Here is a 72089-nt window from a genome sequence, read left to right on the forward strand (position 1 = left end):
GGGTTAGCCAACTCCAGGGTGCCTCCAGTTTAGGAGCTTCCTATGTGGGCTGCGTGAATTGGTAGTCAAGGCTGGTTCTGTAGTGCCAGTAGGCCCAGCTCCCCCTGTAGGACTGTTGGGGTTCGGTCACTGCGGCTGCCTCGCGGCCTAACTGTTCTCTCCTCTCCTGTGGGCCTTCGGGTCCACCACCTGGTTCCAGCACCGTCAGCTGGTTCCAGGCCGAGCCTTTGGCTTAGGTGCCTCCTCCTGGGTATCCAAGTTCCGCCAACGTCAGGCGGTCCTTGGTAGTGCTTTTAAGCGCGGGCACCTACAGCTTAGTAACCGGGTTCCAGCACCGCCAGCTGGTCCTCGGTCGTGCCATTGGCTCTTGCACACTGGGGCAACGCATCTGGGTTCCAGCACCGCCAGCTGGTTCTCGGCAGTGTTCTTGACACAGGTACTCCCTCATGCCAAGCCTGGTTTCAGCACCGTCAGCTGTTTCCGGGTTGTGTCAAGCTCACTGAGACGCCTATGCTTGCCCCGTCGTGGTGCGGTCGGGTTAGCCAACTCCAGGGTGCCTCCAGTTTAGGAGCTTCCTATGTGGGTTGCATGAACTGGTAGTCAAGGCTGGTTCTGTAGTGTCAGTAGGCCCAGCTCCCCCTGTAGGACTGTTGGGGTTCGGTAACTGCGGCTGCCTCGCGGCCTAGCTGTTCTCTCCTCTCCTGTGAGCCTTCGGGTCCACCACCTGGTTCCAGCACCGTCAGCTGGTTTCGGGCCGAGCCTTTGGCTTAGGTGCCTCCTCCTGGGTATCCGAGTTCTGCCAACGTCAGGCGGTCCTTGGTAGTGCTTTTAAGCGCGGGCACCTACAGCTCAGTAACCGGGTTCCAGCACCGCCAGCTGGTCCTCGGTCGTGCCATTGGCTCTTGCACACTGGGGCAACGCATCTGGGTTCCAGCACCGCCAGCTGGTTCTCGGCAGTGTTCTTGACACAGGTACTCCCTCGTGCCAAGCCTGGTTTCAGCACCGTCAGCTGTTTCCGGGTTGTGTCAAGCTCACTGAGACGCCTATGCTTGCCCCGTCGTGGTGCGGTCGGGTTAGCCAACTCCAGGGTGCCTCCAGTTTAGGAGCTTCCTATGTGGGCTGCGTGAACTGGTAGTCAAGGCTGGTTCTGTAGTGCCAGTAGGCCCAGCTCCCCTTGTAGGACTGTTGGGGTTCGGTAACTGCGGCTGCCTCGTGGCCTAGCTGTTCTCTCCTCTCCTGTGGGCCTTGGGGTCCACCACCTGGTTCCAGCACCGTCAGCTGGTTCCGGGCCGAGCCTTTGGCTTAGGTGCCTCCTCCTGGGTATCCGAGTTCCGCCAACGTCAGGCGGTCCTTGGTAGTGCTTTTAAGCGCGGGCACCTACAGCTTAGTAACCGGGTTCCAGCACCGTCAGCTGGTCCTCGGTCGTGCCATTGGCTCTTGCACACTGGGGCAACGCATCTGGGTTCCAGCACCGCCAGCTGGTTCTCGGCAGTGTTTTTGTCACAGGTACTCCCTCGTGCCAAACCTGATTTCAGCACCGTCAGCTGTTTCCAGGTTGTGTCAAACTCGCTGAGACGCCTATGCTTGCCCCGTCGTGTTGCGGTCGGGTTAGCCAACTCCAGGGTGCCTCCAGTTTAGGAGCTTCCTATGTGGGCTGCATGAATTGGTAGTCAAGGCTGGTTCTGTAGTGCCAGTAGGCCCAGCTCCCCCTGTAGGACTGTTGGCGTTCGGTAACTGCGGCTGCCTCGCGGCCTAGCTGTTCTCTCCTCTCCTGTGGGCCTTCGGGTCCACCACCTGGTTCCAGCACCGTCAGCTGGTTCCGGGCCGAGCCTTTGGCTTAGGTGCCTCCCCCTGGGTATCCGAGTTCCGCCAACGTCAGGCGGTCCTTGGTAGTGCTTTTAAGCGCGGGCACCTACAGCTTAGTAACCGGGTTCCAGCACCGCCAGCTGGTCCTCGGTCGTGCCATTGGCTCTTGCACACTGGGGCAACGCATCTGGTTCCAGCACCGCCAGCTGGTTCTCGGCAGTGTTCTTGACACAGGTACTCCCTCGTGCCAAGCCTGGTTTCAGCACCGTCAGCTGTTTCCGGGTTGTGTCAAGCTCACTGAGACGCCTATGCTTGCCCCGTCGTGGTGCGGTCGGGTTAGCCAACTCCAGGGTGCCTCCAGTTTAGGAGCTTCCTATGTGGGCTGCGTGAACTGGTAGTCAAGGCTGGTTCTGTAGTGCCAGTAGGCCCAGCTCCCCCTGTAGGACTGTTGGGGTTCGGTAACTGCGGCTGCCTCGCGGCCTAGCTGTTCTCTCCTCTCCTGTGGGCCTTCGGGTCCACCACCTGGTTCCAGCACCGTCAGCTGGTTCCAGGCCGAGCCTTTGGCTTAGGTGCCTCCTCCTGGGTATCCGAGTTCCGCCAACGTCAGGCGGTCCTTGGTAGTGCTTTTAAGCGCGGGCACCTACAGCTTAGTAACCGGGTTCCAGCACCGCCAGCTGGTCCTCGGTCGTGCCATTGGCTCTTGCACACTGGGGCAACGCATCTGGGTTCCAGCACCGCCAGCTGGTTCTCGGCAGTGTTCTTGACACAGGTACTCCCTCGTGCCAAGCCTGGTTTCAGCACCATCAGCTGTTTCCGGGTTGTGTCAAGCTCACTGAGACGCCTATGCTTGCCCCGTCGTGGTGCGGTCGGGTTAGCCAACTCCAGGGTGCCTCCAGTTTAGGAGCTTCCTATGTGGGCTGCGTGAACTGGTAGTCAAGGCTGGTTCTGTAGTGCCAGTAGGCCCAGCTCCCCCTGTAGGACTGTTGGGGTTCGGTAACTGCGGCTGCCTCGCGGCCTAGCTGTTCTCTCCTCTCCTGTGGGCCTTCGGGTCCACCACCTGGTTCCAGCACCGTCAGCTGGTTCCAGGCCGAGCCTTTGGCTTAGGTGCCTCCTCCTGGGTATCCGAGTTCCGCCAACGTCAGGCGGTCCTTGGTAGTGCTTTTAAGCGCGGGCACCTACAGCTTAGTAACCGGGTTCCAGCACCGCCAGCTGGTCCTCGGTCGTGCCATTGGCTCTTGCACACTGGGGCAACGCATCTGGGTTCCAGCACCGCCAGCTGGTTCTCGGCAGTGTTCTTGACACAGGTACTCCCTCGTGCCAAGCCTGGTTTCAGCACCGTCAGCTGTTTCCGGGTTGTGTCAAGCTCACTGAGACGCCTATGCTTGCCCCGTCGTGGTGCGGTCGGGTTAGCCAACTCCAGGGTGCCTCCAGTTTAGGAGCTTCCTATGTGGGCTGCGTGAACTGGTAGTCAAGGCTGGTTCTGTAGTGCCAGTAGGCCCAGCTCCCCCTGTAGGACTGTTGGGGTTCGGTAACTGCGGCTGCCTCGCGGCCTAGCTGTTCTCTCCTCTCCTGTGGGCCTTCGGGTCCACCACCTGGTTCCAGCACCGTCAGCTGGTTCCAGGCCGAGCCTTTGGCTTAGGTGCCTCCTCCTGGGTATCCGAGTTCCGCCAACGTCAGGCGGTCCTTGGTAGTGCTTTTAAGCGCGGGCACCTACAGCTTAGTAACCGGGTTCCAGCACCGCCAGCTGGTCCTCGGTCGTGCCATTGGCTCTTGCACACTGGGGCAACGCATCTGGGTTCCAGCACCGCCAGCTGGTTCTCGGCAGTGTTCTTGACACAGGTACTCCCTCGTGCCAAGCCTGGTTTCAGCACCGTCAGCTGTTTCCGGGTTGTGTCAAGCTCACTGAGATGCCTATGCTTGCCCCGTCGTGGTGCGGTCGGGTTAGCCAACTCCAGGGTGCCTCCAGTTTAGGAGCTTCCTATGTGGGCTGCGTGAACTGGTAGTCAAGGCTGGTTCTGTAGTGCCAGTAGGCCCAGCTCCCCCTGTAGGACTGTTGGGGTTCGGTAACTGCGGCTGCCTTGTGGCCTAGCTGTTCTCTCCTCTCCTGTGGGCCTTGGGGTCCACCACCTGGTTCCAGCACCGTCAGCTGGTTCCAGGCCGAGCCTTTGGCTTAGGTGCCTCCTCCTGGGTATCCGAGTTCCGCCAACATCAGGCGGTCCTTGGTAGTGCTTTTAAGTGCGGGCACCTACAGCTTAGTAACCGGGTTCCAGCACCGCCAGCTGGTCCTCGGTCGTGCCATTGGCTCTTGCACACTGGGGCAACGCATCTGGGTTCCAGCACCGCCAGCTGGTTCTCGGCAGTGTTCTTGACACAGGTACTCCCTCGTGCCAAGCCTGGTTTCAGCACCGTCAGCTGTTTCCGGGTTGTGTCAAGCTCACTGAGACGCCTATGCTTGCCCCGTCGTGGTGCGGTCGGGTTAGCCAACTCCAGGGTGCCTCCAGTTTAGGAGCTTCCTATGTGGGCTGCGTGAACTGGTAGTCAAGGCTGGTTCTGTAGTGCCAGTAGGCCCAGCTCCCCCTGTAGGACTGTTGGGGTTCGGTAACTGCGGCTGCCTCGCGGCCTAGCTGTTCTCTCCTCTCCTGTGGGCCTTCGGGTCCACCACCTGGTTCCAGCACCGTCAGCTGGTTCCAGGCCGAGCCTTTGGCTTAGGTGCCTCCTCCTGGGTATCCGAGATCCGCCAACGTCAGGCGGTCCTTGGTAGTGCTTTTAAGCGCGGGCACCTACAGCTTAGTAACCGGGTTCCAGCACCGCCAGCTGGTCCTCGGTCATGCCATTGGCTCTTGCACACTGGGGCAACGCATCTGGGTTCCAGCACCGCCAGCTGGTTCTCGGCAGTGTTCTTGACACAGGTACTCCCTCGTGCCAAGCCTGGTTTCAGCACCGTCAGCTGTTTCCGGGTTGTGTCAAGCTCACTGAGACGCCTATGCTTGCCCCGTCGTGGTGCGGTCGGGTTAGCCAACTCCAGGGTGCCTCCAGTTTAGGAGCTTCCTATGTGGGCTGCGTGAACTGGTAGTCAAGGCTGGTTCTGTAGTGCCAGTAGGCCCAGCTCCCCCTGTAGGACTGTTGGGGTTCGGTAACTGCGGCTGCCTCGCGGCCTAGCTGTTCTCTCTTCTCCTGTGGGCCTTCGGGTCCACCACCTGGTTCCAGCACCGTCAGCTGGTTCCAGGCCGAGCCTTTGGCTTAGGTGCCTCCTCCTGGGTATCCGAGTTCCGCCAACGTCAGGCGGTCCTTGGTAGTGCTTTTAAGCGCGGGCACCTACAGCTTAGTAACCGGGTTCCAGCACCGCCAGCTGGTCCTCGGTCGTGCCATTGGCTCTTGCACACTGGGGCAACGCATCTGGGTTCCAGCACCGCCAGCTGGTTCTCGGCAGTGTTCTTGACACAGGTACTCCCTCGTGCCAAGCCTGGTTTCAGCACCGTCAGCTGTTTCCGGGTTGTGTCAAGCTCACTGAGACGCCTATGCTTGCCCCGTCGTGGTGCGGTCGGGTTAGCCAACTCCAGGGTGCCTCCAGTTTAGGAGCTTCCTATGTGGGCTGCGTGAACTGGTAGTCAAGGCTGGTTCTGTAGTGCCAATAGGCCCAGCTCCCCCTGTAGGACTGTTGGGGTTCGGTAACTGCGGCTGCCTCGCAGCCTAGCTGTTCTCTCCTCTCCTGTGGGCCTTCGGGTCCACCACCTGGTTCCAGCACCGTCAGCTGGTCCCAGGCCGAGCCTTTGGCTTAGGTGCCTCCTCCTGGGTATCCGAGTTCCGCCAACGTCAGGCGGTCCTTGGTAGTGCTTTTAAGCGCGGGCACCTACAGCTTAGTAACCGGGTTCCAGCACCACCAGCTGGTCCTCGGTCGTGCCATTGGCTCTTGCACACTGGGGCAACGCATCTGGGTTCCAGCACCGCCAGCTGGTTCTCGGCAGTGTTCTTGACACAGGTACTCCCTCGTGCCAAGCCTGGTTTCAGCACCGTCAGCTGTTTCCGGGTTGTGTCAAGCTCACTGTGTTCCAGCACCGTCAGCTGGTTCTCGGCAGTGTCTTTTGCTCTTGTACCTTCTGCTCCCCATCCTGGTTCCAGTACCGTCAGCTGGTTCCGGGCAGAGCCTTTGGCTTAGGTGCCTCCTTCTGGGTATCCAAGTTCCACCAACGTCAGGTGGTCCTTGGTAGTGCTTTCGGGCACAGGTACCTCCTGCTTAGTAACCGGGTTCCAGTAACGTCAGCTGGTCCTCGGTAGTTCCATTGGCTCTTGGACCTTCGGCTACCCATCCGGGTTCCAGTACCGTCAGCTGGTTCTCGGCAGTGTCTTTTGCTCTTGTACCTTCTGCTCCCCATCCTGGTTCCAGTACCGTCAGCTGGTTCCGGGCAGAGCCTTTGGCTTAGGTGCCTCCTTCTGGGTATCCGAGTTCCGCCAACGTCAGGCGGTCCTTGGTAGTGCTTTTTAGCATGGGTACCTCCTGCTTAGTAACCGGGTTCCAGTAACGTCAGCTGGTCCTCGGTAGTTCCATAGGCTCTTGAACCTTCGGGTAGCCATCCGAGTTCCAGTTCCATCAGCTGGTTCTTGGCATTTTCTCAGCCTTCTTGTACCTTCTGCTACATTTCCAAGTTGAAGACCCTAAAGTCGACGACCCGGAAGACCACCCCGATGACGACGACGACCCGGAAGACCACCCCGATGACGACGACGACGACGGCGGAGACGACGATGGCGGAGACGACGACGGCTGAGACGACGACGGCGGAGATGACGACACTGGAGACGACGACCCTGGAGACGACGACATGGAAGACCGAGAAGCAGAAGAACAAGAGGCTGCAGAACAAAGAGCAGAAGAACATTAAGCATAAGACTTAATATCAGAGCAAAAGATATTGTCTAAATTATATGCAGAAGAAGACTAAGCAGTGTATGGGGGTGAGTCCGTTCCTCCTCGTGGTGCCCCTGGATAAAGCCTGATGCTGCAGGCCAAACTGAACGCGGACAAATGTAACTTTTGTGACTGGCAGAACGGAAGGTGTAATCTTCCAACTTTTATAGATAACAACTACGGGAATGCCTGTCACAAATGAGAATATGATGAAGAAGTAGAATAGGAAGAATAATAACAGTGGAATAAAAAGAATATGTAGAATAGGAAGAATAATAATAGTTGAATAAAATGAATATGAAGAATGTAATCAAAAAAAAAAAAAAAAGGTAAAGGATGAAGAAGAAGATGAATAAGGTGAAGAAGAAGTTGATGTCAAAGATGCTGATGATGATGAAGATGAAAGTGTGGGAAAAGAAAAAAAAAAAAAGAAAAAAAAGAAGGGGAAGGGCGTGGAATAGTGAAACATCAATATCTGACAAAATAAAAAAAAAAATTTACATAGTCAATATCTTTGTCACTCCGAACGTCTTAAAAAAAAACATGCTATTCTATTTGATTGGGATAAACCTCTATGACTTTAATGTCTCCGCCACCTCCCCAAATACATCCGGCATTATTCTTAGTTGTTTTGAACCTACAAGGCAAGAAAGGGTTTATTTTAATTCCGATATTTTGGTCCCATTGACTTGCATTGGGATCGGGTATCGGTATCGGCGATATCCGATATTTTTTGAATATCGGCCGATCCTATCCGATACCGATACTTTCCGATATCGGAAGGTATCGCTCAACACTATCCACGACACAGACAGTGCCACTGCTTTCTACAATGCCACTCTCGCATCAGCTATTGACACAGTTGCCCCTCTCGTCCATGGCAGAGTGCAACGTGTCAATAGACAACCTTGGCACAATAACACCACTAAAAAACTCCGGCAAGTGTCCAGGGTGGCGGAGCGGCGTTGGAAAAAAACACACCTGCAAGATGACTTCACTGAATTCAAACAGGCAACACTCGCTTTTAAATGTGCTCTCACCTCTGCTAAACAGGTCTACTTCACAACTCTCATATCTTCTCTATCCTACAACCTCAAACAGTTATTCAAAACCTTTAACTCCCTTCTCCGTCCCCCACTGTCCCCTCCAACCTCCCTCATCTCTGCTGAGGACTTTGCCACACACTTTAAAAATAAGATCAACCAGACAAGGCAAGTCTTCATTGTCCAACCACCACAACCCCTTTGTATTCCAGACCAATGCCCAAACCCCATAACCTCCCTATCCAACATCACTGAAGGGGTGCTTAATTGTCTCCTCTCCAAATTGCACCTCACCACCTGTGCGCTCTTCCCCATCCAATCCCACCTCCTTACCAACCTCACCACCACACTTATTCCATCCCTAACCCACCTCTTCAACCTATCACTATCTTCTGGCACCTTCTCTTCTGCTTTCAAACATGCCACAATCATGCCTATCCTTAAAAAGCCAACCCTCGATCCAACTGCTATGTCCAGCTATCGCCCTATATCGCTGCTCCCATTCGCTTCCAAACTCCTGGAGCAGCACGTCCACTCTGAACTTTCCTCCCACCTCTCATCTAACTTGCTCTTTGAAAATCTACAATCTGGTTTCCTCCCCCATCACTCAACTGAGACAGCCCTGACCAAAATCACTAACGACCTACTTACCACCAAAGCTAATGGACAATACTCTGTACTCTTCCTTCTAGACCTGTCCTCTGCTTTCGACATGGTTGACCACTGCCTCTTAGTACAGATCCTCTCCTCCTTTTGCATCAAAGACCTTGCCCTATCCTGGATCTCCTCATACCTTTCCAACCGCACATTCAGCGTCTCCCACTCCCACACTACCTCCTCATCCCACCCTCTCTCTGTTGGAGTCCCCCAAGGCTCTGTTCTAGGACCCCTACTCTTCTCAATCTATACACTTGGCTTGGGCAACTCATAAAGTCCCATGGATTCCAGTACCACCTCTATGCTGATGACACTCAGATCTACCTCTCTGGCCCAGACGTCACTGCTCTGCTGTCCAGAATCCCAGAGAGCCTATCAGCCATATCCTCCTTCTTCTCCTCTCGCTTCCTCAAACTCAATGTGGACAAATCTGAACTCATCATCTTTCCTCCATCCCATAGATCTTCCTTACCTGACCTATCTATCGCAATCAATGACATCATGCTTTCCCCCGTACCGGAAGTCCGCTGCCTCAGAATAACCTTCGACTCTGCCCTGTCCTTCAAACCGCACATCAAAGCTCTTTCCACCTCCTGTCGCCTCCAGCTCAAAAATATCTCCAGAATCCGTCCTTTCCTCAACCGTCAATCTACTAAAATGCTTGTGCACGCCCTCATCATCTCCCGCCTTGACTACTGCAACATCCTTTTCTGCAGCCTCCCTGCTAACACCCTTGCACCTCTCCAGTCCATCCTTAACTCTGCTGCCCGACTAATTCATCTCTCTCCTCGCTACTCCTCTGCTTCCCCCTCTGCAAATCTCTTCACTGGCTCCCATTCCCTCAGCGTATCCAGTTCAAATGACTAATTCTGACCTACAAAGCCATCCACAACCTGTCTCCTCCATATATCTCTGAACTAATCTCCCGATATCTTCCCTCACGTGATCTCCGGTCCTCTCAAGACCTCCTTCTCTCCTCCACACTTATTCGCTCCTCATCCAACCGCCTCCAAGACTTCTCCCGAATATCCCCCATCCTCTGGAATTCTTTGCCCCAACACATCCGACTATCAAACACATTCGGATCCTTCAGACGGAACCTGAAAACCCATCTCTTCAGGAAAGCCTACAGCCTGCACTGACCCCGCTGCCTCCTCATCACTACCAAAGCTACCGCCTCACCAACACTGGAGCTCCTGCAACCCCCAACCTATTGTCTCCTTCCCCATAATCCTGTAGAATGTAAGCCCGCAAGGGCAGGGTCCTCGCCTCTCTGCATCAGTCTGTCATTGTTAGTTTGTTTACTGTAAGTGATATCTGTAACTTGTATGTAACCCCTTCTCATGTACAGCACCATGGAATCAATGGTGCTATATAAATAAATAAATAATAATAATAATAATAATAATAATACATAGCACTCTAAAGTGGCTGCTATATTATCTGCTTTTATACAGGCTAAGATATTCTCTCCTGATTGGCTATGCCAGTGCTCCCCAACTCCGGTTCGCAAGAGCCAACAACAGGTCAGGTATTCAGGATTTCCATAGTATTGCACAGGTGATGGAATTCTTGCCTTTCCAGGTAATGCAATTATTGCTTGGGCAATACTAAGGAAAACATGACCTGTTGGTGGCTATTGAGGACCGGAGTTGGGGAACACTGGGCTATGCTATACTATATGAAGTGATAGCTACAAGCGAAAGCCTGAGGCTACGTCATATTTCTCTGATGCAATCTTCTGCCTTGTGAGAAGAGGTAGCATGCATTTTTTTCTCTTGTGATTTAGGAAATTGAATTCCAAATGGTTCCAAATTGTCGAGACCTGCAAATTAAAAAAAAAAATTAAATTTGGTTTTCATTGAATCAATTCGCTAATCTCTAATTATAATTAGTTACTAATGTTATACCATATAATTAATAATGTAATAATTATTACTATAAAAGGTTATTCTCCTAAAGAAAGTGTTAGGACTTAAAAAAATTACAATATCTGGCTAGCTAATAGAATATTGGACTGGGTTAATTGAATATTAGTACATTTGGAGCTTTCTAATCATTTTATGCATTTCAGCAATTTTTATTATGATGTTGAAGATCTTTAGTGCTTATTTTGAGTGACTTCCATGAAAAAGAAAAATCCACAAGTGTTTTTCTCCCTGAAATCTCACTTAGAGTTTAAAGACTAATTCAGTACTTTAATTGTTGAATATGTGATATTATAACCTAAAGTAATGTGAAAGCAAAATATTTTTTTTCTAGCTGCCTCCAAGAGTTTTGACCAAGTAGCCAAATTAATAATATTTTCATTGCCAATAATATTTTCAGTTTACAAATCAATCCAAAGCATACCCACAGTCTATATATCCATTCAAAGGGAAAAATTCATAAGCCATTATGAATGATCTAAGGGATTTTCTTAGATCTCATCAACAAAACCCAGAAAATATCTATTTATGTTATTTTTATTTTCTACTAATAGAATTATCAATTGAATTCAGAGATAAAGATTTGTAAAACATTATTTCACAATTTTAGACTGACAACAAACAATACAGTATATTAAAGAATTTTGATTATTAATATTACAATTATTTTTACTGCTCTTTGTGAATTTTAGGGCTTTGGTTCTGAAATATTGGACAACTATATTTCTTTTTACTTTAAAAGTTAGGTAAATTACGTTTTGAGGCTTCTGTGGTCATCAGCAGCTTTCAATGATACTACAAGACTGTGCATATCGAGGATACTGCAAGACTGTGCATATTGAGTATTATGTATGCTTTTGCATTATATAGATAAAAGGTCTAACGAGTTATACGTTATCTTTGTAACTGACTCAATCATCTTTATTCCATCTCACTCAACCCCTATCACAATAAATGACATCACATTTTCCTCTGTATCAAAAGTATGCAGTCCCGTTGTACCCCTTTACTCTGTTCTGTCCTTCCAATCACACATCCAAGCTCTTACCATCTCCCGTCATCTCCAATTTAAAAATATTTCCATAATCTGGGCTCTCCTCAACACCAAATCATCTAAAATGTTAGAACATGAGTACATCATCTCCTAATTTGCCCACTGCATTATCTTCTTCTGTGGCTCCCAACTCACACTCTTACGCCCCTATAATCTATACAGCTATACATAACTCTGCTGTTGTATTAATCCACCTCTACACTGAATACTCCTCTACCTCCTTCATCTGACAATTCCTTCACTAACTTCCAGTTCCTCTATGATAGCATTTAAACCCCGTCCCAACATGTGCCGTACATATACTGCTAGAAAAAACATGAAAGCAGAGTAAAGCAGTTCCACAAAGCATAATAGTACTTTATTAAAGTTAATATTTTATTAATGCATAAATAGCCAGCAAGTAAATTTAATAATGTGCTGTCATAGCACATACAGAAAGGAAATATGGAGGAGACATACAGGTACACTGGTTTGTATAGTAGAAACTAATACATCCAGAGTAAGTTACATAGGAGCGGTAATCAAATGTAAACTAACATACAGAGATACATGAGAATAATTCTCCATATGCTCCTAATAAAACAGTATTTCCCACATGCTTACCCATATGTGAACGGATGGTTCCCCAATACACCCAGCATATACTGCTATGCAGGAGGTGCCTTCTCGCAAAGAGAAGTATACGTACGTATGTTGGCATGATCGCATGGCATCATGCTGAATGACACAGTGATCGGGTACGGGTATCAGCTGTATGTGACAGTGACATAGAGGGGCATCGCGCAGGGAGGGGGCTCCCTGCGCACTTCAATTAGGACAGCACAATGCGATCACTTTGTCCTGATGGTCTCCATGGAAATCCTTGGCTCCAAGATGTCCTGCAGGGGAGGTGGCTTGTGAGCGCCTGCTGAGAGCAGGTGCTGACATGCCTCCTTCCCTGCCTGTCAGATCCTGCCTGACAGAATAAAGCACTCTTACCAATTTTACCACATTTAAAAAATATGTCACGCAATAAAGTACAAGTGCAAGGTGACACAGACAGAGACTAATGGCAAAAAATGTAATAGTTAGAAACTTATACATTCAAAAATGATGGTGATAAAAATGAATTAACAAATAATGAAGCAACACTAGAAACATCACAAATAAAGTGCATGTGCAAAGGAATAGGGAGAGGGGAAGGGGATAAGGGAGTAAGGACCGGTCACAAAAATAATATATTCTCATCGGTGACATGGTGCGGGTGTCGGTGTCTTCAGGTTTCCCTGATGCGCATGAGTCAACATTTCCCCGAACCTCTCCTATCGGCGTCCCACACTAACCCCTTATAAACTCCCGTTACACATCTGGTGTCACCCCCTAATGAAGGAAAGGTTCCGAAATGCGCCTCATAGTGTGCCCCACACGGTAACCACAATACACCCAGGTAATCGATTGTTCCTACAGTATGCCTATGAATTTGGCTTAATATTCTTTGTTTATGGCTATTTGATGCTGCATCCTTTTTTATAATAGCTATTACTTCCTTCCCTATCTATTGTATATTGTACAAGTATATAGGATTTGCAGCACTTTTTTGCCCAATTAACGCATTGCACATACTGAGAATATATTACTTTTATGACCTTACTCTCTTATCCCCTTTTCCCTTCCCCCTCATTCCTTTGCACATGCACTTTATTTGTGATGTTTCAAGTGTTGCTTCATTATTTACTTATTCTTTATTTTATCACTATGATTTTTGAATGTATAGGTTTCTAACTATTACATTTTTTGCAGTTGCACTTGCACTTTATTGTGTGACATATATTATTTATTATTGATTTTAGTAATTGCTGAGTTTTGCACACCTACAACATATTCACTCATTGTTATCAAAATTAGTGTTCCTTGCCACATTATATGATTGGTCTTTGTTTCCCCTCCCCCTCCCTCTTTTCTTTCCTTTGCTCATCACTTATGCACAATGTGTATATTAATTTGTTACAGATAACACCTGGTGCATTGGTTCTTAATTGATCAATTTTTAATATTTTTTTTTATTTATTTGTAATATTGATTATTACCATTTGGTGTAATTATGTGTTATTTTGTTGTCCTTGCGGGCACCTTGTTTTGTTTGTAGTGCTACATTTTACAAATATAGCACAAAAAGAGGATTCAGAGATCTTTGTGCAATTACATACCAAGCAACCACCCCCCTATTGGGATGGGCAGGCAGTGAGTGGTTGGATCATTGGTATTTTTGCACCTGTGTTTCCGCCATCTTACCTACATGGGTCTACTGCATCCTGATGCATTTGTTTGGAGGCCTGGGCAGGTAAGCATTTCTGCATTTTGGTAGTGTTTTTTTGAATTTTTGGAGGATCTCTAAATCTTCTTGTTGTGCTATATTTGTTTAGCGTAGGATAAGCAAGTGTGAGGACCCTTGAGGCAGGTTGCAAGCTTGCTTATTTTGGCCAAAATATTAACTAATACCTCACATATTCGGTCTTGGAAACTGTGGTGTCTGTTCACATGGGATGCGTCTGGATAGCGCTGGGCAGCCAGCCTGATCTAATAGTATGGCCGTAACTAATAGGCTGTTAACCTGGATGCAGTGCATTTTCATTGTGTGAAAAGCGCCACATACAAGTCTTCTTTGAGCAATTACATACCAAGCAACCACCCCCACATTGGGGTTGGTAGGCTGTGAGTGTTTGTCGGTATTTTTGCACCGCGTCACCCCCATCTTAACTACATGGGTCTACTGCATCCTAATAATGCATTTGTTTAGAGGCTTTGGCAGGTAAGCATCTCTGCCTTTTACTAGTGCTACATTTTACCCTCACTAATAAAGGTATTTTAGCCTTAATTTTTATTGTCCTATTATTTCTTGATAATTGTTCGATGTCCTCCTATGGTCCTAGACTGTGCCCCAAAAGTAGTTTTCAACCACATATGGAGTATCGGTGAAATCAGTAGAAATTGCTCAACAAACTTTGCCCTTGTAAAAATGTAATGACCATAGGTCCATATAAGATCCAGTGAGTCTCAAAACGAGACAGAGACAGAAATGACAACACTCCCTTTAATGGAATAGAAGTTAAGGAGAAATTCAATATTGTATGAAAACAGCCTGAGGTTCCCCTATTATTTACAATCATTCAGCTAGGGCTGAAATCAATGTGCCAATCCAAAAGTTCCCGCTTTAAGTGTTTTACACTGAGGGTTTTTTAGAAGATATTTAGCTAACAAAAGGTCAAACTAGGTACTAAGAAAACAGGTGTAAATCAGATGAGATGGTATTTTGGAAACCGCCTGGGATGGCACACTAAGTATAAATTGATCAAAACCCACAATACAATACTTATAGATATAACAGGAGTTCTTAAACACTTAATCTGGAGATACCCGGGTATCTATTATTATGGTACCGTTAACCTGAGGGAAGTCTCTACTCAGGCATATAACTTGCATTGGCTGCAGCAACTCCAAAGATATTCGGCGGCAAAACCGCTACAGAAAAACAAAGCTCTATGTCTTGTCAGCCGATGCTGAGCCCACACATCGGTGACTTACAGTTCAGTAGCCTCAGGATATGGTACGGTCTAGCACTTCAATGGGGCTTGACCGGGTACCTCTCAATACAGAAGGTACAGGATACCGTCTCTCCTCCAGCAGTCACTCACTAATTCCCTGAATGCAACCCGCCTGGGTCTGCACAGGATTAATGCCTTCTGTTGCTTTGCTGCTCAGCACAGCAGGGATCCACAGAGCTCCAAAGTCACACAGCTCTCAAAGTTAACTCCCTCACAAACACACTGGTAGCAAACAGTTCTTACAGAGTTCAGACTCCATAATTCTTATCTCATGCCTCATGGTGAGTCTCACATGGCAGTCTCTCTGCTACTCACAGCATCACCTCTCAGCATCCTATACAGCAGAAACTGGACCCCACCCCCCTGCACACATACTTTCCTATACATATATGCTAGCCACCTTAGGGAGAGACCCAAGTTGGGCTAAATGTAGCGGGACGAAAGAGACCGAAAAGCCCTCTACTTAAAGGAAATACATAGTGGATGCTTTCCTGAAACGGAAAGTACTTGCAAGCAGCATAATACAAAGAATAGCAGGTTTACCCAGAATCCTTTGCAGTAGGCGGAGCTATGCAAATCATCTCTTTCCACCCCAGTCTAATCCACAGCGCTTGGAACCGCCAAGCGTGCAATGCTGCAGATTAGTTTCTAAATTTACACAGCCAGGTTGTGGCCCCCCCGATCGCCCCCCCCAGCCCTCCGATCTGTGGTCCGCTCCCCTTCGTCCTGTGCTCCGCTCCCCCGTCCTCCTGTCCGCTCCCCCCGTGCTCCAATCCCACCCCCGTGCTCCAATCCAACCCCCCACACTCCGATCCACCCCCCGCACTCCGATCCACCCCCCCGCACTGCGATCCACCCTCCCACACTGTGATCCACCCCCCCGCACTGCGATCCACCCCCCCGTGCTCCAATCCACCCCCCGTGTTCCGATCCACCTCCCCATGCTCCGATCCACCCCCTGTGCTCCCCTCCCCACCCCATCATACTTACCGAGCCTCCCGGGGTCCGTCCGTCTTCTTTCCTTGGCGCCGCCATCTTCCAAAATGGCGGGCGCATGCGCAGTGCGACCGCCGAATCTGCGTGCCGGCAGATTCGTTTCAAGTGCATTTTGATCACTGTGATAAAACCTCACAGTGATCAAAATACAAAAAATACTAAATGACCCCCCCCCCCCTTTGTCACCCCCATAGGTAGGGACAATAATAAAATAAATAAATTTTTTTTTTCTTCCACTAAGGTTGGGGTTAGGGTTAGGGTTAGGGTTAGGGTTTCGGTATGTGCACACGTATTCTGGTCCTCTGCAGATTTTTCCGCAGCGGATTTGATAAATCCGCAGTGCTAAACCGCTGTGGATTTATCGCGGATTTACCGCGGTTTTTCTGCGCATTTCACTGCCGTTTTACAACTGCGGTTTACTATTGGAGCAGTTGTAAAACCGCTGCGGAATCCACAGAAAGAAGTGACATGCTGCGGAATGTAAACCCCTGCGTTTCCGTGCAGTTTTTCTGCAGCATGTGTACAGCGATTTTTGTTTCCCATAGGTTTACATTGAACTGTAAACTCATGGGAAACTGCTGCGGTTCCGCAGCGTTTTCCGCAGCGTGTGCACATACCTTTAGAATTAGGCTATGTGTACACGGCGCGGATTTGGCTGCGGATCCGCAGCGGATTGGCCGCTGCGGATTCGCAGCAGTGTTCCATCAGGTTTACAGTACCAAGTAAACCTATGGAAAACCAAATCCGCTGTGCCCATGGTGCGGAAAATACAGCGCGGAAACGCTGCGTTGTATTTTCCGCAGCATGTCAATTCTTTGTGCGGATTCCGCAGCGTTTTACACCTCTTCCTCAATAGGAATCCGCAGGTGAAATCCGCACAAAAACACTGGAAATCCGCGGTAAATGCACAGGTAAAATGCAGTGCCTTTTACCCACGGATTTTTCAAAAATGGTGCGGAAAAATCTCACACGAATCCGCAACGTGGGCACATAGCCTTACGGTTAGGGTTGGAATTAGGGTTGTTGTTAGGGTTGTGATTAGGGTTATGGCTACAGTTGGGATAAGGGTTAGGGGTGTGTTGGGGTTAGTGTTGGAGGTAGAATTGAGGGGTTTCCACTGTTACGGCACATCAGGGGTCTCCAAACGCAACATGGCGCCACCATTGATTCCAGCCAATCTTGTATTCAAAAAGTCAAATGGTGCTCCCTCACTTCCGAGCCTCGACGTGCGCCCAAACAGTGTTTTATGCATGTAAAGAAGCTGCGGAGACACCATCACGTGTTTCTCGACGCAAGCAGTGAATAGCCAGGCCTTTCCCCGGGAAGGAACAACCACGGGAAGGGCAGCATCCTATGAAGGAAAGCCACCTATGCCAAGCATGGTATCCATCCACAGACAGCTATTTCGGGGTTTTTGCCCCTCATCAGTGTGGAGTAGGAATCTGGCTATTAGGAGCAGTGCCTAGTAAAAAGGCTATAAAGGCACAGATGATTGGCCTCGGGGAGACCAAAACATCCAACACCGCGGAGACACCATCACGTGTTTCTCAACGCAGTGATTCCAGAACACTGCCCCCATCCCTTATGGGAAATATGCAGATGCATGTAAAGAAGCTGCGGAGACACCATCACGTGTTTCTCGACGCAAGCAGTGAATAGCCAGGCCTTTCCCCGGGAAGGAACAACCACGGGAAGGGCAGCATCCTATGAAGGAAAGCCACCTATGCCAAGCATGGTATCCATCCACAGACAGCTGTTTCGGGGTTTTTGCCCCTCATCAGTGTGGAGTAGGAATCTGGCTATTAGGAGCAGTGCCTAGTAAAAAGGCTATAAAGGCACAGATGATTGGCCTTGGGGAGACCAAAACATCCAACACCGCGGAGACACCATCACGTATTTCTCAACGCAGTGATTCCAGAACACTGCCCCCATCCCTTATGGGAAATATGCAGATGCATGTAAAGAAGCTGCGGAGACACCATCACGTGTTTCTCGACGCAAGCAGTGAATAGCCAGGCCTTTCCCCGGGAAGGAACAACCACGGGAAGGGCAGCATCCTATGAAGGAAAGCCACCTATGCCAAGCATGGTATCCATCCACAGACAGCTGTTTCGGGGTTTTTGCCCCTCATCAGTGTGGAGTAGGAATCTGGCTATTAGGAGCAGTGCCTAGTAAAAAGGCTATAAAGGCACAGATGATTGGCCTCGGGGAGACCAAAACATCCAACACCGCGGAGACACCATCACGTGTTTCTCAACGCAGTGATTCCAGAACACTGCCCCCATCCCTTATGGGAAATATGCAGATGCATGTAATGAAGCTGCGGAGACACCATCACGTGTTTCTCGACGCAAGCAGTGAATAGCCAGGCCTTTCCCCGGGAAGGAACAACCACGGGAAGGGCAGCATCCTATGAAGGAAAGCCACCTATGCCAAGCATGGTATCCATCCACAGACAGCTGTTTCGGGGTTTTTGCCCCTCATCAGTGTGGAGTAGGAATCTGGCTATTAGGAGCAGTGCCTAGTAAAAAGGCTATAAAGGCACAGATGATTGGCCTCGGGGAGACCAAAACATCCAACACCGCGGAGACACCATCACGTGTTTCTCAACGCAGTGATTCCAGAACACTGCCCCCATCCCTTATGGGAAATATGCAGATGCATGTAAAGAAGCTGCGGAGACACCATCACGTGTTTCTCGACGCAAGCAGTGAATAGCCAGGCCTTTCCCCGGGAAGGAACAGCCACGGGAAGGGCAGCATCCTATGAAGGAAAGCCACCTATGCCAAGCATGGTATCCATCCACAGACAGCTGTTTCGGGGTTTTTGCCCCTCATCAGTGTGGAGTAGGAATCTGGCTATTAGGAGCAGTGCCTAGTAAAAAGGCTATAAAGGCACAGATGATTGGCCTCGGGGAGACCAAAACATCCAACATCGCGGAGACACCATCACGTGTTTCTCAACGCAGTGATTCCAGAACACTGCCCCCATCCCTTATGGGAAATATGCAGATGCATGTAAAGAAGCTGCGGAGACACCATCACGTGTTTCTCGACGCAAGCAGTGAATAGCCAGGCCTTTCCCCGGGAAGGAACAACCACGGGAAGGGCAGCATCCTATGAAGGAAAGCCACCTATGCCAAGCATGGTATCCATCCACAGACAGCTGTTTCGGGGTTTTTGCCCCTCATCAGTGTGGAGTAGGAATCTGTGTTGGGGTTAGTGTTGGAGGTAGAATTGAGGGGTTTCCACTGTTACGGCACATCAGGGGTCTCCAAACGCAACATGGCGCCACCATTGATTCCAGCCAATCTTGTATTCAAAAAGTCAAATGGTGCTCCCTCACTTCCGAGCCTCGACGTGCGCCCAAACAGTGTTTTACCCCCACATATGGGGTACCAGCGTACTCAGGATAAAACTGCGCAACAATTATTGGGGTCCAATTTCTCCTGTTACCCTTGTGAAAATAAAAAATTGCTTGCTAAAACATCATTTTTGAGGAAAGAAAAATGATTTTTTATTTTCACGGCTCTGCGTTGTAAACATATGTGAAGCACTTGGGGGTTCAAAGTGCTCACCACATATCTAGATAAGTTCCTTGGGGAGTCTAGTTTCCAAAATGGGGTCACTTGTGGGGGGTTTCTACTGTTTAGCCACATCAGGGTCTCTGCAAACGCAACAAGAAGCCCACAGAGCATTCAATCAAAGTCTGCATTTCAAAACGTCACTACTTCAATTCCGAGCCCCGGCATGTGCCAAAACAGTGGTTTATCCCCACATATGGGGTATCACCGTACTCAGAAGAAACTGGACAACAACTATTGGGGTCAAATTTCTCCTGTTACCCTTGGGAAAATTAAAAAATTCTGGGCAAAAAAATTATTTTTGAGGAAAGAAAACATATTTATTATTTTCACTGCTCTGCGTTATAAACTTCTGTGAAGCACTTGGGGGTTCAAAGTGCTCACCACACATCTAGATAAGTTCCCTTCGGGGTCTAGTTTCTAAAATGGGGTCACTTGTGGGGAGTTTCTACTGTTTAGGCACATCAGGGGCTCTGCAAACGCAACGTGACGCCCGCAGAGCATTCCATCAAAGTCTGCATTTCAAAACATCACTACTTCCCTTCCAAACCCCGACGTGTGCCCAAACAGTGGTTTACCCCCACATATGGGGCATCAGCGTACTCAGGAGAAACCGGACAACAACTTTTGGGGTCAAATTTCTCCTGTTACCCTTGGGAAAATAAAAAATTGCGGGCTAAAAAATCATTTTTGAGAAAAGAATTTTTTTTTTTTTCATGGTCCTGTGTTATAAACTTCTGTGAAGCACTTGGGGGTTCAAAGTGCTCACCACACATCTAGATTAGTTCCTTTGGGGGTCTAGTTTCCAAAATAGGGTCATTTGTGGGGGATCTGCAATGTTTAGGCACACAGGGGCTCTCCAAACCTGACATGGTGTCCGCTAATGATTGGATCTAATTTTCCATTTAAAAAGTCAAATGGCGTGCCTTCCCTTCCGAGCCCTGCCGTGCGCCCAAACAGTGGTTTACCCCCACATATGGGGTATCAGCGTACTCAGGACAAACTGGACAACAAAATTTCGGGTCCAATTTCTCCTAATACCCTTGGCAAAATAGGAAATTCCAGGCTAAAAAATAATTTTTAAGGAATAAAAAATTATTTTTTATTTTCATGGTTCTGCGTTATAAACTTCTGTGAAGCACCTGGGGGTTTAAAGTGCTCAATATGCATCTAGATAAGTTCCTTGGGGGGTCTAGTTTCCAAAATGGGGTCACTTGTGGGGGAGCTCCAATGTTTAGGCCCACAGGGGCTCTCCAAACGTGACATGGTGTCCGCTAACGATGGAGATAATTTTTCATTCAAAAAGTCAAATGGCGCTCCTTCCCTTCCGAACCTTACCATGTGCCCAAATAGTGGTTTACCCCCACATGTGAGGTATTGTTGTACTCGGGAGAAATTGCCCAACAAATTTTAGGATCCATTTTATCCTGTTGCCCATGTGAAAATGAAAAAATTGAGGCTAAAAGAATTTTTTTGTGAAAAAAAGTACTTTTTCATTTTTATGGATCAATTTGTGAAGCACCTGAGGGTTTAAAGTGCTCACTATGCATCTAGATAAGTTCCTTGGGGTGTCTAGTTTCCAAAATGGGGTCACTTGTGGGGGAGCTCCAACTTTTAGGCACACGGGGGCTCTCCAAACGCGACATGGTGTTCGCTAAAGAGTGGAGCCAATTTTTCATTCAAAAAGTCAAATGGCGCTCCTTCCCTTCCAAGCCCTGCCGTGCGCCCAAACAGTGGTTTACCCCCACATATGAGGTAAAGCGTACTCAGGACAAATTGGACAAAAAATTTCGTGGTTCAGTTTCTCCTTTTACCATTGGGAAAATAAAAAAATTGTTGCTAAAATATCATTTTTGTGACTAAAAAGTTAAATGTTCATTTCTTCCTTCCATGTTGCTTCTGCTGCTGTGAAGCACCTGAAGGGTTAATAAACTTCTTGAATGTGGTTTTGTGCACCTTGAGGGGTGCAGTTTTTAGTATGGTGTCACTTTTGGGTGTTTTCAGCCATATAGACCCCTCAAACTGACTTCAAATGTGAGGTGGTCCCTAAAAAAATGGTTTTGTAAATTTCGTTGTAAAAATGAGAAATCACTGGTCAAATTTTAACCCTTATAACTTCCTAGCAAAAAAAATTTTGTTTCCAAAATTGTGCTGATGTAAAGTAGACATTTGGGTAATGTTATTTATTAACTATTTTGTGTCACATAACTCTCTGGTTTAACAGAATAAAAATTCAAAATGTGAAAATTGTGAAATTTTTAAAATTTTTACCAAATTTCCGTTTTTATCACAAATAAACGCAGAATTTATTGACCTAAATTTACCACTAACATGAAGCCCAATATGTCACGAAAAAACAATCTCAGAACCGCTAGGATCCGTTGAAGCGTTCCTGAGTTATTACCTCATAAAGGGACACTGGTCAGAATTGCAAAAAACGGCCAGGTCATTAAGGTCAAAATAGGCTGGGTCATGAAGGGGTTAACCTAACTTGCTGCAGGCAGCACCCCATCCGGGGTCATCATGTGGCCCAAGTACTTAATCTGGCTCTGGAACAGTTGACTTTTTTTGGCTTAATTTTCAGGCCGTAGCGACTGAGCTGCTGGAGAAATTGACTTAACTTCTCAAAATTGACTTCAAATGAGGTCCCGAACACAACAATGTCATCTAGGTATATCAGGACTGATTCAAAATTCAGATCACCTAAGCAATGTTCCATCAGGCATTGGAAGGCTCCTGGAGTGTTAGTGAGTCCGAAGCGCATTCGGTTGAATTTATAGAGCCCCATTGGTCAGACAAATGCCATCTCGGCCTGATCTTTATCAGCCATTGGTACCTGCCAGTAGCCACTTGCCAAATCCAACATAGAGAAATACTTGGCCAGACGCAAGGCTGACAGGGATTCTTGAATACGAGGTAAAGGATTTGCATCCTGCACCTTGTGGGCATTCAATTTTTGACAGTCTTCACAAAATCAAAGGGTCCCATCTTTCTTTCAGACGAAGACTATGGGAGCCACCCAGGGGCTCTGGCTCTCTGGGATCACTTGATTGTCAAGCATACTGGTCACCATGTCCTTCACCTCTTGATAGTTCACCGAGAGATTTGTTGATATCGTTCTCTAATGGGAGAGGTATCCCCAGTAGGAATCTCATGCTCAATCAAGCGAGCACATCTGAAGTCCTCTCTATGTCATAAAAAGGTCTCTTGGTAATCCCACAAAACTCTCTCCAACTGCTCCAGCTGCTCGGAGGTCAGATTCTCCCGATCCACTCATCTGATCCATGATCACACGACCATTCCATTCTTCAGTAGGGGGCTCAGTCTGGCCTACATCGACTGCAAACGTTCAGCATCACTATTGATCTGGGTGCAGTTCAAATATTGCCTTGTCAGGCACCTTCTCCGCTGGCACAAACAGTAAAGCCAGAATGGTCCCAGAGGGAATTGTAACAGCCTCATCTACTGTAAAATGATGCACCCGTCTATTGTTCACAATTGCCAGAGACCGGGCCACGTGTGCCTTGGCAAATGAGAACTTCTTTGTTTCTGGCTCGAGTAGTACTTCAAGCCCATTCAATCTCTGCACAGCCCCCATAGGCAGCATTAAGAGTTCCTCTTGTATAGGTGCCAGCAAGATCATGGTCCGCGATGGCACTCGAACCAGGCCCACCCGGCCCCCTGGGATCGCACTCTTCAGCAGGTTGCAGCTCAGCACTAGACAGTGTAACAATCTCTGTGTGGATCAGTGGCTTGTAGCACGGGTTCAGTATCGGGGTCCCTCACTGGCATACATCTGGTGATTCAAGTCTCACAGCTTATTCATTCCGAGTGTCATCTCCATCCCTCTTCTAGGGGGGTAGTCTACCAGCACTATCCCTTTCTGACCCAGCTCCTGGCCAAACATCTTCAGCTGCATCCACATTATCTCCTTAACCATCAGTTGACCAATTGTTAGTGGTGGTAAGTCGTATCACTCGGCCATCTTCAGGAACCACTAGTTGACTGAAGTATCTCTCATACACTTCTAAGGGCATTATGGTACATTCAGATACCGTGTCGAACAAGCTTCTCATTTTCCACCCAAACTCTGCTTCCAACACTGGACTGCTGCTGCTTGCCCTCTTATGGCAGCAGAGAGGCATGGTAGTTTAAAGCCGGTGAAGGAGCCTCTGGGGCAGCAGGCCTCTGGCAATAATGAGAGATGTGTCCCGCCATTCATGCTTCCAGCAGGTGACTGTTCCTCATGGACAAGGACTTGACTCATTCAGGGAGGGCGACCTGGCCGCCTGTGGAACCACCAATCCAGGAAACATGTCAGATGGCCCCTCTGTGGAGTAGAGACGGGCTCAGCTCAAAGTTTAGACATCTCCAGCATCACCTCCTTCAGCTCGGCACAGAGAGCTTGTACCATGTTTACAAGTCCTTCTCCCCGACACTGACGACCGATTTCTCTCTAGCTGTGTACTGTTCACTGACCCTTCGGCCACCAGGACAGTCTCCTGCTCCCTTTCCACCATGGCTTGATAAATGTGCCAGAAGGATAATTCCAGTGCAGACCGGGCAATCTCCATCAATTTGTCTCGGAGAAGTCTATTGGCTAACCCAGTGATTAATTGATCCCGGAGCAAGCTGTCTATTTCTCGAAATGCCCCCATAGCCCCTGGGTCTAGTCGCTTCACCTTATTCAAAGTCTCTTGTATGATATTAGAGTACTGCGTCAGGCACTTACATTCCTTTTGGGGGTGATTAAAGAACAGGGACTGAAGCTAGGCCACACGATCTAGGCCCATTGAACGCCCCTTTAACAATTCCAAAATCTTTGATTCCGGACGTACCATCAACATTCGCCTAGCATCACCCTCTAGTGCATTTAATGCCAGCTTGGCGTGTAACACAGGGGCCAGATTACACATACGCAGAATACTCCGCACTCTCTATGCCGAATCCTGCAATGCCATGTTACGCCCATCGTATTTCGGCATGTGCTGGAGTAAAGCTCCTAGCGGCAAATACTCTCCCGAAGGTGCAGCGGCTGCCAAGGGATCTGCGACCAGTGAGAGGGAGCTGCTGGTGCAGTGGGGTCATTTTTTCCTCACCTCCATCCATGACAAACACTGGATCCTGCAGACTACACCAAAAATGTAATGACCAGAGGTACAAATGAGATCCAGTGAGTCACAAGAGAGAGAGATACAGAAATAACAAAGCTCCCTTTAATGGAATAGTAGCTGAAGAGAAATTCAATATTGTATGAAAACAGCCTGAGGTTCCCCTATTATTTACAATCATTCACCTAGAGCTGAAATCAATGTGCCAATCCCAAAGTTCCTGCTTTAGGTGTATTACACTGAGGTAAATTAGAAGAAATTTACCTAACAAAAGGTCAAACAAGGTACTAAGAAAACAGGTGTAAATCGGATGAGGTGGTATTATGGGACCCTCTAGGATGGCACACTGAGCATAAATTGTTCAAAACCCAAAATACAATACCTATAGATATAATAGGAGCTCTTAAACACTTAATCTGGGGATACCCGGGTATCTATTATTACAATACCATTAACCTGAGGCAAGTCTGTGCTCAGGCATATAACCTGCACTGGCTGCAGCTAGTCCCAAGGTCTTTGATGCCAAAACAGCTACAGAAAAAAAAAGCTCCGTGTCTGGTCAGCCGATGCCAAGCTCACACACCAGGGACTTACAGTTCAGTAGCAGCAGGATCCGGTACAGGCTAGCACTTCAATGGGGGCTTGTCCGGGTACCTCTGAATATGGATGTAGAGGATACCGTCTCTCCTCCAGCAGTCTCTCCTCCAGCAGATCATTGTCTTCTGTTGCTTTGCAGCTCAGCACAGCAGGGATTCACAAAGCTCCAAAGTCACACAGCTCTCAAAGTTAACTCCCTCACGAACACACTGGTAGCAATCAGTTCTTACAGAGTCCAGACTCCTCAATTCTTATCAGCTGCCTTACGGTGAGTCTCACATGGCATTCTCTCTGCTTCTCACAACATCACCTCTCAGCATCCTATAGAGCAGACACTAGACCCCAACTCCCTTGCACACACACTTTCCCGGGCTTTTTATTTCAGCTCAGACATGCAGCAGCAGCAGAGTCTTTATGCTCTCCTGATGTTATCACAATTCATCCTCTTACAAAAATACAAAAATTGTAGCTAAAAAAATTTTTTGTGGGAAAACGCTCAACACAAATCTATATAAGTTCCCTAAGGGGTCTAGTTTCCAAAAATGGCATCACTTGTGGGGGGTTTCCACTGTTTAGGCACATCAGGGGCTCTCCAAATGCGACATGGCAACTGCTAATTATTGGCGCTCCTTTGCTTCCTAGCCCTTCCGTGCACCCAAACAGTTGTTTTCCTGAACGTATTGAGTATCTACACACTTAGGAGAAATGGCACAACAAATTGTATTCAGCAATTTCTCTTGTTACCCTTATGAAAATGCAAAATTTGGAGCTAAAAAAGATTAATCTGGGAAAAATATGATTTTTTTATGTCCACGGCCTAATGTTATAAACTTCTGTGAAGTACCTGTGGGTTTAAGGTGCTCAATACACATAGATAACTTCCCTAAAGGGTCTAGTTTCCAAAATGGTGTCACTTGTATGGGGTTTCCACTGTTTAGGCACATCAGGGGCTCTCCAAATGTGAAATGGCAACACTAATTATTTCAGCATATTTTACATTCAAAAAGTCATATGGCGTTCCTTTCCTTCCAAGCCCTGCAGTGCACACAAACAGTTGTTTTCCTCCACATGTTGGGTATCTGCGCACTTAGGAGAACTGACACAACAAACTGTAAGGAGCAATTTCTCTTGTTACCTTTGTGAAAATCTTAAATTTTGGAGCTAAAAAAGATTTATCAGGGAAAAATGTGATTTTTTTAATTTTCACGGCGTAACGTTATTAACTTCTGTGAAGCACCTGTGGGGTCAAGGTGCTCAATACACATCTAGATAAGTTCCCTAAGGGGTCTAGCTTCCAAAATGGTGTCACTTGTGGGGGTTTCTTTTGATTAGGCACATCAGGGGCTCTTCAAACATGACATGGCTTCCGCTAATTATGCCAGCAAATTTTACATTCAAAAAGTGAAATGGTGCTCCTTCCCTTCTGAGCCCTGCCGTGTGCCCAACAGTAGATTTCCCCCACATATGGGGTATCGGCATGCTCAGGAGAAATTGCACAAAATGCATGGTCCATTTTCTCCTGTTACCCTAGTAAAAGTAAAAAAAAATAGGTCTAAATGAAAATTTTTGTGAAAAGTAAATGTTTATTTTTTTCTTCCACATTCCAAATATTCCTGTGAAGCACCTGAAGGGTTAATAAACTTTGTTAATGTGTTTTTGTACGGTGTTCATTTTAGGACATGGTCACAAATCAAAGTCAAACATCAGAAATACTCTGTCTGATACCTCATTCTGATACCTCATTCTGATACTTGAGTCTGATACCTGAGTCGGATACCTGAGTCTGATACCTGAGTCTGATACTTGACTCTGATACCTGACTCTGATACCTGACTCTGATACCTGACTCTGATACCTGACTCTGATACCTGACTCTGATACTTGACTCTGATACTTGACTCTGATACCTGACTCTGATACCTGACTCTGATACCTGACTCTGATACCTGACTCTGATACCTGACTCTGATACCTGACTCTGATACTTGACTCTGATACATGAAATTAGTAAAATTAGTAAAATTAGCTAAAATTAAGTACCTGGGATCACTTGAGCTTGTGGTGCAATGGTAAGGCCGACGGCTGTAGTGTCTAGACGCAGGATCCGTTTTTTTTCCGCCGGATCGGTTTTATTTCTCTGCCGGATCCGTTTTTTTACGCCGGATCCGATTTTTTTTTACGTCGGACCTGTTTTTCTACGCCGGATCCGTGTGTTTTTACGCTGGATCCGTTTTTTTCGCCGGATCCGTTTTTTTTTTGCCTGATCTGGGTTTTTTTTCCGCCGGATCCGTTTTTCTTCCGCCGGATCCGTTTTCTTCGCCGGATCCGTTTTTTTACGCCAAATCCGTTTTTCGCCGGATCTGTTTTTTTTACGCCATATCCATTTTTTTTACGCCGGATCCGTTTTTTTTTTTACACCGGATCCGTTTTTTTTACACCGGATTTTTTTTTTTGCCAGATCCGTTTTTTTTCACCTGATCCATTTTTTTTACGCCGAATCTGTTTTTTTTCGCCTGATCCATTTTTTCTTCCGGATCCGTTTTTTTTTTTATGCCTGATCAGTTTCTTTTTCCGCCGGACCCGTTTTTCTTCCGCCAGATCCGTTTTCTTCGCCAGATCCGTTTTTTTTACGCCAAATCCGGTTTTTTTTGCACCGGATCCGTTTTTTTCTGCCAGATGTTTTTTTACGCCATATCCATTTTTTTTACGCCGGATCCGGTTTTTTTTTTTTTACACCGGATCCGTTTTTTTTACACCGGATTTTTTTTTTTTGCCAGATCCGTTTTTTTTCACCTGATCCATTTTTTTTTACGCCGAATCTGTTTTTTTTTGCCTGATCCATTTTTTCTTCCGGATGTTTTTTTTACGCCATATCCATTTTTTTACACCGGATCCGTTTTTTCTACACTGGATCGGTTTTTTTTTACAGCGGATTTTTTTTTCCGCCGGATCCGTTTTTTTTCGCCTGATCCATTTTTTTTACGCCGAATCCGTTTTTTTCGCCTGATCCATTTTTTTCTTCCAGATCCGTTTTTTTTTTACGCCTGATCAGTTTTTTTTTTTTTTTGCCAGATCCGTTTTTTTTCACCTGATCCATTTTTTTTACGCCGAATCTGTTTTTTTTCGCCTGATCCATTTTTTCTTCCGGATCCGTTTTTTTACGCCTGATCAGTTTATTTTTCCGCCGGACCCGTTTTTCTTCCGCCGGATCCGTTTTCTTCGCCAGATCCGTTTTTTTTACGCCGAATCCGTTTTTTTTCGCCGGATCCGTTTTTTTCTGCCGGATGTTTTTTTACGCCATATCCATTTTTTTTTACGTCGGATCCGTTTTTTTTTTTTTTTACGCCAAATCCGGTTTTTTTGCACCGGATCCATTTTTTTCTGCCGGATCTGTTTTTTTTACGCCATATCCATTTTTTTACACCGGATCCGTTTTTTCTACACTGGATCCGTTTTTTTTACAGCGGATTTTTTTTTCCGCCGGATCCGTTTTTTTTCGCCTGATCCATTTTTTTTACGCCGAATCCGTTTTTTTCGCCTGATCCATTTTTTTCTTCCAGATCCGTTTTTTTTACGCCTGATCAGTTTATTTTTTGCGCCGGATCCGTTTTTTTACGCCGGATCCGTTTTTCTTCAAAAACGGATCCGGCGGAAAAAACGGATCCGGTGTAAAAAAAAAACAGATCCGGCGGAAAAATAAACGGATCAGGCGTAAAAAAAAAAACGGATCCGGAAGAAAAAAAATGGATCCGGTGAAAAAAACGGATTCGGCGAAAAAAAACGGATCCGGCGAATAAAAACGGGGTCGGCAAAAAAAACCAGATCTGGCAAAAAAAACGGATCCCGTGTAAAAAAAACGGATCCGGGGTTAAAAAAAACAGATCCGGCGTAATAAAATGGATATGGCGTTAAAAAAAACATCCAGCAGAAAAAAACCGATCCGGCGAAAAAAACGGATCTGGCGTAAAAAAACGGATCCGGCAAAAAAAAAATGGATCTGGCAGAAAAAAAACGGATCTGGCGAAAAAAAACGGATCAGGCAGAAAAAAAACGGAGCCGGCAGACAAAAACGGATTCGGCGGACAAAAACGGATCCGGAATAAAAAACGGATCCTGAGGAAAAAAAACGGATCCTGCAGAAAAAAACGGATCTGGCGGAAAAAAAAAACGGATCCGGCCGACAAAAACGGATCCAGCAAAAAAATAAAACCGATCCGGCGGAAAAAAAAAGGATCGGTGGAAAAAACGGATCCTGCGTCTAGAGGCTACAGCTGTCGGCATTACCATTGCACCACAAGCTCAAGTGATCCCAGGTGCTAATTTTACTAATTTTACTAATTTCATGTATCAGAATCAAGTATCAGACTCAGGTATCGGAGTCAAGTATCAGAGTCAAGTATCAGAGTCAAGTATCAGAGTCAGGTATCAAAGTCAAGTATCAGAGTCAGGTATCAAAGTCAAGTATCAGAGTCAGGTATCAAAGTCAAGTATCAGAGTCAAGTATCAGAGTCAGGTATCAGAGTCAAGTATCAAAGTCAGGTATCAAAGTCAAGTATCAGAGTCAGGTATCAGAGTCAAGTATCAGAGTCAGGTATCAAAGTCAAGTATCAGAGTCAGGTATCAAAGTCAAGTATCAGAGTCAGGTATCAAAGTCAAGTATCAGAGTCAAGTATCAGAGTCAGGTATCAGAGTCAAGTATCAGAGTCAAGTATCAAAGTCAAGTATCAGATTCAAGTATCAGAGTCAAGTATCAGAATGAGGTATCAGACAGAGTATTTCTGATGTTTGACTTTGATTTGTGACTTTGATATGTGAAAGTCAGGTATCAGAATCAAGTATCAGAATGAGGTATCAGACAGAGTATTTCTGATGTTATTTCTGATGTTTGACTTTGATTTGTGACCATGTCCTAAAATGAACACCGTACGTTAATGTGTTTTTGAGTACTCTGAGGGGTGCAGTTTATAGAATGCAGTCATTATTTCAGTATTTTCTCTCATATAGACCCTTCAAAGTCACTTCAAATGTTAGATTGTCCTTAAATAAAATGGGTTTGCAAATTTTGTTGTAAAACTAAGAAATCACTGGTCAACTTTTAACTCTTATAACTTCCTAACAAAAAAATTATGTTTCCAAAATTGGGCTGATGTAAAGTAGACATGTGGTAAATGTTATTTACTTATTATTTTGTGCAATAGGACTCTCTGATTTAAGGGCATAAAAATAAAAAATGTGAAAATTGCAAAATTTTCTAAACTTTCGCCAAATTTCCATTTTTTCACAAATAAACGCAAGTCTTATCAAATAAATTTTACCACTATCATAAAGTACAATATGCCACAAAACTTCATTCTGAGAATCACCAGGATCCGCTGAAGCGTTCCAGAGTTATGACCTCATAAAGTGACAGGTTTAAATTAACTCTTCGTGAGGTGCATCTTTGGCACTCCCAAGTTCAGGCGCAATGCGCCTGACATGCATAGGTTATAAAACCACCTATAATATCTAATTATCTCAACTTCAGGACTTTAAATATAATCAGTGACCTTCATAAGGATGTATTAAAAGAGAGTACGCAAAAACAGATGCAAAAAAAAAAACATTTAATAATCATATAAAGACACAGATGATTGGCCTCGGGGAGACCAAAACATCCAACACCACGGAGACACCATCACGTGTTTCTCAACGCAGTGATTCCAGAACAGTGCCCCCATGCCTTATGGGAAATATGCAGATGCATGTAAAGAAGCTGCGGAGACACCATCACGTGTTTCTCGACGCAAGCAGTGAATAGCCAGGCCTTTCCCCGGGAAGGAACAACCACGGGAAGGGCAGCATCCTATGAAGGAAAGCCACCAATGCCAAGCATGGTATCCGTCCACAGACAGCTGTTTCGGGGTTTTTGCCCCTCATCAGTGTGGAGTAGGAATCTGGCTATTAGGAGCAGTGCCTAGTAAAAAGGCTATAAAGACACAGATGATTGGCTTCGGGGAGACCAAAACATCCAACACCGCGGAGACACCATCACGTGTTTCTCAACGCAGTGATTCCAGAACACTGCCCCCATCCCTTATGGGAAATATGCAGATGCATGTAAAGAAGCTGCGGAGACACCATCACGTGTTTCTCGACGCAAGCAGTGAATAGCCAGGCCTTTCCCCGGGAAGGAACAACCACTGGCTATTCACTGCTTGCGTCGAGAAACACGTGATGGTGTCTCCGCAGCTTCTTTACATGCATCTGCATATTTCCCATAAGGGATGGGGGCAGTGTTCTGGAATCACTGCATTGAGAAACACGTGATGGCGTCTCCGCGGTGTTGGATGTTTTGGTCTCCCCGAGGCCAATCATCTGTGTCTTTATAGCCTTTTTACTAGGCACTGCTCCTAATAGCCAGATTCCTACTCCACACTGATGAGGGGCAAAAACCCCGAAACAGCTGTCTGTGGATGGATACCATGCTTGGCATAGGTGGCTTTCCTTCATAGGATGCTGCCCTTCCCGTGGTTGTTCCTTCCCGGGGAAAGGCCTGGCTAATCACTGCTTGCGTCGAGAAACACGTGATGGTGTCTCCGCAGCTTCTTTACATGCATCTGCATATTTCCCATAAGGGATGGGGGCAGTGTTCTGGAATCACTGCATTGAAAAACACGTGATGGTGTCTCCGTGGTGTTGGATGTTTTGGTCTCCCCGAGGCCAATCATCTGTGTCTTTATAGCCTTTTTACTAGGCACTGCTCCTAATAGCCAGATTCCTACTCCACACTGATGAGGGGCAAAAACCCCGAAACAGCTGTCTGTGGATGGATACCATGCTTGGCATAGGTGGCTTTCCTTCATAGGATGCTGCCCTTCCCGTGGTTGTTCCTTCCCGGGGAAAGGCCTGGCTATTCACTGCTTGCGTCGAGAAACACGTGATGGTGTCTCCGCAGCTTCTTTACATGCATCTGCATATTTCCCATAAGGGATGGGGGCAGTGTTCTGGAATCACTGCATTGAAAAACACGTGATGGTGTCTCCGTGGTGTTGGATGTTTTGGTCTCCCCGAGGCCAATCATCTGTGTCTTTATAGCCTTTTTACTAGGCACTGCTCCTAATATAGTAACGAAAAAGAAAATCCAGCTCACCATAGTAACAGTTCAACTCGGAGCACGGAAACGCTGTGTCAAGGCGTGGGGAATCCAAAAAGCAAAAAAAGAATATCCAGCTCAACGAGACAGTGAAAAGTAAAAACTTGGTACTTTATTCACTTCATGTAGAAGCAGAGGATAAAAACATCAGCACAATAAGGATAATAACACTATCTATCTACGCGTTTCAGGTGGCAAAGATATCATGATTAAGGGTGCTTTGCCACCTGAAACGCGTAGATAGATAGTGTTCTTATCCTTATTGTGCTGATGTTTTTATCCTCTGCTTCTACATGAAGTGAATAAAGTACCAAGTTTTTACTTTTCACTGTCTCGTTGAGCTGGATATTCTTTTTTTGCTTTCTGCTCCTAATAGCCAGATTCCTACTCCTCACTGATGAGGGGCAAAAACCCCGAAACAGCTGTCTGTGGATGGATACCATGCTTGGCATAGGTGGTTTTCCTCCATAGGATGCTGCCCTTCCCGTGGTTGTTCCTTCCTAGGGAAAGGCCTGGCTATTCACTGCTTGCGTCGAGAAACACGTGATGGTGTCTCCGCAGCTTCTTATCATAAACACATTAAAAAAGTATCATATTTCTCAACTACCGCCAAATAACCTTTCATTTTCATTACATAACTTTTACTAAACATCAAACTTAGGAAAAAAAACTTATTGGTAATGCAGTAAAATGCTTCTTGATTACTGTTCACTCAGATTAAGAGGTTACATGTTCAGCAGAAGAAACACAATAACACTTAGGCGGGCAAATCATATTTGCATGAGATAGGCAGATAGCATTGTGAAATATTTAGCATTTAAAATTTGACACCATTTTGCCACCAGTTTCAACGGTGCATGTGGTGCATGCATTAGCCAATGTTTTCAGGTAGATTGTTCTACTCAGTGGTTCCAGTTGATTGCCAAGGTAAATGACTTGTGAATTGATAACAACCACATTCAAAATCGCAAAGAAGTTGACCATTGGCCAGTGCTTGGTGTTTTGGCTAACAGTGCAAGTGACTTCTTGCTCCACTTGGTCTTATTGCCTTTACCCAAATAATAGGTGTTATCAGTATCTTGTTCATCTGTATCAGTCTCCTAATCATCCTGCTCTGTTCCTGAATCACTTTTAGATTCTTCACCCTCATCTTGAGATGAAATGTCACTCTCTTCCCCTAAATGTTCACTCAGTGTGTGGTCTCACTCATCATCATTTAACAGCTGATTCTTTATTCACTGTCAATCTCTGGGCTTAATTGGAGGCAATTAATTTATTTACATACTCTAATACATTGATATATGTATTTCATTATATAGAACAAGCAATCACATGATCATAGCTTCAAGTTCCTTAAGAACACCAAAAGCAAATGCAAAAAAATAAATTTCTTAAAAATTAAAAAAAGCATAACCCTTTTGTGGCATCCTAGTACCCGTTCTACTGCTGCTCAATGAGACAGTTGTCGTGTGGCTGTGCCATTACGGCCTCCTAAATGAATTAAAAGCAAGACCACATTAAATGCAAACTGTACCTGAAGAATTTCTGAATCACTCCCATGGTGCCAGAAAGAGCAAGCGCAGATAAAGGTTGACCAGGTCCGGACATAGACATTTCAAGTCCAACCTCCACACTGCCTAAGCAGCACCACAGATGAAGGGTGAGACATGCTTAAACACAGGTGCACAATCAAACAAAGACAGAGACATCTGTGTCTATGCCTATCTCACCCATCATAAGTGGTGCTGGTTAGGCAGTGTGGAGGTTGAACCTGAAATGTCTATGTCCGGACCTGCTGAACCTTTATCTGCACTTGCTCTTTCTGGCCCCATGGGAGTGATTCAGAAATGCTTCAGGTACAGTTTGCATTTAATATGGTTTTGCTTTTAATTCATTTAGGAGGCTGTAATGGCACAGTGAATATAAAAAACGTAGAGTAGGACTGCCCCATTATGAGAATGGCTTAGCGTGACGGGGTGGCCCAAAGAATTGATCAATTGTTTGCTAAATGTCTCATTTTGAAATGCATTTAGAAATCAATATGTGCATGTGCACTTTATGTGTTGCATTCTGACCATAAGCAGCGCTGGCTTCTCCCCTTTTTTATTCAGAATTCATTTTGTTAAATTTTAAAATTAGTAGAACTCCTACACTGTTAAAGCCTAAGTACTACGTGCAAGGCATAGCACAAATTTTAAGGAGGGATTGCAATACACTGTGGAAGACACATACAGGATGGCTTCCGAATATTTTTTTTCTAGTGTAACACCCCAGGTAACCGGTTGTTACAGTGGCATTGATTTCCTCACGGGGAGAGTGATGTCATGCTTGGAAGCGAGGAAGGATCCCTTTAACAGGTATTCAGCACATACAACACAGTTCTGATTCCAGGCCAGAAGGGAGAGCTCTACACCCAACTTCAGGGGAGCTGCTCTCACTGGTCAGGAGGAGGAGTCAGTTGATAGGCAGTTGCTACGCAGTTGGGGAGAGTTTGACAGTTGGTGAGAGGAGAGCAAGGATTGAGGAAGGAAAGCTGGGGCTGTGCAGACGAGTGATTCTGCAGCTCCTGGGTAGGAAAAAGATATCAGAGCAACTTGTAAAGAGACTGAAAGGAGGAAGGAGCAAAGATTAAGTGAAGAGCTGGAGAGAGAAGCTGAGACTGGGCTTCCTGCACGCTGAGCGCAGACACCGGTAGTCAGAAGACCGAGGTTGTGCAGTACTTTAAAGCTCACAGCAGAAATTGACGGACAGCTGGACTTCAAGTTACCCGTCCACCATTAGCACCCGAGGAAACAGTAACAGATAGAGCCCGGGTCCTGATAGAGATCCTGCAAACAGGCTTGAGTTACCTGTCGAACGGGTTAGTATCCTACCTAAAGAGACAGAGAGAGAATGTGAAGACCTTGTGTGAGGCCTAAGACAGCAAGGGACTACAACAACACAGCACTAGAAGGAAGGCTTCCAACTCCAACTGGTTAGGGGGATTCCTGAGACATTTCCAAGCCAGCCGGACCACCACCAGCACCTGTGATCTGGTACCCTGGACTGTGGCTGCCTGAATCATACAGTAAAGAGGTAAATAGACTGCAATCCTGTGTCCTACATTTCTTTCTACACCACCTACCACCTGTCCCTTCTAGGCCGGGAGCCCTGGGGACCCAGCTTCACCTGTGGGAAGCCATACCATCCCAGCTGCAGTAACATCACCCCAGCGGACCCCTATAAGCTGCATTGGTCATCCCTGACCAAATACCACAGGTGGCATCACAAACTTTTATTATTCACCAATCTCTTTAACCCTGCTGTTCTGTTCGGGTCATAGTGACCCCAACAAGACTTTTTGCGGCCCTGTAGATTTTTTTCTGTAAGTCTCTAAAACTTGAGACTCCTTGACTTTTCCTCATTTGGGGGGACCTACCTATGAGTATTTTTTTTTTTTCGTTTACATTTTGCTACACGCAAAAAGTTACACTTGTTGTGTTCGGGTCATAGTGACCCGACATCGTTTTTTACAGCTGTGAGGCCATATTTTCAGTGAAATAAAGGAGTTATAACCTCAGTTGGGTCTATTTATTGCATCTACTATTGTATATCAATTGATTTATTTCCTAAATTATTTCAATAGGGTCGTACACGCGCTCTACCGGGGGTATGCATTTAGATCTGCGCACCATAAAAATGGCTTTATATTGAATATTTTTGGTGCGCAGTCTATTCTAAAATGTAGAGTGCATCCAGAGAGATCACTAGGTGTGCACTACACGTGTATATTATGCGCAGAACGGACTGCTCAGAACGCGCTGTCTAAGATGTTTTTTTTGTAAAGCTGAGCTGTAAAGTCTTGCAAATAATTTTTTTTTGCTAAGTAAGTCTGTCTTCCTGGCTTATCTGCTTGTTTTCAGAAGGGTTCTTATCTTCTCTGCTCTTATCAGTACACATATGCTAGCCCAGACATGTTACCTTTCAGTTTCTTTGGAGAGCAGCTGTGTACATACCTCTGTTCACTGGTACAGTCACTGGTTAGGCCTTATATTGAGAACAGAAAAGTTACACCAAGAACAGAAGCAGCAGCAGGCCTGGTACAAAGCATCCATCAACATGCCAAGGACAGTGAAGCCATGTCCTCCACAAGCGCTTCTACCCCCCATGGCCTCTTCCGGCATCAAAAGAAAAAGATGCAGCTATTGCCCTTCTACTTGTGACAACAAGACGAGTATAACATGTTCTGGCTGTAAAACATTTCTATGCAAAAATCATGTGTATTGTTTTTCATGCAAGAATCCGTAAATTTATATGATCATGTAAATATATTCACATTGTAATGTTTATTATCTTTAATTTTTTATCACAAACATGTTCACAAACAGTCTAGTAAGCAAAAAGTATAAAAAAATGGAGTTAGAGTGTCTAAAATCAAGGTTTAATAAGCCGGGTCATAGTGACCCGGAACACTACAAGTGTATAGTAAATGCGAACAAAACAGCAGGGTTAAAGACTTTTCCCTTAACATGGGTGCCGAGGGCCACGGACCAGGTCACTGCCGCCGTGACACCTCCCGTTAAGTACCGGACCCAGTACTGGGTACCTCACAGCCCTGGCGGGTGTTCCACTAGCACCTTAAAAAGATTGTACAAAGAGACAGAATTTGTCACTGAGTTCAAGGAAAGAAGCTATTGTGTTGTGGACTGTGGAAGATATTTATGTGACCAGAAAGAACACTTATTTCCATCAGATGATATTGACATGAGGCAATGAGAAATAGATGGGAAAAAGCAAGAACTTGACTTGAATGAAACTAAAACTGTTGACATGCTGAGTGAAGTCTACTGTATGTGGAAAGTGAAGATCTTACCACTATTGCTGTAATAAAAGTTTAATAAACACCCCAAAGCATCCACATTCACTGTAGTTAGTGAAGAGCAGAGGGTCAGAGCAGTTTAGTTAAAGAGAATGACTGTCAGCACTGCAGCACACCAGCCCTGGAAGAGGAGGATCGCTGTACGCAGGAAGTAACATAACATAGTAACATAACATAGTTAGTAAGGCCGAGAAAAGACATTTGTCCATCCAGTTCAGCCTATATTCCATCATAATAAATCCCCAGATCTACGTCCTTCTACAGAACCTAATAATTGTATGATACAATATTGTTCTGCTCCAGGAAGACATCCAGGCCTCTCTTGAACCCCTCAACTGAGTTCGCCATCACCACCTCCTCAGGCAAGCAATTCCAGATTCTCACTGCCCTAACAGTAAAGAATCCTCTTCTATGTTGGTGGAAAAACCTTCTCTCCTCCAGACGAAAAGAATGCCCCCTTGTGCCCGTCACCTTCCTTGGTATAAACAAATCCTCAGCGAAATATTTGTATTGTCCCCTTATATACTTATACATGGTTATTAGATCGCCCCTCAGTCATCTTTTTTCTAGACTAAATAATCCTAATTTCGCTAATCTATCTAGGTATTGTAGTTCTCCCATCCCCTTTATTAATTTTGTTGCCCTCCTTTGTACTCTCTCTAGTTCCATTATATCCTTCCTGAGCACCGGTGCCCAAAACTGGACACAGTACTCCATGTGATTTGTACAGTGCGTGGTAAATTAGTGTCCTCGGCCATTTTCTCAGAGACTCATGTCCAGAGAAAGATTATTAAAAACAGTGGGACTCCTACACTGCTAAAGCCTATGAACTTAGTGCAATGCCTTGCACACATGTAAAGGAGGGATTACAATACATCCTGGAAGAGATGTAGAGGATGGCCTAAGAAATATATTTTTGCAATTTTAAAAAGAGGTGGACTCTTCAACCCCCTCCCACAGCTGGCACAATTTTCCCTGGCCCACAGCCTTGGCCTCTTTGTGCACTATTGGCATCATGTCCACTTAATTGGCCATAACCGCACACCTTGTGCGCATTAAATTAGGTATTCAGCTAACAGCAGTATTAATACAGACTAGAAAAGAGTACATTTAGCCCTGATAGTGAATTTTGGTTTTAAGTTTCTGCAGCAAGGACTGTAAGACTATATAACCTGATTATAGGTCTGTGATGCACTACTATCACTTCTCCAGCAGTTATCCCTACACTATTTATATTGAATAGAAAAGATGGAGCCCTGAAAAGGACTATTTGGTTATACATATATGCTAGCCACCTTAGGGAGAGACCCAAGTTGGGCTAAATGTAGCGGGACGAAAGAGACCGAAAAGCCCTCTACTTAAAGGAAATACATAGTGGATGCTTTCCTGAAACGGAAAGTACTTGCAAGCAGCATAATACAAAGAATAGCAGGTTTACCCAGAATCCTTTGCAGTAGGCGGAGCTATGAAACTAATCCGCAGCATTGCACGCTTGGCGGTTCCAAGCACTGTGGATTAGACTGGGGTGGAAAGAGATGATTTGCATAGCTCCACCTACTGCAAAGGATTCTGGGTAAACCTGCTATTCTTTGTATTATGCTTCTTGTAAGTACTTTCCGTTTCAGGAAAGCATCCACTATGTATTTGGTTCTAGTTTTCATCAGGAAGGACTGAAAGGCAATATAAACCCTTACTATAGACATTTAATGCAAGCTTTTCCGCCTTCAGCAGTTATCTTTACTCTCTTTCTTGGGTACAGTGTGCTGAACATCGCGTCACTGGGTCTTATATATACCCATTGATGTCATGCAGACAGCCAATCACAGTAATGCCAGTAGCCAACATGTTTAAGGCATTACAATGATTGGCAGGCAACCTCCTAGTTGCTGAGAAACAGTCGCAAAATATGTGTGGTGGGGACTCAAGCATGGTGCTCGAACACCAGAGATACTCGATCAAGTATCGATCGAAAGCCAAATCAGAATCATATCCAATGTATGTAACCAATTACTAAAATGCAGTGTTTTGTTACTTTTTGAAATGTTAGTAAACATATTTGAAAAAGAATCATATCCAAAAGGAAAAGAACTTCATTTCCAAAGAGCTGTTTTTGAATTCTTGCTCCTCATTATTTGAATGTAGGAGACTTGTTGATTAGTTAAAAGGTCTTCAATGTCCTACTGTTTTATATTTGTAGATGTTCGATGTAATCTATTCTGTAGAATTAAAAAAGTACAATAACCGGTTGTAATTTATTAGGTTACAATAATATTAGGTTAGTAGGTTACAATAATACAATCCGAAATCATGGTGCATTTTAAGAACACCTTCAAAAGAATTTTTTATTTCCTAAAACATTTCCTGAAGCTGTTTTAGAAAAAAATTTCCCTGATGAGTTTTTTGATTTTCTTTTTTTGCTCTTTAGATTGTACAGTGCCTATTTTGCATTGGATTCCACCAGGAGCTACTTGAAAGAAGTGACATGCACTCCCTTTTTTCCCACCAGGTGTTTATCTAAACCTGATATAGAAGAAAATGCGCAAAAGAAAGAACCTATGAACAGCAGGGTGATTTCACAATAGAAATTAAAGAAAGAATGATTCATACAATTTTAAAGCAATTTTTCAGATTTTTTAAGGTGACTTACTTTAAAAACTCCTATAAAACCCATTGTGTGCATAAACCCTAAGACGATAGTCAATGCAATCCGAGTGATAAGTCTTCAAAATCTATTTTTTCAGCCTTATTTACACAAACCAAGGATTTTTAGAACTATAATGGTTGGTAAAGGACTCATGACTTTCCATATAACTCTTTTCCCCATATCGAAGTTGATACGTGATAACCTCACAGATATGAGATGTTGAAAGTTTAATGCTAAGATATGACACTTAAGTCTGTTTTAAGCCATGAGATGATTTCATGAGCAAGGATATCATTTTCAAGCAACCACCAATCATTGGTTTCTCAAACAAATTATATTGCTAATATTAATTCTTTCAAGAACATGCTGCTGACAGTATTTGATTTCTTCTCATACCAGTCAACCCTAAAATATGTTGGTGGCCTACAATCAAATAGTTTAATATGTGTCCTTATGGAGTTTAATTTCATGCATGGAACCCTTTTGGATACAATCTTTTGTGCTTTTCCTCCTATCTTTGAAAACAATAGATATAATTTGTTGAAAGAACAGTAATGCCATTCATATTTAACAATAGTAAAATGATGAAGAACATATGGCTGCTGTTAAAGAGATTAAAGCTAGACTTCAAGAGGACCTGCTTTCTCCATGTGCCCTGAGCTCCTTTTAAATACTGTCACATTTCGGCTAGTGAGGTCATCACTAACAATAGGCTTAGATGAAAAGTAAAGTGCAGACTGCATAACTTACGTTTTAATATGTTAATAGCTGGAGGGAAGTCTTACCATGGTTAAATGATTAAACCAATAATAATACCTAACACTATTACCTACAGGATAAAACACCAAGTCTATATGGGCAACATAGCTTGTCAAACAAGTATATCTTTTCCTTGTAGACAATGTTATTCTACTGTAGATAGATAGATTAAAATTTTAGAAAACTAGAGTGATAAACAACTGTACTCAGCCAGTGGTGTAATCCAACAAATTGTTTCTATAAGTGTCTTGGATTAAAAAATAACAAAGGTGCATAGGACAAATAACACTAAAAATCGTGGATTGCACAAAGATCCGTGGGGCAATACAAACCCTTTAATGTACAAATGATCTATTTCTTAGACCCAATATTGCATAGCCTGCATTTATTTGTTGCCTCGTTATGTGAGGTCTATGATGGGTCAGACTTCAGTACCTGATCTTTACTTAGTTAGTGCATATTCCACACAATAAACATAGTTCAAACACTCATTAACCAGGTTATATCAATAATGATTTCGTACAGGAATGAACATTATGCCAACTGTAATAAGTGTTACTATTGTCTGTGATAGATCCTCATCAATAAAGCTGGGTCCGTGCAACCCTCTCTTAAGGCCAAACGTCCATTAGGAGCAATATACAGCTTGTAGCCAAATGTCCATTAGGACCATTATGTAGCCTTTTCAAGCATCAACAATGTCAGCAGTAATATATCCCTAGGTGATACCCGATTAGTGCACCATATATCTTTCCTAGTGCATCTTAAGGGTGTACTGGTCTCACCTTACTCCTTAGGGTTGGATGTGATTCACACACGATGCGTAATCGGCATACATATAATTAGAAAGATCTCACCCGCATGGATGTCGTTCTATAAAACGGCTTCTGTTCCAATATTAGCGGTAGATACTCTCCCCCTTTGTGCAATCCACGATTTTTAGTGTTGTTGGTCCTATGCACCTTGCACTTTTTGGTATTGATTGCCAAGATGCTTAGTGATAAACAACTCCAGTTTATTTTTTCTATATCTGTTCTACTTGAATTACAAATTTGATTAAGTTTACAGATACATATATAGAGGTAAAAGAAGAACAACAGTATATTAAAGGGGTTTCTCCTACTTTAACCCCTTTCTGCCATTAGACGTACTATTCCGTCCATGTGGGGTGGGCTTTACTTCCCATGGACGGAATAGTACGTCATAGCCGATCGGCCGCGCTCACGGGGGGAGCGCGGCCGATCGCGGCCGGGTGTCAGCTGCTTATCGCAGCTGACATCCGGCACTATGTGCCAGGAGCGGTCACGGACCGCCCCCGACACATTAACCCCTGGCACACCGCGATCAAACATGATCGCGATGTGCCGGCGGTGCAGGGAAGCATCGCGCAGGGAGGGGGCTCCCTGCGGGCTTCCCTGAGCCCCCCGCAGCAACGCGATGTGATCGCGTTGCTCCGGGGGTCTCCCACCTCCCTCCCTGCATCAAGTCCCGGATCCAATATGGCCGCGGATCCGGGTCCTGCAGGGAGGGAGGTGGCTTACCAAGTGCCTGCTCAGTGCAGGCACTTGGTAACGCTGCACTGCTCTCAGACAGATCGGTGATCTGTCAGAGTGCTGTGCACACTGTCAGATCACCGATCTGTATTGTCCCCCCCCCCCTGGGACAAAGTAAAAAAGTAAAAAAAAATTTTTTTACAAGTGTGTAAAAAAAAAAAAAAAAAATCCTAAATAATGAAAAAAAATAAAAATATTATTCCCATAAATACATTTCTTTATCTAAATAATAAAAAAAACCAATAAAAGTACACATATTTAGTATCGCCGCGTCCGTAACGACCCGACCTATAAAACTGGCCCACTAGTTAACCCCTTCAGTAAACACCGTAAGAAAAAAAAAAAAAAAACGAGGCAAAAAACAACGCTTTGTTATCATACCGCCGAACAAAAAGTGGAATAACACGCGATCAAAAAGACAGATATAAATAACCAGGATACCGCTGAAAGCGTCATCTTGTCCCGCAAAAAATGAGCTGCCATACAGCAACATCAGCAAAAAAATAAAAAAGTTATAGTCCTCAGAATAAAGCGATGCAAAAATAATTATTTTTTCTATAAAATAGTTTTTATCGTATAAAAGCGCCAAAACATAAAAAAATGATATAAATGAGGTGTCGCTGTAATCGTACTGACCCGAAGAATAAAACGGCTTTATCAATTTTACCAAACGCGGAACGGTATAAACGCCTCCCCCAAAAGAAATTCATGAATAGCTGGTTTTTGGTAATTATGCCTCACAAAAATCGGAATAAAAGGCGATCAAAAAATGTCACGTGACCGAAAGTGTTACCAATAAAACATCAACTCGTCCCGCAAAAAACAAGACCTCACATGACTCTGTGGACTCAAATATGGAAAAATTATAGCTCTCAAAATGTGGTAACGCAAAAAATATTTTTTGCAATAGAAAGCGTCTTTCAGTGAGTGACGGCTGCCAATCATAAAAATCCGCTAAAAAACCTGCTATAAAAGTAAATCAAACCCCCCTTCATTACCCCCTTAGTTGGGGAAAAGTAAAAAAAATTTAAAAAATGTATTTATTTCCATTTTCCCATTAGAGTTAGGGCTAGGGCTAGGGTTAGGGTTAGGGTTAGGGCTAGGGCTAGGGTTAGGGTTAGGGCTAGGGTTAGGGCTAGGGTTAGGGCTGAGGTTAGGGCTAGGGTTAGGGTTAGGGCTAGGGTTAGGGTTAGGGCTAGGGTTAGGGTTAGGGCTAGGGTTAGGGCTAGGGTTAGGGCTAGGGTTAGGGCTAGGGCTAGGGTTAGGGCTAGGGTTATGGTTAGGGCTAGGGTTAAGGCTACAGTTAGGGTTAAGGCTACAGTTAGGGTTAAGGCTACAGTTAGGGTTAAGGCTACAGTTAGGGTTAGGGTTTGGATTACATTTGCGGTTGGGAATAGGGTTGGGATTAGGGTTAGGGGTGTGTCAGGGTTAGAGGTGTGGTTAGGGTTACCGTTGGAATTAGAGTTAGGGGTGTGTTTGGATTAGGGTTTCAGTTATAATTGGGGGGTTTCCACTGTTTAGACACATCAGGGGCTCTCCAAACGCAACATGGCGTCCGATCTCAATTCCAGCCAATTCTGTGTTGAAAAAGTAAAACAGTGCTCCTTCCCTTCCGAGCTCTCCCGTGTGCCCAAACAGGAGTTTACCCCAATATATGGGGTATCAGCATACTCAGGACAAATAGGACAACAACTTTTATGGTCCAAGTTCTCCTGTTACCCTTAGGAAAATACAAAATTGGGGGCTAAAAGATAAGTTTTGTGGGAAAAAAAAGATTTTTTTAATTTTCACGGCTCTGCGTTATAAACTGTAGTGAAATACGTGTGGGCTCAAAGTTCTCACAACACATCTAGATAAGTTCATGGGGGGGTCTAGTTTCCAATATGGGGTCACTTGTTGGGGGTTTCTACTGTTTAGGTACATCAGGGGCTCTGCAAACGCAATGTGACGCCTGCAGACCATTCCATCTAAGTCTGCATTCCAAATGGCGCTCCTTCCCTTCCGAGCCCTCCCATGCGCCCAAACGGTGGTTCCCCTCCACATATGGGGCATCAGCGCACTCAGGACAAATTGGACAACAAATTTTGGGTCCAATTTCTCCTGTTACCCTCGAGAAAATACAAAACTGGGGGCTAAAAAATAATTTTGGGGGGAATTTTTATTTTTATTTTCATGGCTCTGCGTTAGAAACTGTAGTGAAACACTTGGGGGCTCAAAGTTCTCACAACACATCTAGATAAGTTCCTTGTGGGGTCTAGTTTCCAATATGGGGTCACTTATGGGGGGTTTCTACTGTTTAGGTACATTAGGGGCCCTGCAAACGCAATGTGACGCCTGCAGACCATTCCATCTAAGTCTGTATTTCAAATGGCGCTCCTTCCCTTCCGAGCCTTCCCATGCGCCCAAACGGTGGTTCCCCCCCACATATGGGGTATCAGCGCACTCAGGACAAATTGCACAACAAATTTTGGGGTCCAATTTCTCCTGTTCCCCTCGGGAAAATACAAAACTGGGGGCTAAAAAATAATATTTGTGGGAAAAAAAATTTGTTTTATTTTTACGGCTCTGCATTATAAACTTCTGTGAAGCTCTTGGTGGGTCAAAGTGCTCACAACACATCTAGATAAGTTCCTTAGGGGGTCTACTTTCCAAAATGGTGTCACTTGTGGGGGGTTTCAATGTTTAGGCACATCAGTGGCTCTCCAAACGCAACATGGCGTCTCATCTCAATTCTTGTGAATTTTGCATTGAAAAGTCAAACGGCGCTCCTTCCCTTCCGAGCTCTCCCATGCGCCCAAACAGTGGTTTACCCCCACATATGGGGTATCAGCATACTGAGGACAAATTGTACAACAACTTTTTCGTTCCAATTTCTTCTCTTACCATTGGGAAAATAAAAAATTGGGGGCGAAAAGATCATTTTTTTTTCACAAAAATGATTTTTTATTTTTACGGTTCTGCATTATAAAGTTCTGTGAAGCACTTGGTAGGTCAAAGTGCTCACCATACCTCTAGATAAGTTCCTTAGGGGGTCTACTTTCCAAAATGGTGTCACTTGTGGGGGGTTTCAATGCTTAGGCACATCAGTGGCTCTTCAAACGCAACATGGCGTCCCATCTCAATTCCTGTCAATTTTGCATTGAAAGGTCAAACGGCACTCCTTCCCTTCCGAGGTCTCCCATGCGCCCAAACAGTGGTTTACCCCCACATATGGGGTATCAGAGTACTCAGGACAAATTGTGCAACAACTTTTTGGTTCCAAATTCTTCTCTTACCATTGGGAAAATAAAAAATTGGGGGCGAAAAGATCATTTTTTTTACAAAAAATATTTTTTATTTTTACGGTTCTGCATTATAAACTTCTGTGAAGCACTTGGTGGGTCAAAGTGCTCACCACACCTCTAGATCAGTTCCTTAGGGGGTCTACTTTCCAAAATGGTGTCACTTGTGGGGGGTTTCAATGTTTAGGCACATCAGTGGCTCTCCAAACGCAACATGGCGTCCCATCTCACTTCCAGTCAATTTTGCATTAAAAAGTCAAATGGCGCTCCTTCGCTTCCAAGCTCTGTCATGCGCCCAAACAGTGGTTTACCTCCACTTATGTGGTATCAGCGTACTCAGGACAAATTGTACAACAAGGTTTGGGGTCCATTTTCTCCTGCAACTCTTGGCAAAATAAAACAAATTGGAGCTGAAGTAAATTTTTTGTGAAAAAAAGTAAAATGTTAATTTTTATTTAAACATTCCAAAAATTCCTGTGAAACACCTGAAGGGTTAATAAACTTCTTGAATGTGGTTTTGAGAACCTTGAGGGGTGCAGTTTTTAGAATGGTGTCACACTTGGGTATTTTCTATCATATAGACCCCTCAAAATGACTTCAAATGAGATGTGGCCCCTAAAATAAAATGGTGTTGTAAAAATGAGAAATTGCTGGTCAACTTTTAACCCTTATAACTCCCTAACAAAAAAAAATTTTGGTTCCAAAATTGTGCTGATGTAAAGTAGACATGTGGGAAATGTTACTTATTAAGTATTTTGTGTGACATATCTCTGTGATTTAATTGCATAAAAATTCAAAGTTGGAAAATTGCAAAATTTTCAAAATTTTCGCCATATTTCCGTTTTTTTCACAAATAATCTCAAGTAATATCTAAGAAATTTTACCACTATCATGAAGTACAATATGTCACGAGAAAACATTGTCAGAATCACCGGGATCCGTTGAAGCGTTCCAGAGTTATAACCTCATAAAGGGACAGTGGTCAGAATTGTAAAAATTGGCCCGGTCCATAACGTGCAAACCACCCTTGGGGGTAAAGGGGTTAATAACTACTCCCTGTGGTACAATGCAACAAAATCCTCCAAGACTCAATACTGTTTCCTTAGCTGTTCTCAAGCTATCGTCTGGATGCAGCCTTCATATTCCATATGGTTGACTTTTTATGCTCGGATGCTCTCCATAAGGAGAAACGATACCCCTTAGACCCCAGTCCAGAGCCTCTCACCTAGCCAAATCAGTTCTCATGCTTCGCACTGATGAGGGCCAACAGCCCGAAACATCATGTCTGTGAATTGAGATATTGATTTGGCTTTTATCCTAAGTCATATTCCACGACTCGTTAAAGAGTTGATTGTGACTTGTAGGATCGCTACTTCCAACAGGTGGCGCTATAGAGTTTAAGTCCTCTTTTTCTCAGAAGAGGCAATTTGCATATTATGCTCGGATGGAAAGTCAAGGTTGCTATCAATCAGATATTTGGTTTCATGTAAGTCATGTGAGCCCCCTTTCCTAGAGATTAAAGTCTTGAGATTGGTGGTGAGTTCAGAGAAACAATGCAGATCGTGGATCATTGGAAATAACTTTTAGTCCTTATTCAGAGGTTTGTATTGCATGTAACTGTCTTATCTGTGCTTTTCACACATAGTGCACACACTACATATAGGGCTATTCACTGTCCATGTTTTTTTGAAAACTGTGTCCATGAAAAAATCATGGAAACCTCCATTTTTTCCAGTATCATGGATGAAAAGTTCCAATACAAGTCTATGCCATCCATGTGCAGTTTGTGTCCTGTTGGTGATAAATACTGCAAAGGATAGGAGAGGATTTGTAATTTAATTAAACATACTTGAAAAACACTGATGGTAAAAAAGGATACACAGACCGAACACTGATGAAATTCAGAGCCAAAATATTGATGACATTCGTACCATTTTACACGTATGTATTTAAACACGGATGTCTCGATGAAGCCTTATAGTAGTGGAAAATCACTTGAGCATTATGAAATCATTGATAGATGGATAAAGATAAAGAGCAACACAACGTATGCTAATTTCACAGCACCCGAACACAACGTATGCTAATTTCACAGCATTGGACAATTACTATAGCATGCACACCATTCATAAAACGCAAATATTGAGAATATGTATTTCATGTAGTGAGTGACCTGATAAGGTGATACGTGCAGGCTAAACTAAAGGAATAGATCTAATCATTGCTTATTAAGCAATCATAAGGGTATACTGTATATGTCTTGCCACGGTACATATGTTCTAGGGGACATTTTTAATTAAAATAAATTTATTAGACATTTTTTTTCTCAAATAAAAATTGTACATTTATTTTTAAGCTGGAAACAAGGAAAAAGTCTTGGCTGCTAAAAAAGCAAATCCGAGAGAAAAAATCTCACAAAAGCTCATTTAAAAAAAGTGGCTGAGTCATATAAGGTGATAAATTCCTGTTATATGTTTGGCTTTAAAAGAATGTTTGCATTGGTTGAGTTGTGTTTGTATTTAGGTTCACCCCGAATAAATTAGACTTTTTTATGCGCTGCAAAGCTAGAGCATGGATTGTAAGACTTGCTCACATGAAGTCGGCATTTTTCCAAATCACTTTTAGTCGCCATGATTTGACACAAGACACATTCAAGGAGAAAATATTAACACCCTCAATATTTAAGCGAGCGCAAACTATTGAAGAAATCTTTTTAAATACCCAAACTAGAATAAGGCTTTATTTTGTTAAATCCTAGATCTCTGCTAAACAACTGGTGATTTTTAAATACTTCTTTTTACTAGCTTTTCAGAGTAGAATACTTTTTGATGATGTAGGGCAAAATACATTTTGATTGAGGTTGAATGCAGGATATTTTGACAAATGATGTGCAAAAAGGTGAAAAATAATAGTTAAGAAGTCATTTTCCGTGTAGGACAGAGCAGACCAATGGTGATAGAGCTCTGCATCCTACAGGCAGAATCCACTTCCATCGGCATGAATCTCAAGCTAAATAATAAAATACTCATCTTAGTGTACTTCCTTGACCACTAGAAATACCTGATATGGTGACCTTTTTATGGTGCTCAAATGTACCCTTGCAGACTTGTTCGCTGTCCCAGCATTTTGAGCTGACAACCTTCCCGGTGACATTGTGATACAAATATGTTATCATAAAGTCAAAGAACACCTGATGCAATTAATGGTGGGCCACACTATTCAAAAATTTGAAAATAATATTAATTTTACAATAAAGAATATTAGGTCACTAAAACGTCTAATTTACTGTAGGTTCTGACTTGCAAAAATGCAATAGACTACAAGCATTCTCAACATTACCTTAGGGACAATGTCATCTCAAGATATTTTACCAACTGTCCAAAGAAGGATTGAAGGACACCTTCCTCCCATGTTCTAGATCGAATGCCACTCCATTACAATAGAATACATCTTGTCTTGAAGCTCAACATAAATAAACAATATGAACTTTTCCTTACAAAGTTGTACATTTTGTAACTAATTTAGCTATAACCCGCAATGTTATGTGAATCGAGGAAATCATCCAGCCCTTTTTAAAAAGCTGTTATAATGTCTACCATTACTACCACTTGTGGTCAGCATTCCACAGTCTGACTGCTCTAAATGGAAATAATCCTTTCCTATTTAGCTGCCGGAATCACCTTTCTTCCACCCATAATGAGTGCCTGTGGTCCTTAGTATGGCCTTTGAAAGGAATTAGTCATGTGCCAGTCCTTTGTACTAGCCACACATATATTTATACATGTAAATGAGATCTCCTCTGAGGTGTCTTTCTTCTAAGCTAAACAAGCCCAACTTTTCCAACCTCTCATCATTTGAGAGGCCTTCCATTACTTGTAATAATCTGGTTGTCTGCAATCTGAATATCCTTTTTAAAATGTGAGACCAATATTGGATCCCATATTCCAGATGTGGCTTCATCAGTGATATATAGAGGGACAACAAAATGTTGTAATGGCAGGATATTATCTCTTTTTTATGCACTCTAAAATCTTGTTTGCTTTTGCAGCTGCTGCCTGACATTGAGTACTGCTGCTCAGCCTACTTGTAACCAGAATACCAAAGTCCTTCTCCTGTTCTGTAGTCCCAAGTATGCTCCCATTTATTGTATATGCAGCAATAGGTTTACTCCGTCCTAGGCGCATTACTCTATATTTTTCAAGATTAAATCTAATTTGCGAATTCAGTCATCTTATCCAGATCGTTTTGCAAAATTGTAATGTCAAGGTCATATTTTAATATTCTACCTAGTTTGCTGTTATCATCAAAGATTGCCACTTGACTCTCAATCCCATCCACAAGGTCATTAATAAAGAGGTTAAAAAGAATCTGTTCTAGCACAGATCCCTGTGGTACACCACTGTTTCCCCATTTCCTGCTTATGGAGCATCAGTGTAAGGCTGTTGTGTGGTACAGCATCAAATGCCTTTGCAAAGTCCAGATAAATCACATCAGCTGCATTACCTACATCCAAATTTGCACTTACCTCCTCATAGAAACCAAACATGTTGGTTAGACATGACTTATCTTTCATGAATCCGTGTTGGTTGCCAGTTATTACATTATTCTCTGCAATATATCTCTGCAGGCCATCTTTTGTCATGCCCTCAAACATTTTGCACACTACTGATGTCAGACTTACTGGACAGTAGTTGACTGGATCCACCTTCTTACTTTTCTTAAATATCGATACCACATGAGCCATCCTCCAACCCTATGGCACCAACAAGAGAGAGTCTATGCCGACAGACAGTGGTCTGTCAATTACTGAGCTCAATTCCCTCAGTATCCATGGCTGAATGCCATTTTGGACCAGGGGATTTGTCAATGTTTAATTTGCTCAAACACAGGCGTACTTCTTGTGTTAAACTAGGTTTATAAGGTGGTGAAGTTTTGTTTTTGCCTTGTTGAATGATTCCTGGAACAGTCAGTTTATTATTGAACATGGATGAAAAATGTTTAATATCTCTATAATTATCCTGTTATTATTGTCTTGTAAGGGGCCTATACATTTGTTTTTTTTCTTTTTTGCATTGATGTAGCTATAAAAAATTTTGAGATTTATTTTAATGTTGCTAGCAATTTGTTTCTCTGTGGATAACTTTGCTTGCTTGATTTCTTTTTTACATTTCTTATTCAGATACTTCTGATGCTATTTCTGTATTCTCGGCCTTCAAAATTTTGAATGTCCTTTGTTTTTGTCTTATTAAACTTTGTGCCATCTTATATATCTCTAATGGTTTTGTTTCATTACTGGGCATTTTGTTACCACAGAGTATAAGTTATCTACAGTCAAGTATTGACACCCCTGCAATTCTGTCAGTTAATACTCAGTTTCTTCCTGAAAATGATTGCAATCACAAATTCTTTGGTATTATTATCTTCATTTAATTTGTCTTAAATGAAAAAAACACAAAAAGAATTGTCCTAAAGCCAAATTGGATATAATTCCACACCAAACATAAAGAAGGGGGTGGACAAAAGTATTCACACTGTTTGAAAAATCATGTGATGCTTCTCTAATTTGTGTAATTAACAGCACCTGTAACTTACATGTGGCACCTAACAGGTGTTGGCAATAACTAAATCACACTTGCAGCCAGTTGACATGGATTAAAGTTGACTCATCCTCTGTCCTGTGTCCTTGTGTGTACCACATTGAGCATGGAGAAAAGAAAGAAGACCAAAGAACTGTCTGAGGACTTGAGAAACCAAATTGTGAGGAAGCATGAGCAATCTCAAGGCCACAAGTCCATCTCCAAAGACCTGAATGTTACTGTGTCTACCATGCGCAGTGTCATCAAGAAGTGTAAAGCCCATGGCACTGTGGCTAACCTTCCTAGATGTGGATGGAAAAGAAAAATTGTCAAGATATTTTAACGCAAGATTGTGCGGATGTTGGATAAAGAACCTCGACTAACATCCAAACAAGTTCAAGCTGCCCTGCAGTCCGAGGGTACAACAGTGTCAACCCGTACTATCCATCGGCGTCTGAATGAAAAGGGACTGTATGGTAGGAGACCCAGAAAGACCCCTCTTCTTACCCCGAGACATAAAAAAGCCAGGCTGGAGTTTGCCAAAACTTACCTGAAAAAGCCTAAAACGTTTTGGAAGAATGATCTCTGGTCAGATGAGACAAAAGTAGAGCTTTTTGGGCAAAGGCATCAACATAGAGTTTACAGGAGAAAAAAAGAAGCATTCAAAGAAAAGAACATGGTCCCTACAGTCAAACATGGCGGAGGTTCCCTGATGTTTTGATGTTGCTTTGCTGCCTCTGGCACTGGACTGCTTGACCGTGTCCATGGCATTATGAAGTCTGAAGACTACCAACAAATTTTGCAGCATAATGTAGGGCCCAGTGTGAGAAAGCTGGGTCTCCCTCAGAGGTCATGGGTCTTCCAGCAGGACAATGACCCAAAACACACTTCAAAAAGCACTAGAAAATGGTTTGAGAGAAAGCACTGGAGACTTCTAAGGTGGCCAGCAATGAGTCCAGACCTGAATCCCATAGAACACCTGTGGAGAGATCTAAAAATGGCAGTTTGGAGAAGGCACCCTTCAAATATCAGGGACCTGGAGCAGTTTGCCAAAGAAGAATGATCTAAAATTCCTGCAGAGCATTGTAAGAAACTCATTGATGGTTACCGGAAGTGGTTGGTCGCAGTTATTTTGGCTAACAAATATTAGGCTGAGGGTGCCAATACATTTGTCTGGCCCATTTTTGGAGTTTTGTGTGAAAAGATCAATGTTTTGCTTTTTACTTCATTCTCTTTTGTGTTTTTTCATTTAAGACAACTTACTGTAAATGAAGATAATAACACCAAAGAATTTGTGATTGCAATCATTTTCAGGAAGAAACTGAGTATTATCTGACAGAATTGCAGGGGTGTCAATAGTTTTGGCCATGACTGTATAGGATTCAGGTAGTGAATTCTAAACATGCCCCATATATACTCGGCATCCCCAGTTGTCATGATATAGTCCCAGTCTACACGATTAAGCTCTTCCCTTAAATTGTTGAAATCAGCTTTCCTAAAGCACCACATTATTGCATTTTTGCATTTCCCTTTTGAGTGTTTTATTGAAAGTCACATTGACAATTACCATATTATGGCAACCCAAATGCCACCTTTCCTTTTTGACGGAACCAGACTCAGCAGATTATCTTCACTGGTTCGTTCATCGACCAACTCAGAGAGGTAATTGCCTTGAATTGCGGATAAGAACTTGCAGCCATTAGCACAACTAGAGGATTATACTTCCTATTTAATGTCTGGATAGTAAAATTCCCCCATAATAAAGACCCTATTATAATTTGCTGCCTTTTTAATTTCTTGCATTTCCTCCTCTACGTGTTCAGCTATATTAGGAGGCTTATATAAAATTCTAATTAGCAGCTTTCCATTATTGCTATCTCCATGTACATTTACCCATACTGATTCTGCATTTTTGCAGTTCCCCCAATGTCATCATTGAGCACAGGTCTTAAGTTGCTTTTTTGTCTTTCTGTGCCTTCGAAATGTAGTGAAACCCTCTACATTTGTTGCCCAGTTATGGCTCTTGTCAAGCCAGGTTTCTATAATGCCCACCACATCGTTATCTGTTGCAGACTAAAGGGTCTCCAAATTATTCAATTTGTGACCGCAACAGCTATGGGTGGAATCTCAATCCACCCACAGCCGTTAACTAGTTAAATATCAATTTCTGACAGCGGCAATTAACTTGCGCTTACCGGAATTGTGTCTTAAATCCCGCCCATTGGTGAACACTTCACATGATCACGGGTCACCGATAGCGATGAGCGAATATATTCAGCTCTCTCCTTATTCAGCAAGCTATAGTGCTTACCAAACAAGCTGCCATAGGAACCCAGCTTCCTGGATCGCTCTTGCTGAACAGCTGCTCAGTGCTGCAGCTGCATGTGTCACAGCTTTGCGACACTCACAACAAATGCATGGAGAACTTGTTTGTTGGGGTCTCCATGCATGTGTTGTAAATGTCACACAGCCGCGACACATGCAACTGCGGCGCTGAACAGCTGATCAGCCGGAGCAATCCAGGTAGCCGGGACTCCCGCCGCAGCTTGTTCGGTAAGTGCTATAGCTTGCAAAATAAGGAGGGAGCCAGAGATATTCACTCATCTCCAGTCACCGATGGGTAGGCATGACAACCAGAGGTCCGAAGCAAACCTCCATGGTTGTCATTGCCGGATTGCCACGGGGTGGCGCTCATAGTAAGTGAGCATTTCTGCTACACACAGGCGATCTGATCATGGCCTGTGTGTAGCAGAGGCGATTGAAGTACTGTACCTTCTAGTCTCTCATAGTGACTATTGAAGCATGCAAAAAGTAAAAAATGTTCTAAAAATGTTGGAAAAATAAAAAATATAAAAGTACAAATCACCCCCCTTTCGCCCCTTTCAAAATAAAACAATTAAAAAAATCAAATATACACATATTTGGCATTGCTGCATAAAAAAAAGAATTAAGCCGATTTGTAAACGGCATAACAAGATAAAATATTGAAATATCAGAATTACGTCTTTTTGGTCGCCGCTAAATGGCAGTAAAATGCAATAACGGGCAATCAAAAGATCACAACTAGACCAAAATGGTATCAACAAAAAATGACAGCTCAGCACACGAAAAATAAGATCATACCCAGAGCCCCAGATCACGAAAAATGGAGACTCTACAGGTCTCGGAAAAGGCTGCCATTTTTTTTTACCAAATTTTGGATTTTTTTCACCACTTAAGTAAAAAAGAACCTAGACATATTTGGTGTCTATGAACTCATAATGACCCGGAGAAGCAAACGGACAGGTCAGTTTTAACATTTAGTGAGCATGGTAAAAAAAACAAAAAAACAACTGTGAAATTGCACTTTTTTTGCAATTTCACCACACTTGGAATTTTTTTTCCCATTTTCCAGTACATGATATGTTAAAACCAATGGTGTTATTCATTTATTAAGTACAAAATAAAACATTTAAGGCTCTGGGAAGAATGGGAGCAAAAAACAAAAATGAAAACACAAAAATGTAAATACCTCTGGTCTGGCTTATGTTAAAAGCTCCTCCATCAGTCTGACCATTTTTCCTCAAGCACAGGTGCACCCTCCCCATTGAAGTGCAGTCTGTCCCTACCGTAGAGTTTGTAGCCAACAGAGAAGTCACCCAGTACTCAACCGAAATCCTTAATTCCTGCACCAACTTCAAAGCCACTTGTTTATCTCACTAATTTCCCGCTGTCTATTCAGTGACACTTGTGGCACTGATAGTATTCCTTAAAGGGACTCTGTCACCTGAATTTGGAGGGAACAATCTTCAGCGATAGGGGCGGGGTTTTTGGGTGTTTGATTCACCATTTCCTTACCAGCTGGCTGCATGCTGGCTGCAATATTGGATTGAAGTTCATTCTCTGTCCTCCATAGTACACGCCTGCGCAAGGCAAGATTGCTCACATGACTCTGTGGACCAAAGTATGGAAAAATTATAGCTCTCAAAATGCGGAGACGCAAAAACTATTTTTTGCAATAAAATGCGTCTTTTAGTGTGTGACAGCTGCCAATCATAAAAATCTGCAAAAAACCGAAACCACCCTTCATCACCCCCTTAGTTAGGGAAAATAAAATGTAAAAAATATATTTATTTCCATTTTCCAATTAAGGTTAGGATTAGGGTTGGGGCTAAAGTTAGGGTTAAGGTTGGGGCTAAAGTTAGGGTTAGGGCTACAGTTGAGGCTACAGTTAGGGTTGGGGCTAAAGTTAGGGTTAGGGTTATGGTACTCAGGACAAAAGTGGACAGGACTTCTGCTGGATGTCCTTATATGAACTCGAGCCTGGGAAAATATTCTGAAAAGTTCCCAGGCTCGAGTTCATATGAGGACATCCAGCAGAGGGCGCATCACCGCGACTGAAGGTAACTACAGGTCGTTGACCTACATTCCATTCATTCCGCGGGGTTTTACAGGCAGGAGCACAGCGGCATTAGCAGAGCTTCTGCTTGTAAAATAAGTTAACCCCTTCAGATGGATTTACAGCGTGGGACGAGACTGATCATCGGAAGGTATGGGATATTGTTGTTTTTTTTAATTTTACCTTTTTTACAGAACGAGGGTCTTCAGGTGCATTACCAGTATAATAAAATATTACAAAAACCTGTGTATTTATTTCATTAAAATACTTTGTAATAATGTGTGTGTTCTTTAACCATTTCATACTATTGGATTAATAATGGATAGGTTGCATAATTGATGCCTCTCCATTATTAACCTGGCTTAATGTCACCTTACAATAGCAAGGTGACATTAACCCTTCATTACCCCATATCCCACCGCTACACGGGAATGGGAAGAGAGTGGCCTGGGGGCATATGTTTTTAGCCGGGGGGGCAATAACCATGGACCCTCTCCAGGCTATTAATATCTGCCCTCAGTCACTGGCTTTACCACTCTGGTGGAGAAAATTGCGCGGGAGCCCACAACAATTATTTTCGTGATTTAACCCTTAAATTTAATAGGTAGAGCGCCCAAATTTTGCACATACACACTACTAACGTTAGCAGTGTGGAATATGCAAAAAAAAAGGGGATATGAGATGGTTTACTGTATGTAAACCATGTCTCATATCATGTCGGGTTTGTGAAGGAGATAGCAAAAGCTGGCAATTGAATTACCGGCTTTTCTGCTATCTAGCGCTGCATTAAATATAAATATATATATAGGTGTCTCACTGACATATATATGTATATATACCTATTCTATGTCTGTATATCTACTCTAATCTAACCTGTCAGAGTGATTTCACTGTGCACCGCGCTGAATTTTCAAAGGACACCGGTGCGTAAAAATCAGACAGCACTCGCATGGTGCGAATGCTGTGCGTTTTTTTCTCACACCCATTGACTAACATTGGCGAGTCACGTCCGAAAATTGCAGCAATACGCAGCATGCTGCGATTTTTTTCTCAGTCCGATTTTGGCTGAGAAAAAAATCGCAAATGAAAAGACACCTATTGACTAACATTGGTCCGAGTGCAATCCGATTTTTTATCGGATTGCACTCGTCCGTTTTCCTCGCAAGTGGAAAGGAGCCCTTAATGGTATAGAACTCTGTCTACATGAACATATAATGGCTTTAAACTGAAGGGGATTTCCATGATCAAAAAATATGTGTCAAAATGTTTGTATACTTCTAAAACAACAAACACAATAGTACTCATCCTCTTCATTTTTCACAGCTGTTCCGCTCTTTGTTCACTGGCTGCAGCACTGAGCACAGTGGCTCTGCTATGCTAGATGGTACAAGTCGCTGCATTCAGTGATTGGCTGCAGAGGTAATGTGCACTGTAATAGTGACATCACCACTACAACCAGCATAAACGACTGCAGCAGCGATGGAGATCTGGTGCTGGGCCCTGGAGGGTGAGTACTATCTGTGTGTGCTGTTTTAGAAGTATACAAGTATTTGGGTAAAAAATAAATATCGTTAAAAATCTTTAACATTTTTTTCTGTTTTCCTTCTCTTTTTCCTGAGCAATATACTAAGACAATTGAATTTCCATTTTTTTTATTGTCGCATTATTTTCCAGATTATTATTGATATCCAACTTATAACCCAAAATAATATTTCTTGGTAAAGGGAGTGATTTAAATCTCAACTTCTCCTTTCGAACAACACACTAGGCAATTTATATGGCCTCGGGGCTCTTACTGACCAGTTGTGTCTTATCTCCAGATGAGTTAAGTAACCGTCACACAGTGCAATTTTCATCGCTACGACGGTACGATCCGTGACGCTCCAGCGTCGTAACAATATCGCTCCAGCGTCGTAGACTGCTGTCACACTTTGCAATCTACGACGCTGGAGCGATAATTTCATGACGTATGTGCGATGTAGAAGCCGTTGGTTACTATGCGCACATCGTATACGATATATGTTACACCATGCAATCATGCCGCCACAGCGGGACACTAGACAACGAAAGAAAGTTTCAAACGATCTGCTACGACGTACGATTCTCAGCGGGGTCCCTGATCGCAGGAGCGTGTCAGACACTGCGATCTCATAACTATATCGCTCGAACGTCACGAATCGTGCCGTCGTAGCGATCAAAATTGCACTGTGTGACGGTACCCTTACTCTCCTAGAATTTTTTATTTCTATGGCCATACTGTATCTTGCATAAGGCATGGGAGGGTCAATGCCTAGGGTGTCAGTTTTTGTGGGATCATACAAGTTGTTCCTAAAACAAATTTCACAAAACTGGTTTATTTTTTCAAATCCTGCCCCACCCCAGGTTTAAAGGTAAAATTGCAATTTTTTTCAAGGAGGACGGAAAAGTAATCTAAAGGCTGCATTCAAAGAAAGAGAGAGAATCGTGCAATGGTTTCTGTCTTCTGCAGCGATAGGAGAGAAAGCCTATGCTATCAGACACCATATCCAGCCATGAAAGCCTCTAACACCAGTCATAGTTTGTTCCTCTCTTCCAGTCAAAACCTAGTAGAAAAGGCAACACAAGAAAGTGCGAGGAGTCTTTTTCAGTAGAAAGACCCAAACCTGAAGAAGGATACAATTCATCAACTAGAGCACCTGACCCAACATGGTATCAATAAAAAAGGCAGCTAAACCCTTGCAAAGTTCTATCAGCAGAAAATAAGGAAAGTTACGATTCTCAAAAAATGGTGGCAGAAGCAAAATTCTTTTACATATTTTGATTTTTTTTCCAGTTAAATAATGAAAAAAATATGCAAGTTTGGCATTGTCGTAATCATACTGACCCTGAGAATCATGTCGCTATGTGACTTTTACAGTATAATGAGAGCCGTAAAAGCAAAATTTAAAAAAAGACAGTTCTGAAAATGGGATTTGTTTTAACAGTTTCACCGCATTTCGGATTGTTTTCCTGTTTTCCAGTGCATCGCATGGTAAAATTATTGGTCTCATGTTGGTTGGTGTTGTCATGGTGTTAGTGTTATGTTGGTGGAGAAATAAAAAAATTATGGCTTGTTGAAGAAAGTGAGGAAAAATTGAATGTGCAAAAATAAAAAAATCATCCTGTCCTATTGACCTCCGCCATACTATTACTGCGGAGGTCAGTATCCCCGCTTTTATGCGGGCTGTGGCGGTGAGCCCAGATCAAAGCCAGGGCATGTCAGCTGTTTTGAACAACTGACATGTTGCCCGCATTAGCGAATGGTGGAATCGCGAGTCACCCACTGCTATTAACTAGTTAAATGCCGTTGTCAAACGCTGTCAGCGGCATTTAACTGGCGCTTCAGGCCATCGGGCCAGAAATGAGCGCATCACCGACCCCGTCACATGATCGGGGGTCAGCGATGCATCAGCATAGCAACCAGAGGTCTCCTTGAGACCTCTATGGTTGCTGATGCCGGCTTGCTATGAGCACCACCCTGTGGTCGGCGTTCATAGCAAGCCTGTAATTCAGCTACATAGTAGCGATCTGATGATCGCTGCTATGTAGCAGCCGATCAGGCTATTCCAGCTTCTAGCCTCCCATGGAGGCTATTGAAGCATGGCAAAAGTAAAAAAAAGTTTAAAAAAATATGAAAAACATAAAAAAAAAAATGAAAGTTTAAAATACCCCCCTTTCACCCCATTCAAAATAAAACAATAAAAAAATCAAATCTACACATATTTGGTATCTCCGCGTTCAGAATCACCCCATCTATCAATAAAAAAAAGCATTAACCTGATCGATAAACAGCGTAGCGAGAAAAAAAATGTGAAATGCCAGAATTACGTTTTTTTGGTCGCCAGGACATAGCATTAAAATGCAATAACAGGCGACCAAAAGAACGTATCTGCACCAAAATGGTATCATTAGAAACGTAAGCTCGGCACGCAAACAGTAAGCCCTCACCCAACCCCAGATCTCAAAAAGTGGAGACGCTACGGGTATTGGAAAATTGCGCATTTTTTTTACCACTTACATAAAACATAACCTAGACATGTTTGGTTTCTATGAACTCGTAATAACCTGTAGAATTAAAATGGCAGGATAGTTTTAGCATTTAGTGAAGCTAGCAAAAAAGCCAAACAAAAAAAAAGTGTTGGATTGCACTTTTTTTGCAATTTCACCGCACTTGGAATTTTTTTCCCATTTTCTAGTACATGACATGCTAAAACCAATGATGTTGTTAAAAGTGAAACTTGTCCTACAAAAAACAAGCCCTCATAGGGCCATATTGATGGAAAAATAAAAAAGTTATGGCTCTGGGAAGGAGGGGAGCGAAAAACGAGAAAGCAAAAACAGAAAAGGGCAATGTCTTGAAGGGGTTAAAGGTTAATAGAAACACAGCCTTGAGACTGTTAAAGTGACCTCAACATATATGGCTATGGTAAGCTGGTGTCAATGATTAAATTAGCCATACTATCTGTCTTCTTGCCTAACTGTCTATTTAAGATAGTACACAGAACACTGCTGCCAATGATGATGGACCAAACTCTGCCGGGAATTTACTCCCTATCCATCTTGCTGCTGTTACTGGCCCTAAACTCCCTAGCAAGCCCTTGCATGCCACGTCCCTATGCTCTACTGTGCTGCTTCTGTCACAGCCACTGTACAACCTCGGAAGCCACACACCTCCTGGTTGCCCATTGTGTTTCAGAGTGCTAGACTCTATGGCTTACCTCCAAGGCTCCTGTTACTGGCCCTAAACAGCCAAGCATCTCCTTGCTTGCTCCGTCCTCTCTCTTTACTATGCTGCTCCTACCTACCACAGTTATTGCACAGTCATGCCAGTCACACACCTCCTGGCTGCCCACCATAGTTTAAAAGTGTCAAACAATGCTACTCTACTGGTGCTGAGAAACATGCCCTAATGTTTGCCTACCCTCAAGAAACAGCTATCAAAATAGGGCTACTTTTTTAAAAGCTTTGATGACAACAAGCCGTAACAGCTTCATATTCAAAATATTATTCCTGTTTTGTCTTCATAACAAAGCGTGTAATTTAAAAAAACAGCTTGATAAAAAGCTTTTAGAATTGCCTAATCCTTTTATGATTAACAAACCAAATGTGGATCCCTCAAAAAAGTGATATTTTTTCAATTCTAGTTGAGAAACCAGAATTTATATGCATTCAGAACAGTATAGTACACCCCTTCTGTCGATTTACAGGATACTTTTTGGACTATCACTTCTTCATTTAGTAAAGTTCAACATTTTTATAGCACCTAAAACAGTGATAATTGTTGCCAAACATAGGAAGAAGCCATGGCTATTTCTGTTTGCACCGCCTGTCTAAAAACAACAACAATGCAGTCAGCTGCCCTAAAATGTTTGATACTGCAGCATGTTGGTAAATCCACTGTTGGTAATCTCTGGCTACCATCTTGTTTCCCTTAGTTATGTAGGTTGAAGCCATTTAGACATTTTAAAAGCTGTGTTTGAATTAGAGAGATTAAAGCGTGTTCAATTGACTCCAAGGAGAACTGACACTCAGTGTTATATACAAACTAGCTATTGAACCCGTTCTACGCCTGTGTGGCAAGCATTTATATTGGTAAATGGTCTCCATGCTGGTATGTGCTGCTCCCATCTTGCTCCCCCATCCTGTCATGTGCTGCTCCATCCTGCGCCCCAATCCTGTCATGTGCTGCACCCATCCTGCGCCCCCATTCTGTCATGTGCTGCTCCATCCTGCACCCCCATTCTGTCATGTGCTGCTCCCATCCTGCGCCCCCATTCTGTCATGTGCTGCTCCCATCCTGCGCCCCCATTCTGACATGTGCTGCACCCATCCTGCGCCCCCATTCTATCATGTGCTGCTCCCATCCTGCGCCCCCATCCTGTCATGTGCTGCTTCCATCCTGCACCCCCATTCTGTCATGTGCTGCTGCCATCCTGCGCCACAGTTCTGTAATGTGCTGCTCCCATTCTGCGCCACTGTTCTGTAATTTGCTGCTCCCATCCATATGCCCCATACGCTGCTCCATAAGGGTTCATGGCCCCCATAAGATGCTACATAGTATATGCCTATATGCTGCTCCATTACGGTTGATGGCCCCCATAAGATGCTCCATAGTATATACATCATCTGCTGCTCCATTATGGTTGATGGTCCCCATAAGATGCTCCATATTATATGCCTCATATGCTGCTCCATTATGGTTGATGACCCCCATAAGATGCTCCATAGTATATGCCTCATATGCTGCTCCATTATGGTTGATGGCCCCCATAAGATGCTCCATAGTATATGCCTCATATGCTGCTGCATTATGGTTGATGGCCCCCATAAGATGCTCCATAGTATATGCCTCATATGCTGCTGCATTATGGTTGATGGCCCCCATAAGATGCTCCATAGTTTATGCCCCGTATGCTGCTCCATTTTGGTTGATGGCCCCCATAAGATGCTCCATAGTATATGCCCCGTATGCTGCTCCATTTTGGTTGATGGCCCCCATAAGATGCTCCATAGTATATGCCCCGTATGCTGCTCCATTATGGTTGATGGCCCCATAAGATGCTCCATAGTATATGCCCTGTATGCTGCTCCATTATGGTTGACTCGATAGTATATGCCCTGTATGCTGCTCCATTATGGTTGATGGCCCCCATAAGATGCTCCATATTATACGCCCCGTATGCTGCTCCATTTTGGTTGATGGCCCCCATAAGATGCTCCATAGTATATGCCCCGTATGCTGCTCAATTATGGTTGATGGCCCCCATAAGATTCTCCATAGTATATGCCCCGTATGCTGCTCCATTATGGTTGATGGCCCCCATAAGATGCTCCATAGTATATGCCCCGTATGCTGCTCCATTATGGTTGATGGCCTCCATAAGATGCTCCATAGTATATGCCCCATATGCTGCTGCCTTATGGTTGATGGCCCCCATAAGATGCTCCATAGTATATGCCCCGTATGCTGCTCCAAAAAGGTTTATGGCCCCCATAAGATGCTCCATAGTATATGCCCCGTATGCTGCTCCATAAAGGTTTATGGCCCCATAAGATGCTCCATAGTATATGCCCCGTATGCTGCTGCGATATATATATATAAAAAAATAACATACTCACCTATCGTCGCTGGGCGCCGAGTGCTGGGGGAGCCTGAGCAGGCGGGGACACCGGCACGCTGTGGGGGTCAGGTGCTGGAGTCGCCGCTAGCTCAGGCCCCCGACACTTGCTATAGTCACCTCGCCCTGATCCAGTGCTGCGTGCCGCTCGGTCTTCCGGGTCCTCTGGCTGTGACTGTTCAGAGGGCGGCGCGCATTAAGCGCATCATCGTGCCACTCTGAACTGAACGTCACAGGCAGAGGACCCAGAAGACGGAGCGGCACGCAGCACTGGAACGGGACAGGTGAATATAGCATACTCAAACACCTGGCACGTCCCTGCTTCTCCATTGGAGATCGCGATGTGCGTTCAGTGCTTACGCATGCCGCTATCTCCTGGGCTGCGTCACTCTGTGGGGTCCAGACTGCGCCGGCGCTTGCGCTTGCACAGTCTATCAAGGCTTTGGACAGAGTGACGCTCCCAGCATTATATTATAGATTCTGCAATAAATTGCAGCCTGTTTGATTATATGATTCATGTGAATTTAATCTGTACCAATTGAATTTTTGTGTAAAATTTGGTAAATCCGGCAAATTTTAATTTCAAAATATCCACTCATCTCTGGTAGGCATGCTCCAGATCAAACACATGGAAATATTGATCTTGTCTCATTAATAAAATCAGACTGCTTTTCAAATGAGACTTGCATGAAAACTTTAACTCTATCATTTGGGTATATTTGTACCTTAGTGTCAGAAAACAGTGTTTTGGCGTTATATTACAAACCTTTTTACATATTCTATTTGCTTACTTGATGGCCAAAGTAAAGTTCAAACTTTTAAATAGGAATAATTTCCAATGCGTTCGAGTGTGAGCAGTAGCTACATTGTACTCACCTCTCTCAGCCTACTGATTTATATTAAGCAGTTAGCTGCCCTTTCCTTCCCCTCCCTCTGAGCTTTAGACAGCATTCTTATTTTTCCTGTAGATTCAAGGTGAATACTTTTCTGCCCAATGATGACAAAAGTAATCTAGGAGTGATACCTTTATTGGCTAACCAGAAAATAATGTTTGCAAGCTTTCAGAGCACAGAGGCTCCTTCTTCAGGCAGGATTACAAATAGATTAATAACAAAAAAAAGCACAACATTTAAAGAATTCTTTAGTAGGACATTTGTTCAGGGGTGGGAAGTGTGATGCCTTCTAAAGATAAGACAAGGAAATCAAAATAGGCATTTTCTTTTAAATGGAGAGGCAGTGGGAATGTACTTCTTATGTTATGCTCACATTTGCGTTGTTGGGCGCAGTGTCGTTGACGCAACCCACAACACATATACACAACTCAGAGTTTTTTTACGCATGCATTGTCATAAAATAGTAAAGTTCAGGAAATTTGACGCAGGGAAAATGCTACAAGTAGCGTCGTCTGTGCCCTGTCTGGTGCATCAAAATGATGCATGCTTCGTAAAACGCAATACAATGCATACCGCCGCATGTCCATGCACCCTCCATGTTAAAGATAGGGGCGCATGATGCATGCGTCGGTATCCGTCAACGACGCTGCACCTAACAACGCAAATGTGAATGTAGCATTAGTTATCTTAAGTTCATCTGGTGGAGGTGTAACTTGTATCCATGTAGTGACTTATTAATCCAGGTGTTAAATTGAGTCCTAGTGTCAAAGAATTGAACATCTTCATTAGTATGAATTCCCAAATTTTCCTTTCTCTGTCATCCTTAAAATGACCTTTTAGTATTAAGACTTTTAAATCTGTCATACTGTGTCCAGGTCCAGAGAAATGTTTTCCAACAGGAGTGTCCATTTCATTCCTGATTGTGTGTCTGTGTAGATTCATCCTAGTTTGTAGTTTTTGCATGGTTTCCCCAATATAGATACCTCCAGGGCACCTTGTACATTGTATCATGTACACCACGTTGGAGGATGTACATGAAAAGGAACCAGTGACCTTATAGTTCTGATTCTGAATCTGATTCAGCAAAAAATGCAGTAAAAATTTAAGAAAAAACAAGGAATTCCCCCCTTTTTACTGCAGCTTCTTTTCAACCAAAAATCAACTCTGAAAAACATCTAGTGTGAACTTACCCTTAACCCCTTAGTGACAGAGCCAATTTGTTACTTAATGACTGAGCCAATTTTTACAATTCTGACCACTGTCCCTTTATGAGGTTATAACTCTGGAACACTTTAACGGATCCCGCTGATTCTGAGACCATTTTTTCGTGACATATTGTACTTCATGTTAGCAGTAACATTTCTTAGATATTACTTGCGATTATTTATGAAAAAATGGAAATATGGCAAAAAGTTTTAAAATGTTGCAATTTTCAAACTTTGAATTTTTATGCCCTTAAATCAGTGACATATGTCATACAAAATAGTTAATAAATAACATTTCCAACATGACTACTTTACATCAGCACAATTTTGGAAACAACATTTTTTTTTGTTAGGAAGTTATGAGGCTGCCGTCACACTAGCAGTATTTGGTCAGTATTTTACATCAGTATTTGTAAGCCAAAACCAGGAGTGGAACAATTAGAGGAAAAGTATAATAGAAACATATGCACCACTTCTGCATTTATCACCCACTCCTGGATTTTGCTTACAAATACTGATGTAAAATACTGTTACTGACCAAATACTGCTAGTGTGACGGCAGCCTAAGGGTTAAAATTTGACCAGCGATTTCTCATTTTTACAACAAAATTTACAAAACCATTTTTTTTAGTGACCATCTCACATTTAAAGTCACTTTGAGGGGTGTACATGACAGAAAATACCCAAAATTGACACCATTATAAAAACGGCACCCGTCAAGGTTCTCAAAACAACATTCAAGAAGTTTATTAACCCTTTACGTGCTTCACAGGAACTGAAACAATGTGGAAGGAAAAAATGAACATTTAACTTTTTTTTGCAAACATTTTACTTGAGAAGCAATTTTTTTTATTTTCACAAGTATAAAAAGAGAAAATTAACCACAAAATTTGTTGTGCAATTTCTCCTGAATATGCTTATTCCCCACATGTGGGGGTAAACCACTGTTTGGGCGCACGGCAGGGCATGGAAGAGAAGGAGCACCGTTTGACTTTTTCAATGCAGAATTGGCTGGAATTCAGATCGGATGCCATGTCGGGTTTGGAGCCCCTGATGTACCTAAACAGTGGAAATCTCCCACAAGTGACACCATTTTGGAAGCTAGACCCCTTAAGGAACTTATCTAGATGTGTGGTGAGTACTTTGAACCCTCAAGTGCTTCACAAAAGTTTATAACGTAGAGCCGTGAAAATAAAAAATCAAATTTTTTACACAAAAATGATATTTTCGCCCACAAATTCTTATTTTTATAAGGGTAACAGGAGAAATTAGACCATGAAAGTTGTTGTGCAATTTGTCCTGAGTACGGCAATACCCCATATGAGGGGGTAAACCACAGATTGAGCGCATGGCAGAGTTTGAAAGAGAAGGAGTTCCATTTGACTTTTTCAATGCAGAATGGGCTGGAATTGAGATCGGACGCCATGTCGCGTTTGGAGAGCCCCTGATATGCCTAAACAGTGGAAACCCCCCAAAAGTGACCCCATTTTGGATACTAGATCCATTAAGGAACTTATCTAGATGTGTGGTGAGCACTTTGAACCTCCAAGTGCTTCACAGAAATTTATAATGTAGAGCCGTGAACATAAAAAATCCCTTTTATGCCTCAAAAATGATTTTTTTTAGCTAGCAATTTTTCATTTTCTCAAGGGTAACAGGAGAAAATGGAGCCCAAAGTTTGTTGTCCATTTTGTCCTGAGTACGCTGATACCCCATGTGTGGGGAGAACTACTGTTTGGGCACACATTGGGGCTTGGAAGAGAAGTAGTGACGTTTTAAAATGCAGACTTTGATGGAATGGTCTGCGGGCATCATGTTGCATTTTCAGAGCCCCTGATGTACCTAAACAGTAAAAAAAAACACAAGTGACCCCATTTTGGAAACTAGACCCCCCAAGGAACTTATCTAGATATGTGGTGAGTATTTTGAATGCCCAAGTGCTTCACAGAAGTTTGACACAGAGCTGTGAAAATAAAAAATCATTTTTCTTTCCACTAAAATGATTTTTTAGCCCCCCTTTTTTATTTTTGCAAGGGTAACAGGAGAAACTGGACCCCAATAGTTGTTGTCCAATTAGTACTTAGTACGCTGATGCCCCATATGTAGGGGTAAACCACTGTTTGGGCGCACGACAGAGCTCAGAAGGGAGGAAGCACAATTTTGACTTTTTGATTGCAAAATTGGCTGTCGCTTTTGGAGACCCCTTGATGTACCTAAACAGTTTAAACCTCCAAATTCTAACTCCAACCCTAACCCCAAAACACCCCTAACCCTAATCCCAACCCTAATCATAACCCTAATAAAAACCCTATCCCCAACACACCCCTAATCCTAATCTCAACCCTAACCTTAACCCCAATCCCAAACCTAACCCTAATCCCAAACATAACCCTAATCCCAACCCTAACCCTAATGCCAACCCTAACCCTAATACCAACCCTAAACCTAATCCAAACCCTAATCCCAACCCTAATCCCAACCCTAATCCCAACTCTAACCCTAACCCTAATTGGAAAATGAAAATACATGCATTTTTATTATTTTATTATTTTTTCCTAATTAAGGGGGTCATAAAAGGGGGGTTATTTACTATTTTTTTATTTTGATCACTGTGATAAGATCTATCACAGTGACCAAAATGAAACGATGAAGAATCTTCCTCTGCCGGTTGGCAGATCACGGCATGCGCACTGTTGTGAATTCTGTTGTCGGGCTCCCTCCTGTGGTCATGAATGGTACTTCGGCTGGTTCTGTCCATGGGCTTCATCTGGTGGTTGTGAGTGGGGCTGCGGCTTCTGAGTTTCCTTCCACAGGTGACGAGGTTAATTCGTTAGCTGGCTGCTCTATTTAACTCCACTTAGATCTTTGCTCCATGCCACCTGCCAATGTTCCAGTATTGGTCTAGTTCACTCCTGGATCGTTCTTGTGACCTGTCTTCTCAGCAGAAGCTAAGTGCCTGCCTGTTTTTCTCTGGTTTGCTATTTTTCTGTCCAGCTTGCTATTTTGATTGTTGTCTTGCTTGCTGGAAGCTCTGGGACGCAGAGGGAGCGCCTCCGCACCGTGAGTCGGTGCGGAGGGTCTATTTGCGCCCTCTGCGTGGTCTTTTTGTAGGTTTTTGTGCTGACCGCAAAGCTACCTTTCCTATCCTCAGTCTGTTCAGTAAGTCGGGCCTCACTTTGCTAAATCTATTTCATCTCTGTGTTTGTATTTTCATCTTTACTCACAGTCATTATATGTGGGGGGCTGCCTTTTCCTTTGGGGAATTTCTCTGAGGCAAGGTAGGCTTTATTGTTCTATCTTCAGGGCTAGCTAGTTCCTTAGGCTGTGCCGAGTTGCATAGGGAGTGTCAGGAGCGCTCCACGGCTATTTCTAGTGTGTTTGATGGGATTAGGGATTGCGGTCAGCAGAGTTCCCACATCCCAGAGCTCGTCCTTTATTATCAGTAACTATCAGGTCATTCCATGTGCTCTTAACCACCAGGTCCATTATTGTCCTGACCACCAGGTCGTAACAGCGCACTGCGCATGCACCTGCCATTTTCTTACCGGAGGAAAAAGTCGGCATCCAGGAGAGGAAGCAGGAGGATCCAGGGACCTCGGTAAGTATAACAGGGTCCCCGATCCCCCTATTTCTCTGTCCTCTGATGTACGATCACATTAGAGGACAGAGAATGACACACCACATTTTTTTTTCTGTCACCGGTAAATTTTTAATTACCGGCGATCGCAAAACAGGGGTCGGTAAAAACCGACCCCGATCATGTTCTTTGGGGTCTCGGCTACCTCCGGCAGCCGAGACCCCAAAGATCTGCCGGGTGTCATTTTTTGCCAGAAGAAGATGGCAGTGCCCATGGGGAACCACGATGAACACCGGGGGATATGGGTGAGTATCGGGGGCGATCGGGGACCCCATTTCTCTGTCCTCTGATGTGCGATCACATCGGAGGACAGGCAAATTAAATGGCAAATCACTGGGTTTTTTTGCAGCCGCCGGTAAACGGTTAATTACCAGTGATCGCAATCCGGGGGTCAATGAAAACCGACCCAAATCATGTTCTCTGGGGTCTTAGCTACCCCCAGCAACCAAGACCCCAGAGAAAATCAGACTCTGGGGAGCACTGTACACTTTTTCCACAGCGCCGTTAATTAACGGTGCTGTGGTTTAAGTTTAGGTTCCCTTAACTACCGCCGTTAAAAGGCGTATCGGCGGTCGTTAAGGGGTTAATGTGAATCTGCCCACCACAACTGTTACTCAAGTTGGAGCACTCGCCTTTCAAGAGGTAAGGAGACTACAAAGCTATGAGCTGCTCAAGAAACAACTTAAAGATAAAAGTGGGACAACATTGTAATACCTTGCACTGCTGCAAGAAAAAGTATGGCTATAAAAAATAAACTTCATTTCAAAACATCAATAAAATACATGAAAACAGGGTGACTGTAGGCAAATAAAGAAGCAACCACATCAGTGTGAATAATATAGGAATATGAATAATATAGGAAACAAAGTGTAATTATTTTAGATGCAGAGATAAGGTGTTACACTAGACCTTAGAAATTAAGGTTCCAGAGTCTGGAGGAAGAGTGGAGAGGCCACAATCCATGCTGTTTGAGGTCTAGTGTGAAGTTTCCACAATCAGTGATGGTTTGGGGAGCCATGTCATCTGCTGGTATAGGACCACTGTGTTTTTTCAAGACCAAAGTCAACAAAGGCGTCTACCAGGAAATTTTAGAGCACTTCATGCTTCCCTCTGCCGACAAGCTTTATGGAGATGGAAATTTAATTCTCCAGCAGAACTTGGCACCTGTCCACACTGACAAAATGACCAATACCTAGTTTACAAACAACAGTATCACTGTGCTTGATTGGCCAGCAAACTCGCCTGACCTTAACCCCATAGAGAATCGATGAGGTATTGTCAAGAGGAAGATGAGAGATACGAGACCCAATATTGCAGACCAGCTGAAGGTGGCTATCAAAGCAACCTGAGCTTCCATAACACCTCAGCAGTGCCATAGGCTGATCGCCTCCATGCCACACCGCATTTATAATAAACATAGTCTGTTGTGGGAAAAAGTGCCACAAAAGACAAGAAGAAGTGACGTAGAGCAACAAGTGTTCAATATAAAAAATAATAATTTTTATTTATACAAGGTAAAAGAGTTCAACAGTAAAACAGACATGGGTTTGGGACCTCCAAAAAAGGGGGGGAGGAGAACAGCATCATATGTAACAATCAATAATGAGGAATAAACAGCCTATTAGTAAAAGTAGTAACAAAGTCAATAAAGTGCACATGTGGTGTTGCCAGTCTATTAGAATTTCAGTGTCTTAGTCTTTGTAACCACCAAGGTTTTGGGTAAAAATTGCTACAGTGCGGTGCAAAATCAACCGGGGCAATTACTTTGCTAACCATGCTGAACAGTGAGGATTACACTATTTGCACGAAATATAACCATAAGGAGGAAGAAAAAAAGGGGTTAGAAATTCAAGAATTGACAGAAGATCCTATATGGATACCTGTTTGAGTTGATGTTATTGAGATAGAAGCAAGTGCTATGAGGCCGTGCACAGGAGTAGATGCTGGTGATACTGCCCCTCACACCGCATTGATGCAGCAATTGATGTGAAAGGAGCCCTGACCAAGTATTGATTGCATTTACTGAACATGCATTTCAGTAGGCAACATTTTGGGTGTTAAAATCAGTTTTTCAAGCTGGTGTTTTAAAATATTCTAATTTACTGAGATAATGACTTTTGGGCTTTCATTGGCTATAAGCCATAAACATCAACATTAACAGAAATAAACATTTGAAATAGATCACTCTGTTTGTAATGACTCTATATAATCTACGAGTTTCTCCTTTTTTATTGAACTGAAATAAATTAACTTTTTGATGATATTCTAATTTTTTGAGGTGCACCTGCATCAGTTGTTAGATTTCCTTTAACATTAGCTCTATAAAATGTTTTATAAATGTTGCTACTAGATAGTGGAGTGGATGCAATGTTAACATTCATTATCCAGTAGATCTTTTCTGTACTTTACAACTATGCACATAGTGTACAATAAAAGCAGACAAACAATGGCAATATATAACTGCAACATAATAAATCAGTAGAGTCAACAGAGGAGTTAAAGTGCCAGTGTGTACACTACGGGCTCACATAACATTCCATTCTTCTCTGGCTTGTTCCACATGAGCTGCATAACTCATAAGGATAGGGATTAGGGGGATAATATTGTACACACTAATAGGACATGCTTAATCACAAACAAATAATCATTGTTTCGTAGCGTTTCAGGAAATGAGAGGAAATAATGCTCTTTAAAAAATATGGTTCTGAGGAAATCTACCTTTTGAAGACTTGAATTGATTATGTTCTTAGAATGACTTTGTGAAAACCATTGGACCATTGTGTTTCAATGGATTTTAAAGCTTTACAAACGTTTATGCACCAAAACGTTAACTTTAAGTAATAACATTTACTAGCCGTGTAGCAAAATTAGATTTCCTTTAATTTTCTACAGATCAGAAATATATCCATGAGAATATTGTTGGTCAATTTATTTTTACTGCAAAAAAATAATTGGAGCATCTAACAAATGTTAAGCAAAAATAAGTACAATCAGGTCAGGTTAATAGCGGACAATGACAATTTTTTCTTTTTAGTTAAACTCTATAAACAGATACGCAACTACGGTATGTAACAGCAAAAGCAAAAGTTGGGAATTAATAGTCAATAGCAAAATGACTATTTCAGACTTCATACAAAGGGGAACATTTTCATGATGGTAAGTTTTTTTTAAACTATTTAGTTTTTAATTTGTATTTTTTTGTACAACTAGTTTTGCAACTAACACCCAAAAAATTGTGAAAAAATAACAAGATACAAATTATACTCATTGTATTAAACTACTTTGGCTAAGGTGGAATTTTTTTCTACAAAATGTAATGACTGGTAAAAATGTAAGTGAGAAATGTCAGATCATCTGATTAGGTTAATCCAGTCATTTTACAATAATCATAGAGCTACAGTGCGAACTAGATATGGCGATACAGAATGGTTCAAGATAAATAAAATGCAGAAGACATGAATGCATCCTCTTTTTTTTCTTGTCAGCCTCTGCAGAAGTATTCATGAAAGAAGATGGGCTTAGATGATTTGACTGCTAGGGCTCGTTCCCACTTGCGATGAAATCAGATGAACGCAATCCGATAAAAAATCGAATTGAATTTGGACCAATGCTATTCTATGATTGTGTCTTTATCTGCTTTTTTTCCCACTCAGATCGGATCACAGTCAGACTGGAAAAGGTCGCAGCATGCTGCTATTGTAATCGGAATTCAGATCGCATCCGGCAATAGAAGTCAATGAATGCAAGAAAAAAAATCACATAGCACTCGCACTAT

Source organism: Ranitomeya imitator, chromosome 4 (assembly GCF_032444005.1).
Source record: "Ranitomeya imitator isolate aRanImi1 chromosome 4, aRanImi1.pri, whole genome shotgun sequence".
NCBI classification, from domain to species: Eukaryota; Metazoa; Chordata; class Amphibia; order Anura; family Dendrobatidae; genus Ranitomeya; species Ranitomeya imitator.